Below are 72,089 nucleotides of genomic sequence, written 5' to 3'. Positions count from 1 at the left end.
AAACGCAACGCTAGACAACACAGCAAAATAAAGACAAAGCAAACAAAAACATTTAACAAAACACTGCAAAACTAAGCTAAAGGGAAACGTGTTTATCATGCATTATTTTCAGGTAAAAATCTCTCCAAAAATATATACATTACAGCTATTAAACTAATATACTTCTCTGTCGAGGGTTTTCCTTCACTTTCGTCAATTGGTGAAGTTCGTTCCTTGCCACTGTCGCCTCTAGGTTGCTTGGTTTGGGACGTGTGGAGCTGTGCATTGATGGATTTGGACTTTTAGCAGTGAAAATTAAACCACACTGAACTGAACTAAACTGAAAACTGGACTGACACTATTTTAACCTACTAAAACCTTCTATGTTAAGCTGCTTTGACACAATCTACATCAGCCGGTGTCCTGCAGATTTTAGCTCCAACCCTAATCAAACACACCTGAACGAGCTAATCAAGGTCTTACTAAGTATACTTGAAACACCCAGGCAGGTGTCTTGAGGCAAGTTGGAGCTAAATCCTGCAGGGACACCGGCCCTCCAGGGCCGAGATTGGTGACCCCTGATCTACACTGTAAAAGAGCTATAAGAATAAACATGAATTGAATTGAACGTTTTTTTCTAGTTGCTATGACGTATTGAGCATTTTTAGTAGTTATGAGGGGCCTAAAAGCAAAACTATGAGAATTAATGCAAAAAAAACAACAACAAAACCTTGAATATAATCATTCTCTGCTCAAATAGCTCTCAAAAAATGTAAATACTAGGTTTATGATTCAAATATACACTACCTGACAAAAGTCTTGTCTTCAATCCCAGTTGTATGAGCAACAAATAATAACTTGACTTCTAGTTGATCATTTGGAAAAGTGTCAGAAGGTGGAACCCGCATGGACCCAAGATTCTCACAGAAATCAGTCAAGGTGCTCCAGGATTGGCCAGCCCAGTCACCAGACATGAACATTATTGAGCATGTCCGGGGTAAAATGAAGAAGGAGGCATTGAAGATGAATCCAAAGAGTCTTGATGAACTCTGGGAGTCCTGCAAGAACGCTCTTTGTCATTCCAGATGACTATTAATCAGTGATTTGAGTCATTGCAGAGATGTATGGATGCAATCCTCCAAGCTCATGATGGAGTCAGACACAATATTCAATATTTTGGTCAAATAAGCGTCATCTAGAGGCCTTTGCCTTTCATGTGAGCCACTTCTGATACCAAATGATCAACTAGAAGTCAAGGTAGTGTACAAATTCTAGTTGCTAGGGCGTTCTATGTCATTATTTTAAGTCTGTTGCTATGTGGTTGAAGTCAGAAGAGTTGTGTGTGATGTTTATCATGTGCGAGTGCAGTATAAATAGCAGACTGAAATGTAACACCGTGGGATTTAATCAACCTCCAGGCCCTTAACAGCAATACGGTAGTAATAGTACAGTGATGCTCGCTATTACACCGTAGTTGCCGTAGTAATAGTGATGTTACCTAGAAACACTTGTCGTTTATTTCCAGCAATATGTAGATGTTTGAGAGCATCTGCAGAAACACAAACACGATGCGATTAAGCAGCAACAGTGTTCATCGCCTCCGAGTCACACGCGGCTATTTATCACAACGCTCATTAACACACAGACACTGAAGATTTAATGTGCTGCAAATTACAGCCATCTCTTGAAAACAGCTGTAGATGAGCCGCCGTTTATTACTCTGATATCTGAATTATTGAATCACATTATATAGGGGAAACAAACATTCAATTCAGTTCACCTTTATTTGTATTTTGTTCAGTGTGGTTTAATAATCACTACTGAGAGTCCAAACACTGAAGAGCAAATCCAACGATGCGCAGCTCTACATCTAAAAAAAGCAAACGTTTGAGAACTTACAATCTTTTTTCAATCAAATTCAGAGCTTTTTTTGTTAACTAAAGCAGTGAGGGATTTATTTAGGACCACTCCCAATTCTATTTTTGTACCCCTTCCCATTCCCTTTGGCCCTTAAAACTGAGTGTGAAGGGGAAGAGCTTCAAAATGTACTCCTAAGAAATGGGACAGCACTACAGCACCTGCACACGTCATCATATGTCATCGCGATCTCTTGCTTCATATGAGATCAGACGATGGCGACTGCTGTAGTTATTCCAGTTGTGTTATTTGTTGGTATTTATCTTCAGGAAGTCACTGAAGGCATATATCATGTTATCATAATGATATAATGTGGCAATAAGATCGTAACTGTACTGTGCATTTACACAGCCCTGCTGAAAAATCCAGCTTAAACCAGCCTAGACTGGTTGGCTGGTTTTAGCTGGTTGACCAGCCTGGTTTTAGAGGGGGTTTGGCCATTTCCAGGCTTGACCAGCCTGGTTTAAGCTGGACATAGCTGGTTTTGGCTGGGCTCCCAGCCTGGGTAGGTCAAGCTGGTTTTAGCTGGTCATTTTCCAGACTGACCAACTAAGACCAGGCTGGAAATGGCCAAACCCCCTCTAAAACCAGGCTGGTCAACCAGCTAAAACCAGCCAAGCAGCCTAGGCTGGTTTTAGCTGGTTTTTTCAGTAGGGAGTGGCCATATTCATCTATGTAAACCCACCAAAAACAACACTAACATTATAGCAGACACTGTAAAAAGCTCATTCCCAGCCACTAGACTTTTCTGACAGGGTATTCCAGTGTCATCGAGTGTCAGAATGTTGTGGGACTGCAGTACAGGAGTTATGATTATGGATTATAGATTTTTTTTATTTTAGCGTTTTTTTTTTAAGCACGAAAATATGAATACAGTTATGAATATATTAAAACATGTGCTTGTTTGTTGTAAAAGTTCATAATACTGACAAATACTGTTGTAAATGGTGAAATTTTCGTACCCCTTGGTTTCGAGTGTGGTCCTGAAAAATCTCAGTGTCAATGTCTTAGTCCTTCCCCTTAGCCCTACGCCTTCAAGCTTAAGAGAATTGGGACACCCCTTTCACGTGAAGAAGTAGGGGTAAGAGGACGGGCTAAGGCAGGCATGGGCAAACTCGATCCTGCAGAGTTTTGCTCCAACACTAATCAAACACACCTGAACACCCTAATTAGTGTCTTCAAGATCACTAGAAAGCTACAAGCAGGTGTGTTTGATTAGGGTTGGTGCAAAACTATGCAGGGACACCGGCCCTCCAGGATCGAGTTTGCCCATCCCTGGGCTAAGGGGTATTGGGATTTGACCTTAAACTGATTAATTCCTACCAGTGTTGAGTGTATTTAGAGAGAATCTACAGACGTTTTTTTGCTATTTCTGCGCAGAATTTTGTACAGAATCTGTGGATTGATGCAGAATGATTTTCAGTGAATACATTAGATAAAATAAAACAATAATAACTTTTATTTAAGGTTTACAATGCAAATCCCGTTTGAATATTACTGACATGCGCTATAGGCGAATTAAAATAAACTAAATTGGCCGTAGTGTATGACTGTGAATGAGAGTGAACGCACGTGCGAGCATGTGTGTGTAAACTGATGTGTGCATATGTGCGAGTATGAGTGTGCATGTCTGTGAGAGAACATAAATACAGTGCATCCCTAAATGAATGACTGAAATATTGTTTCAATTGAACAACATTGTTTAAGTCCCGGCTGGATCAGCTAGCATTTCTGTGTGGAGAGTGCATGTTCTCCCCGTGTTGGTGTGGGTTACCTCCGGGTGCTCCGGTTTCTCCCACAGTCCAAACACATGCGCTATAGGTCAATTGAATAAGCTAAATTGGCCGTAGTGTATGAGTGAGAGTGTTTGGGTGTTTTCCAGTACTGGGTTGCGGCTGAAAGGGCATCCGCTGTGTAAATCATATGCTGGAATAGTTGACGGTTCATTCCACTGTGGCGACCCCTGATGAATAAAGGGACTAAACCGAAGGAAAATGAATTTTTCACTGCATCACATTTCTTCAACTGAAGGCAAATCCTATTTTCTGTGGGATATTTCAGCGCTCCAGTGAATAATGTGTGACACGCACTGATAAAGCATCATCTCTGTTCACCTATAGGAAGGAGACTTTGCTTGTTGCTGCAGTGTTGATGGGCTGCGCTGATGTGGTTGTCATGGAGTCACAGTGACTCATCAAGTGTGTGTGCGTGTAAACTGATGTGTGCATATGCATGAAAGCATGTATGTGAGTATGTGTGTGCGTGTCTGTGAGAGAATATAAATACAGTGCATCCGGGAAGTATTCATAGCGCTTCACCTTTTCCACATTTTTTTATGTCACAGCTTTATTCCAAAATGGCTTAAATTAATTGATTTCCTCAAAATTCTACACACAATATCCCATAATGACCATGTTTTTGCAAATTGTTGCAAATTTATTAAAAATAAAACCCTGGAAAATCACATGTACATCAGTATTCACAGTCTTTGCCATAAGGCTCTAAATTGAGCTCAGGTACATTCTGTTTCCACTGATCATTCTTGAGATGTTTCAGCAGCTTCACTGGAGTTCACCTGGAGTAAATTCAGTTGATTGGACATGATTTCAGTAGTATCTAGATGCAGCTTTTATGATGCAAGCTGAGATTGCATCATTTAGCGATGCAATGTCAGACAAAATGCACTCAAATGGAGCTGTGAGAGGTAGGGTTAGGTGAGCCCATTAAAAAAAGCATAGGATGCAGCTCAGATTGCACTGCACCGAGTCTGCAGCCAGACCCCTCTCCATGATTTGAAAAGCCATACACCTGTCTATATAAAGTCAAGCATACAAAACAAGCATGAAGACAAAGGAATTGTCTGTAGACCTCCGAGACAAATGTGATGAAACCCGATGAATGTCAGGCGTTACGTTTGGAGAAATGGTTGCATTACATGTGAACATGTTCTCCACGTGTCCAAAGACATGTGGTACAAGTAAATTGGGTAAGCTAAATTGTCCGTTGTTTATAAGTGTGAATGAGTGTGTATGGGTGTTTCCCATTGATGGGTTGCGGCTGGAAGGGCATCTGCTGTGTAAAACATATGCTGGATAAGTTGGCAGTTCATTCCACTGTGGCGACCCCAGATTAATAAAGGGACTAAGCCAAAAAGAAAATGAATGAATGAATGAAATATACATATTTTTAATAAACCTAATTCTGGTTTGGGGGGGGGGGGGGGTTACTGGAGGTTTTGAAGGGCGTATATGGGGTAATTCGCCCAGGGTGCCATTTAAGCTAGAACTGTGTGAATGTGTGTATATCTGTATGCAAGTGTGTGAGCATATGCGTGTGTGTGTGTTCAGGTAGATGTGTGTTGCATATGTCAGCTGCAGGTTCTCCTGCCAGTCTGACAGAGCAAACAAACAGAACTGACACAACCATCTGCCTTCAGTCCACAGCCAGAGTAGCCCCGCCCCAGGCCCAGTCTCGATTTGCATATTTAAAGGCACCACGTTTTTTTTTTTTACACTGCATTACATATCAAGTCAGAATTAAATCAGAATAGATCATTCGTCATTAATATGAGTGTTCATTATTTATTATTTATATCTCCATGTCTTTTTGTGCCCTTATTATCCACAATAGCAAACTCAAGTCCTGCCTTCATCCTTTCTTCTTCCAGATTCACTTTCACTTCAGCAATTAAGGTTTCTTATGCAAATTAATCCTAATTTAGATTTGCATATTCAGTTGGACTTGTTTTTATATATATATTCTGTTTCGTTTGCGAACAAAAACCCAGAAAATGTAAATAACAAAAACACAAGCACACACACACACACACACACACACACACACACACACACACACACACACACACACACACACACACACACACACACACACACACACACCAAAACACAGAAAAAACTAAATCACAAAGACACACACACACGCACCCAAGAACACAAACAGATAGACAAATTCAGAAACACACCCACACACAAACACCTATTCACGCACACACACACACACCAAAACACAGAAAAACAAAATCACAAAGACACACACACACTCGCACCCAAGACCACAAACAGACAGACAAATTCAGAAACACACCCACACACAAACACCTATTCACGCACACACACACACACACACACACACACACACACACACACCCACGCACACACACACACACACACACACTTTTGACTAAAAAAATCATTTCAACATGTCTGAAGTCACTGCACCACTGTTATTTTGTGCATTAAATGACAATACAGTTTTGTGTTTGAGTAAAGTTTTGATTTACTGATGACGTTTCTTCCAAATTCAAAATACTAAGTTTGGTATTTAGACTTTTTTTGCATATAATAAGAAAATTGTGCATTTTTCTAACATGCTTATATAGATTTTAGCCAACGAAACACCAAAGTTTTAATCCGTAGAGTCAAGAAATGAGTATGTGGTGGAATAATCGTGCTTCACAGACCTGAGCTCAGTTGTTCATCAGTCTTTAAAGTGTGTGTGCAGTAAATGATGTTAATGTGGAGGTGTTGATGTGATGTTTATATTTGTCTCTCGCTCTCTTTTACTCTGTTCATTTCTCTTTCCAGTTCACTCCATCCAGAAACCAGGCTTATCTCGCCTGAAACTAAATGTAGGCCTTGCAGGCTGAAGGAAAGGGAAATTCAATTCAGCAGCGATGGATGAATTAAAACTGCAGTGAACTGTGCTGAAAACCTGCCAGCATTTAAAGAGAAAACACAGCATTTTTTTAGATAAACAGTAGATGATTTTACAATTTAATACCAAACGGCTTTAACTAAATATAAAATGTGGGATTTTAGTAAAATAAATACAAATCGAAATGCCATTTCAAGAGGTCACACTTAGATAATGCTCGAGTATGATAGCAGGTTTAGCATGCTGTCCCGGGAGAGAACCCTGAGCTTGGAGATAGATGAGCCCAAGGTTCCCGCCTGGTCTATGAGCATTAGGAGGGATATGAGATCAGGTGTTTCTCGAGTGCCCCCTTTTGCTATGTATGCGTTAAGTGCTTGTGACTGTATTACGATTCACTTATGTACATGTTTTTAGACTGTGGGAGGAAACCGGAGGACCCGGAGAAAACCCACTCAAACACAGGGAGAACATGCAAACTCCACGCAGGGAGTGCCAACTGGCTCAATTAGAACTTGAACCTGTGGCCTTCTTACTGCGAGGCAGCAGTGCTAACCACTGAGCCACCGTGTTAACCAATCATGAAAAAGGAGGAGGGAGAAGGGAAGGATGGGGGGGGGGTTCCAAAAACGAGATAAGGAATGAAGTTTAGGCAGGATATTTATAGTAGTTTTAGAATGATCTGATAGACTAGCTAATGATTAGCGATAAGGATCAGCTGTAGTCGATCATATCACGTGCTCCTCTCGAAATTAAGCTGCGGTCACACTGGGCTTTTCCTCCCATAGACTTCCATTTATACACACGCGAATGCGTCAGACCGGAAACGCAAGGTCATGCGTCAAGTTTCGCATATTGCTGTGGTGCAAAGTTCAAGCTTGGTGAACTCTGACCTGTGAAATCGCATCACTTGACTGCGTGAGACCAATCGAGGATCAAAACAGGACCTCTCTGGACAGAGATTTAAAGCATGGAGCAATCGCTCGCTTTTTTAATGTCTAATCATCTTGTTTAATCCCGCCCCTTTTCGCGGGGCCGCACGACAAAATTTCGCACACACAAAGCCCGGTGTGCCCGCAGCTTTAGTTTGTGAAACTTCACTTTGTTCTGAAAGTTCTATTTAAATACCAATTAATACATAAAAATGTAATAATACAGAAAATAATTACTATAAAAATGTTAAATCTTATATAAAATGTCACAAATTATATTAAAAAATTTGGTGTCAAAACCTTTAACATTAACCAAATATATTATCATTATTAACAATGTTTATAATGTATTATAATAAGGATTTTATTTTTTAAATGACGAATTTTACTGTAAGATTTGGTCCTAAACAGCTTTAATACTTACTTACTTACTCCCGGGGCCATTTATATTGAAGCCATTTATATTGAAGTTGATATTTAGCCGCTACGGCCATTTTAGTTTATTCAATTCACCTATTCTCCTTATTCTCCGCGTACGAGTGGGCACAGCCATTTGAATCATTTTGGCTCGAGACTTCCGGTCTCATTCACTTCCATTCATTATGGACGTTAAAAACAGCTCGTTTTTAACTTGGTGTTGCAGACTGATATTTTCTTATTATATTATTCTACTTTGTCTGTATAGTCGTGTAAACACTTGTTTGTAGAGTAAGTAGTTTAACCGTTTTCTGCCGTTTATTATTCCTAGTCATTTCTCCGATAGGCAGCTGAATCGGCAGTTCTAAAACAATCGCAAAAGCGCGCGCATTTCCGCATCGAAGAATAAGGTCAATAGCGCATGTGTTTAGACTTGTGAGGGAAACCGGAGCACCCGGAGGAAACCCAACACGAGGAGAACATGCAAACTCCACACAGAAATGCCAACTGACCCAGCCGAGGCTCAAACCAGCAACCATCTTGCTATGAGGCGACAGTGCTAACCACAGAGGCACCGGTGCTCCCTAAGAGAGGGATTTGTGCAAAACAAAAGTATGGATAGTATATCTGATGGTAGGATAGTGCACATGGTGGCTTTTGTCCTCGTGCCGACTTCAGAAATGAAATGGGCTGTACAGTCGAGGCTTTATGGTTGTAGAGTTCTGAGAGAGTGCAGAAACCCTGCAGCGTTCAGTCCACACAATGAAACAGTCAGTCATTGAAATATTATGTCATCTCTCTGCATCACACTCACTAGTGCCCTTCATTTGTCACTAGGGAACATGACGTGTCCTATAATACGAGAACGTTTTGTCCAGTTAGTGCAAGAAATATGTGCTGCTGTGTGGTTGCTGGGGTGGCACGTTGAGGAAGTAGGAAATACTGTGAAATATGCCTTTACTCTGTTTATCATCATTTGGGAAGTATTTTAAAAGCCTTCATAGCGAGGCTGATAATTGTGACGTCAACTGTATGTTAAACAGCATGTTGGAGCCATTTATGGGGTGCAATTTTCTTTCACGCCACTAGAGGCTGTAAATGGTATTTATGCTCTCCTCACGTGGAGCTGAGGGGTAGAAGAAGAAGGTCAAACAAACTTTTTGACCGTCATGGCTGTGAGAATGGGTTTATATTTGTTTTGATATTTACTTTTTTAGTTTTGACAAAATGGACGATAAATGGATTGGAATATCCAACTTTATTTGCAAAGGTATGGACGTTTCACTTTATATTAACCCGTTCAAGCGACAAACGCGTCAGAACCAACGACCAAAATATACGCATCTACACAGCAAGTAGGCTGAAGATCAGTGTCTGTCAGTGGATTATCTCTGTGTTAAGAATGATCTTCTCCTGCTGCAGAGTGTCTGCATTGCAGTCCTGAATCTGTCCCTTTATCTATCAGATCAATGAAGTCCAAACACATTAAACACATGAGCAGTGGCCTTCAGCAGAGCTCGTCTGTTTGAACGCCTCGTTCATATTGTCTGAATCTCAAGTGTTTGCTCATCATGAGTGTTGCATGTGACTCTGAGCGGATGGATCTCAGTGGTGTCTTTATATACATTAGAATTTTTACAGCTCAGTTCAAACATCTAGCTTAAAATAGATTATCTAGCTTAATATATATATCTTTTTTAATCAAATAAGTTTTATTTTGTCCTCGTTGTGTGCACTTTTACAGGTGTGTGAAGTGGCATGCCATTCTGCAATGCAGCAGAAATCTCAAGATAGGATCAAGATAGATTGGTTTTAAAAACAATTAGCCTGTAATGTCAAGTTTCCATTATTAAATTAAATCTATGTCTATAGTTTGTGAATGTGTGTGTACTTGCCACGGTTCAACCTCTGACATATGCGCTGCATCTATATAAAATGATGTTTTTTAGGCTGTACTGCTAGTTGCTCATGCAAAATTGACCATCAGGAAATATCCACTACCTGACAAAAGCCTTGTCGCCTATCCAAGTTTTAGGAACAACAAATAATAACTCGTCCTCTAGTTGATCATTCGGTATCAGAAGTAGCTCATATGAAAGGCAAAGGCCTCTAGATTACGCTTATTTTACCAAAATTATATATGAGCATGTGTTGATTTTGAATTATTTCATTAGGACAGTAAGGTCTGACCTTTCTTAGACAAAAGTCTTGTCACTTAACAGAAATAATGTCCAGTGTAGAATATGTGGTCATGCTGCAGTGGAAACAGAATGAATATTGTGTCTGACTCCATCATGAGCTTGCAGGACTGCATCCATACATCGCTGCAATGACTCAAATCACTGATTAATAAAGTCATCTGGAATGGCAAAGAAAGCGTTCTTGCAGGACTCCCAGAGTTCATCAAGATTATTTAGATTCATCTTCAGTGCCTCCTCCATCTTACCACAGACATGCTCAATAATGTTCATGTCTGGTGACTGGGCTGGCCAATCCTGGAGCACCTTGACCTTCTTTGCTTTCAGGAGCTTTGATGTGGAGGCTGAAGTATGAGAAGGAGCGCTATCCTGCTGAAGAATTTGCCCTCTCCTGTGGTTTGTAATGTAATGTGCAGCACAAATGTCTTGATACCTCAGGCTGTTGATGTTGATCATCCACTCTGCAGATCTCTCGCACGCCCCATACTGAATTTAACCCCAAACCATGATTTTTCCTTTACCAAACTTCTGATTTCTGTGAGAATCTTGGGTCCATGCGGGTTCCAGTATGTCTTCTGAATTTTCTTTTCAGCTTAGTCCCTTTATTAATCAGGGGTCGCCACAGCAGAATGAACCGCCAACTTATCCAGCATATGTTTTACACAGATGCCCTTCCAGCTGCAACCCATCACTGGGAAACACCCATACACTCTCATTCACACACACACACACACACACACACACACACACACACACACACACACACACACACACACACACACACACACACACACACACACACACACACACACACACACACACTATGGACAATTTAGCCTACCCAATTCACCTGAACCGCATGTCTTTGGACTTGTGGGGGAAACCGGGGCACCCGGAGGAAACCCAGGTGAATACCCCTCAGATCCCTTGCCGGCATGAAACTTCTCTAGTAGGCTAACTCAAATTTTCTGTCACTTAATCTTAAATAACTGTCTAAAATAAAGCCGTCGATAAAATAAGTTTCTGTTTCAAAGTTGCTCTTACAACTGGGATTGAGAACAAGACTTTTGTCTTTTTCGACTTTTGTATTGTAGACCTATTTTTAACAGACCAAAGACAATTATCGATTTAATTTTAACCCGTGTAAGCTCACGGCGCCCAAAATAAAAATGCAATCTAAAAGCAAAAGTTATTAAAATATAACTAGCTGAAATAGCTTAAACACATTAATAAATAACATTCATTCAATTTCTTTTCAGCTTAGTCCCTTTATTAATCTGGGATCGCCACAGCAGAATGAACCGCCAACTTATCCAGCATATGCAATGGATGCCCTTCCAGCAGTAACCCATCACAGGGAAGCATCCATACACACTCATTCAATACGGACAATTTAGCCTACCCAGTTCACCTATAGTGCATGTGTTTGGACTGTGGGGGAAACCAGAGCGAACCCATTAAATAACATGATGGGCAGTAATAGTTTTTGGTGGTGTCATTATTGATCAAGTAAATACAGAGTTGGGGAGACTTTCATTAACATTAAAATACTAATTCAGATGGAAAGTGCTGAAGCTGGTTGCTCTGTTGCTGTGGTTACGTCTTCAGGCAAGTTTAACTTTATTTCTTAAGCACTATAGAGAAAACAGAGCAACTTGTCAAATGTATGACAAAAGTGGATGAAAATATCCAGCCAGCTGTCATACAGGGAAACTTTTCCACTGTCAGTCATTTAAATAAATAAATATTTGTTAATGTTGAATATTGTCATACACAATAATATGTAAGCAACATATGCTGTCACTTTTGACTTTATTAACGGGTTTAAATCACAACTCATATTCAGTAATGATGTTTATTTAGGCAGCAACGCAGTAGCGCAGTAGGTAGTGCTGTCGCCTCACGGCAAGAAAGTTGCTGGTTCGAGCCTCGGCTGGGTCAGTTGACATTTCTGTGTGGAGTTTGCATGTTCTCCCTACGTTTGCGTGGGTTTCCTCTGGGTGCTCTGGTTTCCCCCACAGTCCAAACACATGTGGGACATGTGAATTGAATAAGCTAAATTGTCCATAGTGAATGAGTGTGTGTGAAAGTTTCCCAGAGATGGGTTGCGGCTGGAAGGGCATCTGCTGCGTAAAACAAATGCTGGATAAGTTGGTGGTTCATTCCACTGTGGCGACCCTAGATAAATAAAGGGACTAAGCCAACAAAATGAATGAATGTTTATTTAGGCGGCATGGTAGCACACCACACAGCAAAAAGTGCGCTGGTTTAAGTTGGCATTTTTCTGCTCTGGTTTCCCCCAGTCCAAACACATGCGCTATAGACGAATTACCATGTTTGGAAGCATTCAGGATGTGTGCGCAGCGAGGTTGCAGGAAAAAAAAGCGGGAGAACTAGCATTTACAGCGAGGGAATGACAGCTGATGCGCTACAGAGTTTGTTGTTGTATTAGAGATTTATAGAGAAGTTATATTGATTACATATTATATATATTATTTACATAATGCTTTCAGCATATTATAACAGCTCGTCACCCAGTGATAAGCACAATTATTCAGCAAAATCAACATTAAAGTGAGCGGTGTTCGTCTGACAGGTCCATTTGCGATAGCACCCTCCCAATAAATATTGCATAAGACGAAATGACCAATCATCCAGCCCCAAATATACAACTTTATACAATCTCATTGTAACTCCAAATGTTTTTACAAGAGAGAAGTTAAAGGTCTACTAGTCTTTGGATGCCTACAATGTTGTTCTGTGTAGTCATGTGCAAGAAATAATGCTCCATGATTACCAGATTCAAAACTTGCAGTGTTAAAAACCGAGGTTCTGCTTAGCCAATGACAAGGAAAGAAGACAGAGCTGTGCAAGGCCTGGGTAATCATCAACAAGCAAAACAACTGCATTCTGACAGCGAACTGCACCTGTACGGCAGGATATGTGAACTTACATGTTTACATTTCATTCTGAGCATTCAGTGTCTGTTTAATTCACCATATTTAACTGTTTTTGCTGAAATCATTGCTGCAATCATAAACGAGACGGCCACTGGATAATTAAAAACTGTAACTGTAATTAAAAAAAAAATCTGATTTTCATTTCGATAATTAACCACACAAGAAATATTTACCTTCAAAAACATTATTTCACAGTAAAATAGCATATCAGTTATCATCATTCACTCATGTCTACATCAATGCAATGAAATTCAGACAGTCCAAAACATTAAAGAATACAATGTCCTCTCATTATTTGTAACATTACATGTTCAAAATCCATGAATCGCAATATTATAGCTAAACAACAAACCGTTCAAGAAACACAGAGAGATTTTGAATTCCTCATTCATTCCTCTTTGTGTAAGTGATTTTAATTTATGAATTCAGAACGCTTCCCTCTGTAATAATCTTTTATTCAGATTATCTCCTCTATGTGACTCAAACACTTCTTCGTTCGTTCTAGTTGTTTAACATCACGTCCAAAATCTATAAAATGCTACTGCCGAAGTTATATCTTGTCATCGTATACTTGATTTATGTTCACTATTTATTCAACTGACGTGATGACTTCCCTATCTTTTGGCACAGTAATACAGGTTTTTAGATTTATATTTTTTTACCTGTTGCTGGATTCAAAAATTCTTTACACTTTACTAAATTCTGACATGCGGCACAATTTCTGCACGGAAAACAACCTTGTATGAAAGTGGATTTCTCATTTCTTACTCTGCTTTATAAATAAATTTAATTGAATCGAATTGAATTGAACATTAACTCACTTTAAAACAACACAATCAACCAAAGTGTTGACAACAGAGAGGAAAACAAACTGTAAAATACAAATAAATAAACATAAGATGTCACCATCTCACGCTGTGCTAAAAGCCAAACTGAACAAGAAGAGATTTAAAAACAGTAATAGAAGAGGCTTGTCTAATATACAATGGCAACTCATTCCACAATTTTGGTGCATCCACAGCAAAAGCCCGATCGCCTCTGAGCTTTCGACTGGTCCTAGGCACATCCAGGAGGAGCTGGTCGGGTGACCTGAGCGAACGAGGTGTGTAAGGACAGAGAAGCTCAGATAGGTAAAGGGGTGCAGTATCATTTAGACACTTAAAAACAAATAAAAGTAACTTAAAATGGATCCTGAAATGCACGGGCAGCCAGTGAGGGGAAGATAAAATCGGGGTGATGTGCTCGTATTTGCGTGTGCCAGTTAAAAGACGTGCAGCTGCGTTCTGAACAGGTTGCAGTCGAGAAATAGAAGACTGACTCCCCCAAAATAAAGGGCATTGCAGTAGTCCAAGCGGGAGGTTATAAAGGCATGGATTACTGCTTATCTCATACACTTATTTCAAAGTGCTCGTGATAAAACGTGCTTAATTTTGGCCAGTTGTCTCAAGTGAAAGAAGCTAGAGCGAACAACACACCGAATCTGGCTTTCAAGCCTTTCAATAATCATATCTAATAAATTTTAGGATCTTTTGAAGGTAAATAATGAATGATGTTGAAATGTATTATCATGAAAATTCATCGAAAGATAATATATGCAATGTTTATGGACTGTTGATCTTATAAAATTGCTATGTTCATTATATGTTAATGAGCAATTTACTGAAAACTCTTTTCGTGTTTTTTTAGCAGGTTTTACTGTTATCCAAATATTTTGTCGATGTAATTTATTTACCTTACCTAATGCATCATTCAACCAACTTTGCAGATATCCTCTCGAACGAAATCTGTGTTTTTCTGTTTATCAATCTCTTCTACAGTATTACAAGTATGTTTCAGTCTACATGTATGTAACTGACTCACTGGCAAACTCTGTTTTATATGGACTGGATGGTAACTGTCCATAGATAATACTGTGTTTTTATCCATTGGTTTTTAATCTATTGCTGTTTGTAATGTCTTATTTACGCTACTTACTTTTACATCCAAAAAAAGTACTGAATCTGTGCTAATAATATTGACCTTAAAATGGATTTAAAAAAATAAAAACTGAAAATAAATCAAAGCTGAAATAAAATAAATAAGACTTTCTCTAGAAGAAAAGAATATTATGGCAAATATATATATATATATATATATATATATATATATATATATATATATATATATATATATATATATATATATATATACAGTTGCAGTCAGAATTATTAGCCCCCCTTTTCATTGATATTTCTTTTCAAATATTTCCCAAATGATGTTTAACAGCATGGGAATTTTCACAGTATATCTGATAATATTTTTTCTTCTGGAGAAAGTCTTATTTGTTTTATTTCGGCTAGAATAAAAGCAGTTTTTTAATTTTTTAAACACCATTTTAAGGTCAAAATTATTAGCTCCTTTAAGTCATATTTTTTTTCGATAGTCTACAGAACAAACCATTGTTATCCAATAAATTACCTAATTACCCTAACCTGCCTAGTTAACCTAATTAACCTAGTTAAGTCTTTAAATGTCACTTTAAGCTGTATAGAAGTGTCTTGAAGAATATCTAGTCAAATATTATTTACTGTCATCATGGCAAAGATAAAATACATCAGTTATTAGAGATGAGTTATTAAACTATTATGTTTAGAAATGTGATAAACAACCCAGGCTCATTCTAAAACCGTACCGCTATACAGTATACATTACTGGACAGCGCCAAATACATCCCAGGAGCTGTACTTTTTTTTGTTTGCAGTTTTGTTTTTGTGAATCCACCAGAGGCTGCGGTGTTCGCTTTTTGAGATCAAGGTTTTAAACCCAACCGATAGGGATTTCAAAAGCACAGACTGACGCACCCACCCACTTCCCTAACCCAACCAACAGTTTTAAAAACCAATGCAAAAAAGTCCTCGCCAGATTTTTACCACGTTTTCAGAGTTTACCACATTCTCACCCTGTGACGTATTTATTTTATTTTTTGCCTTCTGTTTTTGTCTTACCCGCTTTCTGGAACCCGCTTTCTTTTCACCGGACTCAAAACCTGTCGCCATGGTCAGCTCCTCACTGCGTCTGAAATCCTGCAACATACACGGCAAGCCACTAAACAAACTGGTAACAGTGGAAATCCTGTGCACGGAGGTAATCGGTCAGCTGGTAAGCACAAAAAGGAACGGCGTCTCACCGCCCCATAGCGTTCGTTTTGAAGACGAAATGCAGCCATACATACTTCTGGCTACATAATTCACAATCTCCAGAAACACAGATGATAGTTGAAGTCAGAATTATCTGCCCCCCTGTGATTTTTATTTATTTTCCCAAATATTTCCCAAATGATGTTTAACAGAGTGAAAAATACTTCACAGTATTTCTGATAAGGTTTTTTCTTCTGGAGAAAGTCTTATTTTGGCTTATTTTTATGATAATCTACAGAACAAACCACTGTTATATAATGACTTGCCTAATTACCCTAACTTGCCTGATTAACCTAGTTAAGCCTTCAAATGTCACTTTAAGCTGAATACTAGTATCTTGAAAATATCTAGTCAAATATTATTTACTGTCATCATGACAAAGATAAAATAAATCAGTTATTAGAGATGAGTTATTAAAACTATTATGATTAGAAATGTGCTCCATTAAACAGAAAAAATATATACAGTGAGGCTAATGATTCAACTGTATGCGATCATACATCAAATTTCTACTTGTAAAGCATTACACAGCCGCTTTAAAATCCTCAAAAAGTCTGATCAATCTATTTGGGCAAACCCAAGCTCCCGATAGCCTTGACCTTGATGCTAAAGACCCTCTAACAACATACAGCTCACATAAGGATATTGAATTCCCCAGACGGGCTTCATTTCTGCTGGAGGTTCCAGCTCTGCGTATCGATTTGAGAAAATCTGCTGAACACAAACACCTGCTGGCGTATCACACGACACTGACTGAGGAGCTTCACACGCAAAATCCAGCAGCAGTCAGCAGAAACACACAGAAAGACGGAGACAGGCGCTCACATCCGGCTGTCCTGAGACACTCCAGCATGTTCAACACACTGCCCATAGGGGTATATAGAGGAGTGGTTTCCAACCCCTTTTTGTCTGAGACTCCCTTTTCCCTCTGAAAATATTGCATTTAATATTATTGCTCATTTAAGTTTAAAGTATGACAAAAATAAGGTTGTTTTCAAACAAACGTTATGTTTATTAATATATCTAGATATGTTTATGCACAAAAAATAGCCTAATGTTAAATATAAAAGCACACATAGCAAGAGGGTCGCTGGTCCGAGTCCTGGCTGGGTCAGTTGGCATTTCTGTGTGGAGTTTGCATGTTCTCCTCATGTTGGCTTGGGTTTCCTCCAGGTGCTCCGGTTTCACCCACAGTCCAAACACATGCGCTATAGGTGAATTGAATAAACTAAATTGGCTGTAGTGTATGAGTGTGTGTGTGAATGTGGGAGTGTATGAGTGTGTCCCAGTACTGGGTTGCGGCTGGAAGTGCATCCGCTGCTTAAAACATATGCCTGAATAGCTGGCGGTTCCTTCGGCTGTGGCAACCCCTGATAAATAAGTGACTAAGCTGAAGGAAAATGAATGAATAAATGTACAGAGTGGGCCGTTTATATGGATACACCTTAATAAAATGGGAATGGTTGGTGATATTAACGTCCTGTTTGTGGAACATTAGTATATGTGAGGGGGCTCATGAAAGAATAAAGTTACGTTAAAACCAAGCACACCATTGTTTTTCTTGTGAAATTCCCATTAAGTTTGATGTGTCACTTGACCCTCTTCCTATTGAAAAAAACAAAAGTTGGATCCAAGATGGCCGACTTCAAAATGGCCACCATGGTCACCATCCATCTTGAAAAGTTTGCCCCCTCACATATACTAATGTGCCACAAACAGAACGTTAATAGCACCAACCATTCCCATTTTATTAAGGTGTATCCATATAAATGGCCTACCCTGTATATAAACTGACCATAGTATTTTGAAGCTATAATGTGAAAGAAAACAGCCAGGAATTAATATCAAACCTCTGCATAAACAGATGACTTTTAATCAAGTGTATTTCTGTTCTTTCACTTCAGAAAAATAACAGCAAGATCTTGGTGATTGACGCGATTCTTAAACTTACACTCAGCAGTCTACATGTGTTTGTTGAAATATACTCAGCAAATTTCACAATGAACACGATAAATTAACAAAAGGCACAATTAAACATACTGAATGCCTCTTCAGGCTAGAGCTGAATAACTTTATGATCCATTTATTCCATATTTTGCATCCTAGATGCACATGCAAACCGATAGTGCCTGGAGTCATTGCTCAGTAATGCCGAGTTCAGACTGAATGATTTTAGCCTTGATTTTGACTCGCCAACAGGTTTTGAGAAATCACAGACAAATGCCTGAAATCACAGGTAAATCAATGCTCGTACACATGAGTAACAATCACACAGTGTGAACTATCAAAGACTCGAAAGAATCGCAGATGAGTCGCTGACGCCCATGAGATATTTGGCATGCTAAACATCTGGATTCAAATCATGCCGTGTGAAATGAGTTTTGACTGAAAAGAACATCGGTGATCGCCTACAGCCAATGAGAGAGCAGCAATCCCTAGTGCGGGTACCTGCAGGCCAGCGGGAGGTCGAGGGAGAAGTTAAAAGCGCTCATTTTCAGTTTATTTGGACCCAAGAAAAGGGGGGAAAACTAGTGTAAATTTGGCAGGAGCACTGTGTCTGTTTGACGAGTCATCTGAGCAATATCACAATCGTCTCAAGAAAGAAAGCTGAGGAGAAATTGATAATTCCCTTCAAACCCAGGTGAGCAAATATGTACATTTTCTACCCCATTAAACGCTTCTTTCTTATTATGTAGTTAATAACAAAAAGATATACCACGTGGTTTTGGTTGTGAGACGAACAGTAGTTTGGACAAATTTGTCGCCGACTCTTCCTTTTTTTTAAGTCCTGCAGTGTGAAACCTCCTGTCGCCGATCCATCTTGCAGTGTAAACAAAGCAGCGACAAAACGCTAGCCCAGATAGTCATGCAGTGTGAAAACATCCGTGACACGATTACTTTAAAAATCATGCAGTCTGAACTCTGCATAAAGCATAGCAAATCATCTGTGTCTCCCATTTTCAAAATAAGAGTCTTGCATACATGGTGAGTTTAGTATATACTTAAAATTAACTAAGGGATATGTGTTTGGCTTATCAAACACAGTATAAACTTAAAATTAACTAAGGGATATGTGTTATCAAACACAGCCGGAGGCATGGACACTGCCACCGCCTTATGACCCCGCAGCCCAAAACCGGTTACTCACCGAAGCTAAGCAGGGCTGAGCCTGGTCAGTACCTGGATGGGAGACCGCCATGGGAAAACTAGGTTGCTGTTGGAAGTGGTGTTAGTGAGGCCAGCAGAGGGCGCTCAACGTGCTGACTGAGTGAGTTGTAATGCTCCAGTATAGTAAAGGGGACACTATTCTGTCAATGAACGCTGTCTTTCGGATGAGACGTTAAACCAAGGTCCTGAGTCTCTGTGGTCATTGAAAATCCCCTGCATTTCTCGTAAAGAGTAGGGGTGTAGCCCTGGTGTCCTGGCCAAATTCCCTCCATTGCCCTTTACCCATCATGTCCTCCCAATCCTCCCCATCCACCGAATTGGCTCTATCACTTTCTCTACACTCCACCATTAGCTCGTGTGTGGTGAGCGCACTGGCACTGTTGACTTGTGGCTGCCGTCGCTTCATCCAAGTGGATGCTGTACACTAGTGGTGGTGTGGAGAGACCCTCCTCATGATTGTGAAGTGCTTTGGGTGTATGGCCATACACAATAAATGTGCAAGATAAATACACATTACATTACCTCACATATTAATGATCCAACATTTCAGTCTGTGACATACAATGTGACCTAAAGTACATGATGCAAATGATGAAGGTGTGCCCCATTAGTCACGCAACAGTCTGCTTTGTGTTCTGATTGGTCTTTTGTCCACTGGGGTTTTACATTCTTGGATTTTACATGGAAACAATGGCATCTGAGGCTCATGATATGCCCATTTCCATATGCTGAACTCTTATTATTTCACTATGTCTAGCAGGATTTTCTTTATAAGGCACCTTTAAAGGTTCCAGACACCCTGGAGTACTTTTTAAAAATTGTTTTACAGATCTGTGTGTGTTCAGCATCAGTTAAAACAACTAGCACATGTCAGCTTTAATTGTGGATAAACCTTGATAATTTTGAGCTTTTGTCAGCTAATTTCATCTTCCGGGTTTAAAATAATTATTGGTTCAGGATCAAAATCGGTGGCGTAGCGCGAATCTGCTAGTGGAGTGATGGCGCGTTGGTTTCTCATTATTATTCATAGAGAAGTTTTCTTATCCCCTGAGAAGACCCTGCTTCTTAACTAATTATGAGAGCACGTGCTTTCCGAAAGCAAGGCAGACCTGCCAAGCTGTGAGACCCAATGACTGGGTGAGACTGCGTCCGTGCAAAAGTATTTAGCCGTTTATGAAGGGTCATAATGTATGTGTTTGTTTCCATGATCTACAGGGTTTGTTGTATGTTTTTCCCCACAATGCTGTAGGGCCGATACAGCAAAGCTGTTGGTTTGCAGCAAGCATTTTTGTCGGGAGAGCTGTACGAGAATTGGAGAATGGCAGACTTTGTCTTTTATCAGTTGAGTTCGTTACCATTCAGACACATCACCTATATCAGTGCCCGGCAGGCTAATGGTTGAAATAGACAAGGCAAGAGACCTGCTGTACTGCTATCCACTGTGTCTGCATTCAGACCCGGGGATTCTGGAGGAGAATCCTCTTCATTTATAGTGTTTATATAAACATGATTATCTTTATGATGATGTAACAAATTGTGGTTGTGTGTATATGAACTTAAGAATGACAAATGTAGCAGGGCATTTAATTACTGTTTATTTCTTTGCTTTTTAAATATGTAAACTCTAAATTCATGCGTTTCCTCACAGTTTGTGTCTCATTTTGTGAGCAAACTGACAACAGTTGTTCGCTCCCCTCTTTCTCCCCTGCTCTGCTGGCCACGCCCATTCCTCGCCCATTATGACGCATGTTTTGAAAAAATTCCGAGGTGGACATGAACCGAAAGAAGGGAGTTTCCTGGCCCTTTAAAGGAAAAGTTCACGCAAAAATAAAACTCCTGTCATCATTTTCTCACTCTTCACTAGTTCCAAACCGGTTTGAGTTTCTTTCATCTGTTGAACGCTAAAGAAGATCTTTTGAAGAAAGCTGGAAACCTGCAACCACTGTCTTCCATAGTAGGAAAAACAAATATTATGGAAGTCAATGGTCACAGGTTGTCAGCATTCTTCAAAATATCTTCTTTAGCATTCAACAGATGAAAGAAATTCAAAGGTTTGGGAACACGCTGAAAAAAAAATATTTACTAAATATTTTCATGGTAAGTAGTTGGAAACAATTGACATGGGCTGAATTTAAACAAACATTAAGCTGAACGTTACGAAATTTAATTTGTTTAAATTGAGCTCATATAAACTGTTTGCAATCACTTACCTTAAAAATGTAGTAAATCCTATTAAATCATTGCACTTGATGGAGAATAAACAGCGAGTACATTTTCATTTTCGGGTGAACTATCCCCTGAACACTGATTCTCCCAGGTTGCCGGTGACTTTATTTTTGGGATAGGCCTCATCAGCTGAGATCTGCTTTATTGCATATCATCAGAATTGAGGTCAATAATCCCCAATGCTAACAGCAAACGTCCACTTATATTCTCCTACAGGCTTTCCTCTCATTAGATGACAAGCTTCTCTGACGCCAGGCGTTCATGCATTATTTACACATGCTGTTTCTCAGATCGGCCATATTAATTTCTCAGCACAGGAGCCCATGAATGATCCTGATACTCAAACAATCCAGACTTATGCATGAGCTCTTACAAACACGTCTCATGATACTCATGCATGATCAATGCACAACAAACACATGCATATATACGGCTAGATGTGTTCTGTTTTAAAGGGATAACTCACTCCAAAATATAAATCATTTACTCTTCGTCCACTTTTTTTCAAGTGTTTCTTTCTGCTGTTGAACACAAAAATATACTGAGGTCAATATTTAAGACTGACATGCATAGTATTTTTTTGTTGCTATTTATATCAGTAGCTATAACTGCGTCTCAATCAGTACCCTAGCTCCCGAGATCATTCATCAGTAGGTAGTGTGCTCAAATTTGGGCACTGATGAGCTTGGTTCACTACACATTGGGGGACATCCCCTCACCGGTCACTTTATTAGGTACACCTTACTAGTACTTTCCCTGCAGAACTGCCTTAATCCTTCATGTCATAGATTCAACAAGATATTGGAAATTTTCCTCAGAGATTTTGTTTTATATTGACATGAGAGCATCACGCAGTAGCTGCAGATTTGTCGGCTGCACATCCATGATGCCAATCTCCTGTTCCACCACATCCCAAAGGTGCTCTATTGGATTGAGCTCTGGTGACTGTGGAGGCCATTTGAGTACAGTGAACTCATTATCATGTTCAAGAAACCAGTCTGAGATGATTCACGCTTTATGACATGGTGCGTTATCCTGCTGGAAGTAGCCATCAGAAGATGGAGACACTGTGCTCATAAAGGGATGGACATGATCAGCAACAATCCTCAGGTAGGCTGTGGTGTTGACACGATGCTCAATTGGTACTAATGGGCCCAAAAAGTGTGCCAAGAAAATATCCCCCACACCAGTACACCTGAACCGTTGATACCTAGCAGGATGGATCCATACTTTCATGTTGTTGACGCCAAATTCTGACACTACCATCCGAATGTTAATAATAATGCAGAAATGCCGCTTTCTGGATATTTTCTCTTTTTCGGACCATTCTCTGTAAACCCTAGAGATAAACCAGCCCGTCTGGCACCAACAGCCATGCCATGTACAAAGTCACTTAAATCCCCTTTTTTCCCCATTCTAATGCTCGGTTTGAACTGCAGCAGATCGTCTTGACCATGTCTACATGCCTAAATGCATTGAGCTGCTGCCATGTGATTGGCTAATTAGAGATTTGCTTTAACGAGCTGTTGGACAGTAAGTTGGAGGTCATTAAAGTAATACTATATATAATATTATTTGGAATATTTTAAATAAACCCTATTCCTTCGAACTTTAAAGAATACTGTTTTCAACATTGATTATACTTGCATTTCTCCATCATTGAATCAGTATAGTTGATTTTTATATGATCATGTGACACTGAAGACTGCAGTAATGATGCAGAAATTAACCAGCCAGAAGAATGCAGCATGGTGGACTGCAGATCAGATGTTTGTCATTAGTGTGCAGTGGCGAGTGTGAGCTGGTTTTCAGCAGTCTGTGAGTCAGTGCTCTTGCATAACCCTTCTCAAACTGGCATCAGGATCTGATGAGCCGGTCTGAAGCTCACATCAAACAGCCAGCCTCAAATCAGCTCGCGCTAAGACTCTTACCGACGGGTTTTTTTTACACACGCAGAGAGAGAAAGAGAATGCAAAATCTAGCCATATTTCAGAGCTGCTGCAGTGAAAAGCCTTGTTTTTAGAGACAGAATTGAGTTGATCGAATGACTCTTTAAAATGTCAATTATCAACTCAATTAGCTACTAACAACGATCCACCCTTGAGATTGTTTAAACACTTTTATTCAACAGGCTTAGTCTCTATTTCAGACATCGCCACAGTGGAATGAACCACCAAGTATTTCAGCATGTTTAACACCCTTCCAGCCGCAACCCAGTACTGGGAAACACCCATGCACACTAATTCACACACAATTTCGTTTATCCAATTCACCTATGGCGCATGTGTTTGGACTGTGTGGGAAACTGAAGCACCCGGAGGAAACCCACGCCAACATGGGGAGAACAAGCCAACTGACCCAGCCAGGACTTGATCCAGCGACATGTGAGGTGACGGTGCTAACCACTGAGCCACCACATATCAGAATGTCAGTCAGAATAATTGCAGTTAAATATTTTTGTCAAATTGCACCATCCATTATGGCTTTTATAAAGCAGCTTTATGTATTATGAAAAACAAAGTAAACCTGTACAGTAGTTTTCCAGGTGCAGCTTTTACAAACAATGCCTTGAATTGCAAATGTGTAAATAAAATAATACAAACACAAGTAAACAAATCCAAAATGCAGGGATCCATATTTACATTGTTTAACACAAAATGAATAAAACCACTAAAGTTCAGATACAAGACTTGATGGAGTAAGCGCGTCTCACATTTATTTTATTTAGCATTCCCTTTAGCTGGTTAACTAGGTTTTAGCTGGTTGACCAGCCTGGTTTTAGAGGGGTTTTGGCCATTTCCAGGCTGGTCTTTGCTGGTCAGACTGAAAAATGACCAGCTAAAGCAAGCTTGACCAGACTAGCCAGGCTGGGAGCCCAGCCAAAACCAGCTATGTCCAGCTTAAACCAGGCGGGTCAAGATGGTTTTAGCTGGTCATTTTCATTTTCATGCTGGACCTAAGACCAGGCTGGAAACCAGCCTGGAAATGGCCAAAACCCCTCTAAAAACAGGCTGGTCGACCAGCTAAAACCAGCCTAGTTTGGTTTAAGCTGGATTTTTCAGCAGGGTTGTCAGGTCATTTTAACGAAAGCATAATAATATTGATAACCGTGATAACTGGTCACTAAAATCATGATATGAAATCTTTATACCATTTAATCTCTAATTATGAACAGCGTTGGGAGTAATGAGTTATAAGTTACACACGGTACGTTATAATCTTACTTTTTGAAAGTAACGAGTAATATAAAGCATTCATTTTAAAAATGTCATATTATTTGAGTTAAAATGTAACACAAGTTACTTTTTACACTGCTTAATTGGCTTTTACAAAATATATTGCAAAATACAAATGACCATACAAATGAACAGACAGTCGACTCGCACTCATCTTCATCAGGTCTTTATTCACACATTATTTATGTCAGTGTACTGTTCTACTAACTGTTTTACTAACTAATATGGGTGTATTTCAAGTCAGAGAGGGTATCTGATATGTTAGTACTTAAGACGCAAACTGTTTCACGACAACTCTGTTCAATTTAATGAACTGGTTTGCCCGGTTCACTTAGAACAGGGCTGCTCAACCCTGCTCCTGGAGATCTATTTTCCTGCAAAGTTCAGCTCCAACCCTGATCAAACACACCTGAACCAATTAATTAGGAGCTGAACAGCACTTGATAATTACAGGCAGGTGTGTTTGATATGGGTTGCAACTGAAATCTGCAGGAACGTCGATGTCTAGGAGCAGGGTTGAGCACCCTGGACTTAAAAGATCTGGTTAAAATAAACGATTCATTTGCGAATCGCCCATCATCACTACAGACAGACAGAATGGCAGGCCGGAGACTTACATTTTTGCAATGGATTCTTGTTGTTTTGAACTCATCGAAGAAGAAGTGAATTGTTGTTAACTGTAGATTATAAGTGAAACTCTTGACAAGAAATACGACATCAAAAAAAACTAAAACAAAAAAATAAAACTCAATGCGAAGCACCGCATCTTCAGTTATGATTGACATCAGTTCACGATCTCCAGGTAAAACAATTAATTCGACTAAACTAAAAAACTTTTATTGCTTTTATTGTTGAGGAGACGCAGCCACTGTCTAACGTTACTGGGCAAAAGAAACCTCACGATTTTCTTGCGATTTCGTCACAGACTGAATCTGTGTTTACAGTGTGAATCTTAAACATATTTTCAAAAGACAAACAATTAGCTCTTTATCAAAGACCTGTAACATGTCTCTATACACTCATTCATACGGACACATACACTACGGACAATTTAGTTTATTCAGTTCACCTATAGAGGAATTACCAACCGACGTCATACATTTTTGCAAAAAACGAGCGGTTACAATAGCAAACAGGTTTTGTGTGGTAGGATGCCAAATTCTAAAGTCCAAAAATAGAAAACTTAACTTTTACCGTACACCACACTGCTTTCAATGCCAACCGCAGACGTCTTTGGCTAAAAGGGAGCTGAATGGAGTGAGGACCTGATAAAAAATGCTGGACTCTGCAGTTCTCATTTCATATCAGGTAAGTTCCCGCTATGCTGAATTATATTCATTAGTAATGACGTGATGTGATTGACTGTGGGACAAAAGGGTGGAGTGAGAGGATTGTGTCACACGCTGAGGAAGGCATTGAGCAGAAACGTCTGGGTTTTGTATCACCTGAAGAATGTAAAATAAAACTATACAAAGCAATTATTTAATGAGTGAGAATCATGACCTTCTGAATAATATTATTAGCCCCTTTGAGTAGTATTATTTTTCAATTGTCTACAGAACAAACCACTTTTATATAATGACTTGCCTAATTACCCTAACCTGCCTAATTAAGCCTTTGAATGTCACTATAAGCTGAATACTATAGTGTCTTAAAAATATCTAGTCAAAAATTCTGTACTGTCATCATGGCAAAGACAATAAAATCCCTGACCCACTGGGAACCCCTCATTTACTGTTCACTGTGCAGAAAGGCAGCTCGGTAGGTTTTTGAGAACGAGCCATAATGAGGATTTACACTAAATGATGAAGAGATCCTTCTGGAATCCATCAGTCACACAAGCCTGAAAGAAACACATCATAATCACAGCGTGTTTCTCCAATGCATTCCACTTGTTGTGTTTTAATCTCCTTCATTTAAACAGCGTGTTATCGACACACAATGCCGGCTCATTTGCATTCCTGTACTCTCCACAACAGTGTGAGGTCATTTGTAGTGAAATGACAGGCCGTCTTGAATAATTACTGTAGGACAAGGAGGGTAGCATGTTTGTAAGCTGGTTGCACAGCTGTGTGTGTTTGATTACATGTGTTCCTCAGCCTCTTATTAATCTTATTGTCAGTGTTTGAGTGATCGTCCCCATGGAGGTCCTTTAGGAGAATTTACAAATATCGATCGACTCCAAAAAAGAGGGGGAAAAGGTCTCAGCCTCTTATTAATCAGGCTTAAAAAGGCTGTCCTCATTTGTAAGTAGCTTCGGATAAAAGCGTCAGCTAAATGACTAAATGTAAATGTCTTGAGGGCATTTGCCAGCACTCTAAAAAAATGATTTTGCTGTTCAAACTACTTATTTAAATTGAGCTGAAACAACTCAATTTATTTTAGATTTGTTTTGTGTGGACAACTTAAGTTTATTGGACATAATAAAAGTAAGTTAACATGTTTTGTGATTAAATTTGGCTGGAAAGATTGATGGCTATTTTTAATTTTGACATCTTGAAATAATAATAATAATAATAATAATAACAATGTATGAATAATTAAGGGGTAGCGCTCACACACAGCCAGAAAGTCGACACACAGCCAGAAGGTCGCTGGTTCAAGCCTCGGCTAGGTCAGTTCGCATTTCTGTGTGGAGTTTGCACGTTCTTTCCATGTTCGCGTGGGTTCGCTCTGGGTGCTCTGGTTTCTCCAGCCCGATCTCATGAGAAAGCGTAAGTATTTTAAGTTTTGTCAGTTTAGTGGCTAATTCGTACGAATTTGTACGGTTTTAAAAAGGAGGCGTGGCACCTAACCCCACCCCTAAACCCAACCGTCATTGGGGGATGAGCAAATCGTACTAAATTGTACAAATTAGATCGTACGAATTCATACGAATTAGCCACTAAAATAAAAAGTTACGAATTGCCGTGAGATTGTGTTGGTTTCCCACACAAGTCCAAAGACATGCGCTAGGTGAATTGGGTAAGCTAAATTGTCAGTAGTGTATGTGTGTTAATGAGAGTGGATGGGTGTTTCCCAGTGATGGGTTGGCAGCTCATTCCGCTGTGGCGACCCCAGATTAATAAAGCGACTGAGCTGAAAAAAATGAATGAATGAATGTATTAATAATTAATTAATGTATGAGTACTATGATACATATAAACCAGTAATGATGTATATTAGGCTTGATAATAAGTAATAAACAGTTATTATTTGTTATAAGCAGAGTTGAGTGTGACGCTTTCCACAATAACACATTACTGTTTTCTAATTACACTTTTAAGGAACGCGGTAATGTAATGAAGTACATTTTAAGTTTGTGTAATCTGATTACAGTTACTAAAGTCAATGTAATTGCGTTACTTACATTACTAATATAGTTTTAGAAGAAAAAATACTTCTTTTAAAGAGCCCCTATTATGCATTAAAAAGGGTCATATTTTGGTTTTGGGGGTCTCCAACAACAAGCTGATATGCATGCAAGGTCTTATAATATACTTTTATTATTACCTAATTATCCCAACGACTCCCATATCGATCGTTCAGCGATTCATTTGTTCCCAAACCCCTCCTTAGCCTGATGCTAAACTGCGCTGATTGGTCCGATGACCCAGTGTGTTGTGATTGGTCGACTGTGTTCAGAATGGGACAGAGAGAAATGCCCACCACGACTTATCAAGTTAGAGTGCAGAGTGATATGTGTGAGCCCAATGCAGGAGTGCATTAAATCAACGCAGTTTAACACCAGCACATTGCTCTATTCTTAACCAAAAATAAAGTACAGTGACACACATTCAGTCTTAATCCACACAGCGGCAAAAAATTTAACTATTTTGAACCTTGACAGCCGCAGGTGTGTAGGAACGGCTGATGGTGGCCATAGCAATGACAAACGGCAGTGTATCGCGAGCTCACAAACGCATTTAAATCTCTAAACAAAGCGGCACGCGGCACGTTTTCAACATGGTTTTAGATGCGATATGAGAATATAAAGAGTTAACCTGATACAGTACAAGCGGTTACAAGTAAAAAAACACAATTAAATACAGAATTTGCATTTGCATTTCCCAGGCGTACCCAGGTGAAAATCACAAGTCATGTGACAAAAACAGTCCGATTCGCTTCGTACTTTGTATGGAATATACACAACCCAGGCTCATTCTGAGAACGTAGTCCCGGGGACGTTTCTGGAGACCGCGAAATACGTCCCGGGAGGTACGTATTTGTGCAGTTTTTGTTTTCGCGAGTCCGCGAGAGGCCCCTGTGCGCGCTTTTTCCCGCGCCCTTTTCGCGTAAACCCGCTAGAGGCCGCTGTCGAACGACCTTCCGCCTGTCTAAACCCAACCAACGACGATTCACAAAAGCCATCCAGAAAAAGAAAAGCCCTCGTCTGATTTTTACCATGTTTTCGGATTTTGACCACATTCTCACCCTGTGACGAACTTGTTCGCTTCATTTTTTGGATTTTGTTTTTGTTTTCTTACCTGATTTCTGGAACCGCTCTTCCCCGGACTCGAACCCGGTCATCGTCGTCGTGGTCAGCCCCTCTCTGCGCCTCAAGTCCGCCAGAGTACACGAAGAGCTAACTGGACAAACTGGTTGCAGCGGGAAAGCCCTCCACACGGAGGCGAGCGCCGAAGGGAACGGCGTCAAACCGCCCCGCAGCGTTCGCTTAAAAAAATGAAATGCAGCCGTACGTACCCCCGGCTACGTATTTCTCCGGCTACGGTCTCCAGAAACGTCCCCGGGACTACGTTCTCAGAATGAGCCTGGGTTGAATATACATTTAGGTAGTCTAATTACTTCAGACAAACACAGAACACCCAAACACTGCAGTCCTTTTCAGACTAAGTAACGTTATAGCGTTAGCTAGTTAACGTAGTGGCATTGTACAGCATTTCAATTCCGCTAGCTTACATACCTTCATAATCCATTATGTATGATGAAGCATACAGTTTAAAGCCTTTGTCCAATTTGGTGGCCGGACATTTAGATGATGCTGAGCATATCCGGTGGACATCTGTGATACTTAACTTTAGTAGTTCCTGGAGGCTTCTTGTATAAAACAACGCCATATTAGCGGAGAGTGAAAAAGTGTTCTACCCAGGTTGACTGGAACGCGAAAGTTGCGCATATACCCAATTATATAACGTATAAAACACTACTTACTACTCACTACTGTCAATAACAAACCGATGGCGCATATGAACTGGCGATAAGCGGAAGTGTTCTACCCAGGGATCTGGTTTGGTCACGTGACGTTCGACATATACCCTATTACTTTTTAAAACCCAACACTGGTTATAACTGAATAACAGATGTTTTACAATTATTATAAAAGGTACAATGTATTATTTTTAGTTATTTCAGTTTGGTGAACTATTATCCACACTGTCCAGTTTATGCAAAAACCTTATTAAAGAACAAAGTGAACTGAGGATTTTTTTAAAGGGCTGGTTCACCTAAAAATGGGGAAAAAAACTCCAATTTACTCCAGTTCCTTTCTTCTGTTGAACACAAAAGAAGATATTTTGAAGAATGCTGAAAACCTGTAGCCATTGACTAGTAGGAAAAACAAATACTATGGAAGTTAATGGTTACAGCTAAAGAATCTGTGCAGAACTAACAACATCTGCCAGATTTCTGCAGGACACCACTGTCTGTCCTTTGCTTTCACTGCCTAGGCACACTACAAAAACAAGAAATGTACCAAAGTGCACCAGCTATAACAGTTACTATTCAGCATGTGGGATTGAAGATAGCTTGAGTGCTCAGAATAAAACTAAACTAATAAAATAGCTTCTTTAGATTATGCAAGTATTTTTTATTTTTCATCAAATAATGGCCCCCTAGCATTCATTTGATGAAGAAAAAAAAATACTTGCATAATCTAAAGAAGCTGTTTTATTAGAAGCTGTTTTATTAAAAATATTTGTCATGAGAATCAGTTTCTTTAAAAAATAAATTAAAAAATAATGATGAAACCCACAATCTTGCTCAAAGACACATGCAGCTTCTCCTGTAAGTTTGAAGGCATCTTAGAGTGTATGATATAGATGAATGTGTTGCTTCTGACTGCTAATATGGGCCGTGTTAACTAACCCCATGTTACAACACTCCCTAATCATCCATATTTGTTAATGCAACTAGTTTCTTTCTCACAGAAACGCTGCAGGTAAAATTATGATTGTTTGATATTTCTGCTATTTGCAGATGTAAAATTAACCCTTGAAAAGATATAATAGGCCTATATATAGCCTAGTAATATATGCTGTATTTGAATAGGAGAAAAAGAGTTATATGTTCCAGTCAAACAGAGCACCAGTTGAATAACTTGACCCCCCTCTGTAAACTGTGGACCCACATCGGCCCCTGCCTTTAAAAATTGCTAGATCCGCCACTGGGCAAACAGAAGTATGACAAAATATGGGCCTCATCTTTAGATGTATAGGTTAATAATGTCTCTGTTATTATTATATTTTGGTAAATTTTTTTTCTCTCCTTCCTTGTTTTTTTTTTTTTTTTTTTTTGTTTGTTTTTTTTTTGATGGTGCTGTATCGTTTTCTAGTGCTTTGGTGCATGTTCTAGTTAGTATGAGGTAATAACACAGAGATCATTTAGTTAACATATATACTTACACTATTGGGTGTTATGTTTTCATAAAAACTGTGCGCTAAATAAATACACACTACATTACATTACATTACAAAGTTTTAAAAAAACCCAGTAGTAAATCTAATTAACAATTATTTTCAGTGTATACTTGTAAACATTTTACTTTATAGCCAAAAGCGTTTGCCCCGCCTCTTTTTACGCGCAGCGGTCGCGTTCGCCCCTCCCCTTTTAACGCGTAGTGTCCGCGTTCTCCCCGCCCCATTCGAACGCAGAGCAGACGCATTGGTGCTGAGGAGACGCGCGGATAGTAACGCCACAGTCAAGAGGCGTGAGGACGACACGATTCATCCACACCACAGCCGCGAACACGCCAAAAAATGCCACACTCAGCACATCATACAGCATAAGCGCTTCGTGTGATGGATGTTTGCGCTCCCGGCGGATGGATTAACACGGTAAGAGCATCTCTGCGTGCAGTGCGCGCGACAGTCGAGCGCAGCTTTTCTGACATTGACATTGAAAGCACGGGCATCGATATCTGACAGATGACATTATTAGATTTCACACAGATCTGTCTGTCCGTCTGTTGGTGCTGAAATGATCTGATGGCTGTGGTTGGAGCAGAGTTGCGCATGATGCTGCAGGTTATGAATGCATCAAACCTCCAGCTCCGTGCATGCACATTAATTCATTTATTAAATCCCTATAATCTGCGATCTGTGCTCTTTGTAAACTACTATCTCGTGCATGCAACTTAGTGCACGTAGGGTTCGTTTCTCGTGTGCAATGACGTCATTGGTTTTTAATAATACTATAATTAAGGTTATGTAACGCGGTCGTGTGTGTATTTTTTTCGACGTGAGGAAATGCACAGCCAGGGCTGGGGATCCTACTAGTGAAAGTGAACTAACCTCTAATGATGCCTGATGAAATGGTCTACTTGTGTCACGTGATGTGGGATGCTCTGGGCTGTACGTCATGGAGACTGTAATGTTAATGCTGGAGCTGCAGTGAGCGGCAATCCCTCTCTCTCATGCATGTTTAAAAGCTATCATTAGGAAAAGTCTGCCGTGATTTACTCACTTTAGGTATAAACTTGGGTTATGGAAAAGTCAAATGTTATTTTTAGAGGCTTTCACATGTCCATATTGAGGCTGGGGTGCGATTGATATTTTGGCCGTGCATTTAAATGCACACAACTTTGTTTGTTTGTCCTGCTCTTGTGAACATTACGTGCACTATTGTGAAATATTAGGCATTAAATAATATGCAAAGTTAATGTTTATAAGGTGACAAAATAGCAGAAAAACATATTTAAATGCACCTGAAAGTAAGTCAACAGTAAAAAACTGTACAAATGCTACAGTAAAAATCTGTAACCTGGTTAACAGTAAGTTTCCTTAATATATATGGCGAATAACCCTAAATTGACTTTCCCAGAATTCCCTGCATGTCACATCACTTTCTATGCTTTTTGTTGACGCTATTATGGATCTTTTTAGTTGTTTCCCCATCAGTGATGTACATTAGAGATTTATGTTACATCTAATGTTGATAAACAATGTTTATTTCATGACTTTAATTGTATGCGTGTTACTGTACTGGTGTTTAGTAGCTGTGTGAATGACACTGATCACCTTCTATACACTGATACACTTTTCTATTTGTGGGAAAAGTAGTTTGGGATGAGCATTGGTTCATTATGTAACTTCCTCATCACCTCCTGCATATGGCTGTGTTAACGTGTCTTACTGTGTAACAAAAGATGTGTAGATGTTGGTAATTCAAAATACAGACATATTACATCTATAATTTAATGTTATACGGTAGTTTACCGTAAAAATGAGAAATTACTTTATCGGTTTGTACTGTATTTTTAACGGTAAAGTACTGGCAACCACAGCTGCCGTTTTTTAATCGTAAATTTTACGGATTTATTTTTTACAGTGTGTTGTCATCTTTAAAATTGCACTTTTGTAGTTGTATTATCAGGGATGGGCAGTACTTATGAAACAAGTATTTCAAGTAGGTATTTTAAATACAAAATAGTATTTTGTGATTTGTATTTTATGGGGTTTATGAAAATAGCTTCATATTTTGTATCAGAATACTTTAGTGTCTTGTGTTTTTAAAATACTGTAAAATACTTTGTAATAAGTCTACGTGATGACGTCATAAAAATCTGGCCTCTGATTGATGCTTTCTCAGTTATTTGCTTAGGCTTCAGATCAGCCCAGAAAATTGATTAATATTGATAAAGGTGGCAAATAGCATGGAGTATTTGGGAGCAAGTCAAAAATCATTGAAAATAGTATACTGCACAATGCTCAGACAAGTAATATGTAGTATAGTGTACAATTCAGAAAAGAATTGCTAGATCCGCCACTGGTCAAACAGATGTATGACAAAATATGGGGCCTCATCTGTAGATGTATAGGTTAAAAATGTCTCTGTAATTATTATATTTTGGTAATATTTTTTTTTCTCTCCTTCCTTTTTACATGTCATTCATTTATGTTTCTTATTCCATTAGTCCAGCTGAGATTTCTTTTATTGTTTTTGGGTTTTTTTGATGGTGCTGTATCGTTTGCTAGTGCTTTGGTGCATGTTCTAGTAAGTATGTGGTAATAACACAGAGATCATTTAGTTAACATATATACTTACACTATTGGGTGTTATGTTTTCATAAAAATATGTAGTATAGTGTACAATTCAGCATCAGAGTCTTTGCTCAAGAAATGAGATGAAATAAAATATCAGTCCTTAAGAACAGGGTGAGCCTTCAACACATAATCCGTCTCAGTGCTGCAGGTGGAAATGCAGAGGACACCTAAAGATGGTGTACTGGTGTTCACTAAGGGGGTTAACCTCTTCCAGTTAAAAAAAAGAACTGAAAACATCTTGGGAGAATGCGTAAACTGCACAAATAATAGTAGTTCTGGGTGGATTGCTGATGTAGATGTAGAGAAAATAAGACTAACAGCATAAAAAGTCCTCCAGTGGCGATGCCTACAATACTTCATTGGCTGTTTCAGATGCCAGTAGCTGATCAGCAGGAGTACTGTATAGTTAATGAATAGTACAGATGTCAAAGTGGCACATTACAGTACGAGACACAAATACTTAATAATACTCTGCTCTATACTGACTGCTTAAAAACTCCAGACTCCTGTTACACAGCAGTTTATTTGCAAAAAACTGAGAAATATTTTTGAGGTATCATGTGTTATGTTCAATATGCATTGAGGAGTGCATTTGCAAAGAAAAAAGCACATGATTTGTGGAAAGACTATAGAGTTTAGAAGTTTTTAGACATGAAGTATTGAAGTAGAAGTAGTGCAAAAAAAGTAGATTTCTTTAAAAATAATTATGAGAACAATAAATTAAAATAGCCTCTTCATTTATCGCCCTTTTAAAATATAAGTCTGTTAAGAGATAGTGGTCATTTTACTGACCACGAAATGGATGAAAACACAGCTCATTATCTGCAGAATACGGCTTTAACAGTGATTAAAGAGATCATCTTCAAGACAGGACTTATTGTATGAAATTTGTACAAAATTTATGCTAAAATTAAAGAGAAATAGGCGACACAGTGGCGCAGTAGGTAGTGATGTCGCCTCACAGCAAGAAGGTTGCTGGTTTGAACCTCGGCTGGGTCAGTTGGCATTTCTGTGTGGAGTTTGCATGTTCTCCCTGCATTCGCGTGGGTTTCCTCCAGGTGCTCCGGTTTCCCCCACAGTCCAAAGACATGTGGTACAGGTGAATTGGGTAAGCTATATTGTCTGTAGTGTATGTGTGTGTGAACAAGTGTGTATGTGTTTCCCCGTGATGGGTTGTAGCTGGAAGGGCATCCGCTGCTTAAAACAAATGCTGGAAGAGTTGGCGGTTCATTCCGCTGTGGCGACCCCAGATTAATAAAGGGACTAAGCTGAAAAGAAAATGAATTAAAGAGAAATAAAAGTTTCTGAATAACTCTCCATGTACAGGAGTAGAGGTGAATGAGTAGGCAGAGAAGCTGAATTAAACTTGCTCAGAGAAACTCTGTTGCTGTCAAGCATTGTTTACTTTACTAAGTCGGTTTAATGGTGAAAAGATTGATCAAATATGCCTATTGATTGAAGGTTTGTGATGAAATGTCATGCTCCTTTGTTAAAGTATTTTGTAGTATTTTCAGAATACAGTATTTTAATACATTGGTGGCTGATGTATTTCGTAGTTTATTTTGAAATTGAGGTATTTGGTATTTTATTTTAAGATACATTTCAATGTATTTTTGCACATCCCTGGGCTTTATAATACCAGGTTTTTCTTTTTTCATTCTTATTCTTATTGTACATTTTATGTTAGTCTTTTTACAATTGCCTTTGAATATAGTCCACCCAAATTATTATTATTGGCTTTTATTTTTGTTTGTTTAAAGGCAGTTAATAGTGCACTTTTATAATTGTACTTTATTTTCTTAAAGGGCACATAGTTTACCTCTTTTTTATGATTTAATATTAATATTATGGTTCTTCTGAGTGTGCCAGTTTAGGTTCAGTTTAAAACACAATTCAGATTTGTTTATTATAATGTGTTAAAAAGTGTCATGTTGGGGGCGTGTCCACAGTTCGCTGATTTATGGGTGTGTTGCTTCACTTGTAGATTAGTTTCGGCTTCCCGCCAACGTAACAAGGGGGCGGGGCCATGAGCTCACCCGCTCTGCGTTTGCAACAGAGTCTGACAGGCAGACTCAAAGGAGAAGGAGTGAGAGGTACAGCATTCAGTCGTACATGTACGACTCTGACACAGACCAAGCAGAGAGTACAAAATCATTTGTGTCTTTGTACAGTTTTACAGCCAACTGTGTGCTAGTTTCAAGTGCCGAGCTTGTACAAAGAAACTAATAACCACGCACACTGAATTAACTTTGACTGAGGCACCGGATGCGCCGCTCGAAGCCGCGACACGGCACACTAGACACTCTCTGTGGTGCAGCAGAAACATGAAGTGTCCCGAATCGTCGCGCCGCGCATTTTTAAATTCTAAACATAGGTTTCTGCAGCGGTCCGCGGCGCCCAGCCGTCGACTTGAGTGTACCCTGATAGAAACCGATGTATAGAATTTTAAAACGCATGCTAGTTAAGATCACATGGAGCTTCTGGGATCGCGAGAAATGCAAACGGCTGAAGTATAAGGTAGACTCAATAAGAAGTACACATGTTTGCAAACCTACCTAAAGATACAACCAATAATTCCGATTAGAGCGATAATGTGGAGAATATTGCTCTTGTGTTGAGCCCAATGAGCCTTGCATCTAAAAATAGAGCTAGGGTGTTCCTTTAGTGATATCGCTTCGACTCACGCTGAAAATGGCGGACGTGAATCAACAAACTGAGGATGTGATGACGCGCCTGTCAATCAATATTGGTGGGCAGGGGGAACTGCTCTCCTACGTCAGGTAGCGGTCGATTTGAAAACAGCTCCAATTGGTCCACCGTTTTTTATGTTGTTAAATTGAAAAAAAAAAAGCACTGGGTGTGTTTATATCACCCCAATATGACGGTCTATACACCATACATGCACATATGTCTGTCCAAACAGCTTGAAAAGTAGATTTTTCACCATAGGTGCCCTTTAAGAAGCAGTATCAAGCTGTTGTAATACAGCTGCAGCTTTTTATTTCATTATTAATTATACAGTTGAATGATTAGTTCTCTTGTTAATATTTTGTTTTCAAAATTATAATATATAGGGCTTGGACAATGAAATGGAAATGCCTAGATTAAGACCGCAATGATTTATTAGTATGTTGTAGGCCCTCCTTTTGTAATCAATACAGCATCAGCTTGTCGGGAATGACAGATAGTCCTGCATTGTGGCCAGAATAATTTTGAGACGTTCTTCTTGCAGAACAGCGTTCAGGTCACTGGAGGTGAAGGAAAACCTTTCCTGACTCCCGCCTCCAAAACACTCCAACGTTGATCAATAATATTTAGATCAGGTGACTGTGCAGGCCATGGGAGATGTTCAACTTCACTTTCATGTTCATCAAACCAGTCAGTCACCAGTCTTGCTGTGTGTATTGGAGCATTATCATCCTGATACATGGCACCGCCTTCAGGATACAATGTTTGAAGCGATTGGTGCACATGATGCTCCAGAATGGTTCGGTAGTCCTTGGCAGTGACGTGCCCATCTAGCACAAGTATTGGGCCTAGGAAATGCAATGACATTGCAGCCCAAATCATCACTGATCCACCCCCATGCTTCACTCTGAGTATCAACAGTCTGGGTGTAACGCTTCTTTGGAGCTTCTCCACACTGTATCTCTCCCAATGTGGGAAAGACAGTGAAGGTAAGACGCCTCAGAGAACAATACATGTTTTACATTGTCCACAGCCCAAGATTTTCTCTGCCGGCACCATTGAAACGTTTGGCACGGGTGACTAAATGTTTGGCTATTTTATTTTGTACGTGTATATTGTCCCAGGGGAGCACCTGAAGAACAGTTTTGGTGGAAACAGGAGAGTTGAAGTGCACATTAAATTCTGCAGTGAGTTAGGCAACTGTATTAATTAATTCTTTATTTATTTATATAATTATTTTTTCACCTTTATTGTATAGGACAGTACAGAGTGTTCACAGGAAAGCAGAGAGAGGGGAAGGATCGGCATAGGACCGCGAGGCAGAATCGAACTCGGGTCGCCGTGAGCACCGGAGTGCACGTGTCAACGCTCTAACCACTAAACCACTGGCGCCAACTATTTATTTTTGTTAATCCTTTCACTATTTACTTTTTTGCACAATCCCTTTATTAAATATCTTTGAATATCGTCCAGCCACATACATTTAACATTTATTAATTGAGCAGAGGGGCAGCACGGTGGCGCAGTGGGTAGCATGATCACCTCACAGCAAGAAGGCGCTGGTTCAAGCCCCGACTGGGTGAGTTGGCGTTTCTATGTGGAGTTTGCATGTTCTCACTGTGTTCTCGTGGGTTTCCTCCGGGTGCTCCGGTTTCCCCTACATTCCAAAGACATGTCATATACAGTAGGTGAATTGAATAAGCTAAATTGTCCGTAGTGTATGAGTGTGAATAAGTGTGTATGGGTGTTTTCCAGTGATGTGTTGCGGCTGGAAGGGCATCTGCTGCGTAAAACATGTGCTGGATAAGTTGCCGGTTCATTCCGCTGTGGCGACCCCAGATTAATAAAGAGACTAAGACAAAAAGAAAATGAATGAATGAATTTATAAGCACTATATCTTGCCTTATGCAACCTTGAGTAGACCTTGCTGTAAAACAAATATACACCGATTCGAAACTTTCTGTCCTGACTGTATGAGTTGTCGGTGTCCCCCTGCAGTCCTGCACAGAGCTCCCGTTGTGCTCTTACAGTATTTTTAGCCTGTTTTTGTTCATGCTCAGATATGAAAGCTCTGGCTGTGGCATCTTTCTGTTTGCTCATATGGGTCAAGGAGCATCAACAAAGCATGATTCACTCAATGAAAGAGGCTTTTTCTTCCACCAGAGCTTGTTTTCTGCTGGCCGGCCTGTGGTTATGAGCGCTTTGTGGGCTCATGTTTGATGAGGATGCTGATGTTTGCACTTCCTGCTTTTAGTGAACGGTTTAGAAACCAGATTCAGGCTTGCGGACTCAATATTTGTCAGGTTAATCTTCCATTCATGAGTCTTTCATGCAGAGAAAGATTATGCGTTCAAATGTCAGATGCCATGTAGGATTTAAATCAAACTTCACTTAACAACACATACAAAAAACATGTGCATATACACCTATAGATTACTCGCATATTCAATTCAATTCAATTCACCTTTATTTGTATAGCGCTTATACAATGTAGATTGTGTCAAAGCAGCTTCACATAAAAGGTCACAGTAAATAGGAACAGTGTAGTTCAGTTTGTAGTGTTTAAGTTCAGTTCAGTTTAGCTCAGTTCAGTGTGGTTTAATAATCACTACTGAGAGTCCAAATATTGAAGGGCAAATCCAACGATGCGCAGCTCTACAGATCCCGAACCATGCAAGCCAGTGGCGACAGCGGAGATGGAAAAAAAACTTCACTAGGCAAAAGTGAAGAAAAAAAACCTTGAGAGAAACCAGGCTCAGTTGGGCACGATCATTTTAATTTCTCCGCTGGCCAAACGTCTTGTGCAGAGCTGCAGTTTCAGTGGCGGAGGCTGGAAGCTGGCCTCAGCGAAGACTCGTCTGTTTCTGGAGCGTCACAGGAATCAGTCTCATGTTCTCCACTCTTCCATGACCATCACAGAAGCTGCTCAGGATACGGCCTGGTCCAGGATATGGAAACCTTGGGATCATCTCGTTGTTGGTCTTGGATCGAATCAGTGACTCTGCATAGTCTGAGGGCCTCGGGAAGAGTATCCCCAGGTGGAAATGGAGAATAAAGAAAATAATTAGCGTAGCTGCTGTTCACAGTGTATATCAACATATGCACCTATACTATTGGCTGTTCAAAACAATATATATGAAAGTTGCGTATATCTAAACTTGCATGCATGCATACACCGACATACCTGTACACTTATACATTTACACAAAGACTGTTTATATATTGGGCCCTATCATACATCTGGCGAAGATGACTAAGGTAAGGAAATCTGGATATATATGTGCGTTTGAATTCGTCTGATTAGTAAATAATATGATAGCTAATGCGGGACCAGCCATGGGCAATTATAAGCACGTGATCCTCTCAAAGTGAAGTTTATTTATAAACTAATTTGGAGAGGATCACGTGCTTATGATTGCTTGCAGCCGGCCCGCATTATTCAGTTTATGATTCACCAATCAGACGATTCCTAAGCCACTATAAATACCCGAAGTTCCATATAACAGCCATCTTCGTTTTGAAGAATCACCCCCCTCCCCTTCCACCCCTACTCCTCCTACTTTCCTAGATGTGTGGCACGGTGGCCCAGTGTTTAGCACTGTTGCCTCACAGCAAGAACGTCACTGGTTCTAGTCTTTACCAATCAAGCTGACATTTCTGTGCAGAGTTTACACGTTCTCCCTGTGCTCACGTGGGTTTCCCCCGGGTTCTCCGGTTTCCTCCCACCATACAAAAACATGCAACTTAAGTTAATTAGCCGCGTTTCCACTATCGCGCCTAAAGCGAGCGAGCCAGGGTGAGCCAAGGCCAGTCGCGTTTCCACTATCACTTCCGGGGCGTAATCGGGCCAAAGCGGGGCTTCCTTGGGGCCAGCGTCCGGCCTTTTTCGGCCCGCCGAATACCTTGGGCCAAGGAGGGCCAACTGGGGCTTCAGGGCGGGGTTAGGTACAAAGGCGGAGTTTTCCTGTCAGGTAAAGAGGAGACAAGATGCTTTCTTCCCTTACATTTGTTTTGCTATCGCGCTTGATCAACTCACTAGGAAGAAGAAAAAATGGATAGCAGACAGTACTGGTCAGTTGAGGACACCAGGGCTCTTCTGAACATGTGGGCCGAGGAAAATGTTCAGAGGCAAATAGACGGCGTTTGCAGAAATGAGGACGTTGTATACGTCGTTCTCGTCGCTCGGCTGCTCTTTTGCGCCTTGCAGCCAAAATCTGTGTTCGAAGTAAATGCCACCGAACTCGAATGTCCTTATCCAGGGATCGCTGTCTGGCCTTACACCAACAGACCACAAACAGTAAAAAAGCAATCGCTTCGGTGTTCTCCATCTTCCAGCTCTCGTAGTGATGCCAGGTTGTGTTTGTGGTTATAATTTGAGTTTTTTTGTTCCCGCTGAAGTGGGCGGGTTGTGTGACGTTTGATTCGGGGGACATTCTGGGGGCGGTGTTTGCGTGACGCGCTGCGAGCAACTAGCCCGACAGTGGAAACGCGACATGATTTCGGCCTCATTTCTCAACCTCCCGGGCTATTGGCCCGGCCTGGCCCGATTAAAGCCCTGGCTCGCACTGGCCCGATAGTGGAAATGCGGCTATTGACTATTCCAAATCTGCACCATAGACATGCTCCTAGTAAGTAGTTATCTCTTTAGAGCAATCACTATCTGTTCATTAGCTACTACAGCAGGGGAGTTCTCAAGATCTACCTGAGCTCAAACTCCCCTCTCGCCTTACAAATGGGAGGGAGCCCCGGGCTTGAGGATTTTATGTGGAGACAGCATGCCAAACAAGCTTTATAATCAATCATCAGCATGGTGTGAACTCTTGAAATTAGTTTATAAATAAACTTCACTAAGGGAACAAGTTAATAACACTATAGTACACTATAGTAAATCAAGGAAATCAATTAATAAATTGTCACGTGCAGGGCTCAGTATTTATTCAATTTTTTGTCTTTTAAATGTAGTTCTGTGCATCCCTCTACCTTACAAATGGTGCATCCAAATGTCTTGTGCATCAAAAGTCAGCTTCAGGCTTTTTTTGAAAGCTGAACTTTAAATAAATAAATCAATTCAAGTCTACAGTTTAACAAAGTGACTTTTATTGACATGTTAGGAGTTTGAAATAATATAATGTAGAAGAAATATCATATATAAATAAGTCTGTTTTAGAAAATGTCCTGGCAGTTTATCACAAGGTTTTTGTAGCATAATATACAACACCAACTTAAATATTATGTCATTCATTTATTTTCCTTTGGCTTAGTCCCTTATTTATCAGGCATCACCACAGATCAACCGTCAGACAATATATCACTTTAAACTATTATAATTGTTCATAATAGTCACTTTTGAACTTTTGTAAGGTTAAAAGTTGTTGAAAAAGATCAAGCAATTAAAAAAATGTAATCACAAAATAGGGAAAACTGCTCATTTAGGGACGGTTTTACAGTGTGTCGTGTTTGAAAGCAGAAGCTCTTGTGGTTCAGAAATGACTGTATATTGAGATTAATTATTGTTGTGGCGTAATTTCTGGAGCGTGTATATCTGAGGGCGTCTGTGGCTCGTGTTTGACTTGGCCTGATTCTGTTTTTATGAGACAAACTCCTGTCATCATGTCCGGCAGTGAAAGTGGATTACAGAGATTAGAGATTGACTGACAGCACAGACGCAGCACAAAGACAAGGGCAGAAACTGGGAAACTCGCTGGCTGGAATATGATGGAATCGCTGGGAGGAAAATCCAGCCTCAGTGTCTTTCTGAATGTCACTGCTCCTGAATGTTAACTCTTTCCCCGCCAGCCTTTTTTTAAAAATAAGTTGCTATCCATCGTCAGAATTTTTTACCTAAATTTGATGGCCCTCCGAATATTTTCTATGAAATATGAGCATATTATACAGCAAAAAATAAAGAGTAAACAAAAAAAGCACTTTATTCTATCTTCACGTCCTGTTTTTATCAACACGATTGGTTTCATCAAAAACGCAACATTCTTGATAAAAAAAAGCTGATTTTAAATTATTAAATTATATAAAATTTCTCTTTTAATTGTTTTAAAAGGCACCTATTATGTAAAACTCACTTTTATAAGGGGTTTAAACACTGTTGTGTGGGAGCAGTGAGTGAATATACCCAGTTTCTAATGGTAAACATGTTGTTATGTTCTTGTATTGAGTCACTGAATCACATGGGGGCGCTAGTGGTTACTCTGGGTTCTATAAAAGGGACACCCAAAGTTCTCAAGACCTTTGCAAATTACTCGTCAAATTGGTCCATGTACCTACCAGTTGTCTGATGGAAAAAAGTGGCATGCATCTCATCTGTCTTCTACTCTGGCACCTATAGAAGGTTCCACTAAAAATCAACTTGTAGCTTTACCCATTCAGACTGCTGCTTTTTCTGCTGCTGGAGTGTTGCCTAAAAATCAACTGAGCTCACCTATTCAAATTCCTCCTCCTGATCCTCCATCTTTTCCAGAAAGAGTTTCAGAACGTGTAAGACGCTTCACGTTGGCTGCAAGATTACGTTACTTAGTATTTAAGTAACTGGTATTAAAGTAATGCATGGTTTCATTGAGTATATTAATGATCAGTTATGCTGTATTGTTAAACTGATGATGCACTTTAATGTTTGTGACACCATTGTATTAACTTTAAAATTATGGGATTGGTGAGAAAGATATGTTTTTAGTAAAGGGGGAATGTTATGTTCTTGTATTGAGTCACTGAATCACATGGGGGCGCTAGTGGTTACTCTGGGTTCTATAAAAGGGTAGAAGAAGAATGTGTAGGGAGAACCATGTGTTGGTAACCATGTGGCATGCTGAGCTGTTTGCTGTTTAGCTCTGAAGCTAATAAAACTTCTTGATCATGAAATCTTCTTGACTCCTTATGCTTGAGCAACCATTACAAAACCATTACACATGTATTAATTTTATTTCAAATAATCACACTTGATAAAAACAGTCTGCAGAAACACTTTGATTGACATTCTCCCTTTGTACGTGTCATCAGAGGTTGACATCAGAGGCTCCCATTAGTGACATCTCTCCCTCATTACAAAGGACGTTGGTCTTGTTTTGAATCTGCCACTATGCTGACATAAGCATTCATAGCTCCGCCCTCATTTGAAAAATTTTAAAGCGACAGTCACCAAAATGGCACAATTAGGATCAAAGCCTAAAAGGGTCAGTTTCAAAGAGTTATAACCCATTATTTGTGTGGTATTTTGAGCTGAAACTATACATAAAAACTATTTATTTTACATCAATAGGTCTCCATTAAAGGCTTTTGTGTTCAATGATAACTCAACCAAACATGAGAATCTGCTATTTACTTAAGTTCACTCTGGCAGTACAGGATGTTGGTGATGTATGTTGGTTTCTTCCTTCATTAGAAGTAGTTTTTTAGCTGAAAGTGTAGTTTTTGGCGATTTTATCAGCACTTTAATGTGTGTTTACACCAGACGCAACATGCACCAATAATCGCACGTGAATAGACACATGAACATTTTGAGTTTACTTGCTTCATTCACGTGTCAAATTCGCTTCATTCACTTAACAATATATGCAGATTCGTGTCTTGGGCAGGGCGGGGCTTCTGTCTGCCCAGTGACACTAGTTTCATTGCTAAATGGCTATCATGGTTTTTATCAAGATATTAGCTTTATGTGCTTTATGAAGGCTGAAAAACAGCTTAGATTCATTCGGCACCTCTGTCTTGAGTCCACTAGATCCTTTCAGAGGTGCACCCAGCTCTGTGAGTTCATCAACTCCTCCAGAAACTGTGCCTGGGTGATGGAGGCTTTCAGCGGTGGTTCAGACTGGGCCGAGCCTAGTTTGATGAGCTGTTGTCCCATGTGGGTAGAAGGATTTCCCCTCAGGACACCAACAACAGGCACTAGGTCTTAAGTTGCGGTCACACTGGGCTTTTCCTCCCACAGACTTCCATTCATACTCACGCAAATGCGTCAGACCGGAAACGCAAGGTCATGCGTCAAGTTTCGCATGCTGTTGCGGTGCAAAGTTCAAGCTTGGTGAACTCTGACCTGCGAAATCGCATCACTTGACTGCGTGAGACCAATCGAGGATCAAAACATGACCTCTCAGGACAGAAATTTAAAACAGAGCAATCACTTGCTTTTTTTAATGTCTAATCATCTTGTTTAATCCCGCCCCTTTTTAATCCCGGCAGCGCCATACGACAGAATTTCGCACACACAAACTCTGGTGTGACCGCAGCTTCAATCATGCTCACACTAGAACAAGCTTCTGATTGGTCAACGCGGAACGAATGTCCACTCAAGTTCAGATTTTCCAACTCAAGCTAATTGCGCGATTCGTGCGTCAAACGCGTGCCATTTGCGCCACAGGATGTCTATTCCCGTCTTTGCATTGACTTAACATGTAAGTCACTCGCACTTGACGTTTCATCTGCGTCCGGTGTGAACACACCAAAAACATATAGGGGAAAATCAAAATGAATTCTTCATCATACATTAGCTGTTTTCAAAAAAAAAAAAAAAAGTGAGTAAATCCATTGTAACTTTTGTGAACTTTTAAGTTGATTTAACACTTTTATGATTATGCACATAGTTCATTCATTCATTTTCTTTTCGGCTTAGTCCCTTTATTAATCCGGAGTCGCCACAGCGGAATGAACCACCAACCTATCCAGCACATGTTTTACACAGCGGATGCTCTTACAGCTGCAACCCATCACAGGGAAACACTCTCATTCGCACACATACACTACTGACAATTTAGCCTACCCAATTCACCTATGTGTTTGGACTTGTGGGGGAAACTGGAGCACCTGGAGGAAACCCACGCCAACACAGGGAAAACATGCAAACTCCACACAGAAACGCCAACTGACACAGGCGAGGCTCGAACCAGCAACTAGATTGTAGATTGTGTCAAAGCAGCTTCACATAGAAGATCATAGTAAATTGAAACAGTGTAGTTCAGTTTTTAGTGTTTAAGAGTTTCAGCTTATTCACTCATTCATTCTCCTTTGGCTTAGTCTCTTTATTCATCAGGGGTCATCACAGCGGAATGAACCGTCAGCGTATCCACCATATGTTTTATGCAGCAGATACCCTTCCAACTGCAACCCATCACTGGGAAACACCCATACGCTCTCATTCACACACATACACTACGGACAATTTAGTTTACCCAATTCACGTATATCGTATGTCTTTGGACATTTTTGTTCCTTTAATCCAGTCTTATTAAACTTTGGGGTGATCTTTATTCATTTATGATTAATATAATAATTATTTTATTAAAAATGTATTCAAATAAATGTATTTATTTGGTTTATATTTATTTATTTATTTATTTATTGCTGTTATGATACTTTCATGATGGTGTTTTTGACACTTTTTCTTTACCTTCTAAATATGGACCAATGAGTAACTTTTGTAACACACTCAATGGTCAATTAAAATACCTTTCTGTTAACCTCTCCCTCTCTTCTCTGATTGGTGTTTTACTGGGTCAAGGGGCGGGGTCAACCTGTCAATCACATGAGATCCACCATTAGGAGGCCACCATCCACCATCCACCATCATGGACAAAATCAAGCCCTGCCTACATTAATAATGCACTCAGATAGTCATCACAGTATGAAAGCAAACACTATCACAACTCCACCAACAGCTGTAAGCTGTTTGTTTTGACGTTGTCTGTCATTCATCTGTGATTTTTTTTCACAGATCATGACTCATTTTAGAGTTAAAATTCAGGACTATAATCATCTTCTTTTCTCTTGTCTTCATGTCAAGTGTTTTTGTGCACAGATCTGCATATCTGCAGCTCTGCCGGTTGGATTGGGAGTTTTTTTTTTTGTTTTCGAAGCCTTTCACCAGAACCTCATTGTCCTCCATATCAAATGGGCTCATTATGCAGAATTAGCGCTGGGTTTCTGCGGGGAATGAAGCGCACTGGCAGGGAAAGGTCTATTGAAGACTGCGGTGTTTAATGGCTTGTATTATAAGTCCAGGCTGCCATTGATAAGACTGAAGGACTCTGATAATAAGAAGCTCGGAGGCTTTCGCATGCAGAAATAATCACTGCTGTGTTTAAGAGTCCAAGCAGGACAACTTGCTTCTCACTCGCATCTTTGTAAATCTGACACTAATCCTGCACTGCTTTGTCATTTTTTAGGGTAGGGGGGATTTCTTCCAGTGGTTTTTAGTATTATTAGTTTTTTATTTTTATTTTAATACTTATAATTTAATTTTGAAATAAAAAGTGTGTTTATATATATATATATATATATATATAGCACCCGGCTTGAACCAGCAACCTTAATGCTGTGAGGCGACAGATGCGCCACCGCACCGCCCTAACTACACATAATGTAAAAATATATTTACTTCACAATAACATGACTGAAAAATATATAAGTTCAAGCTTAAAATGAGAAAATAAATCTATTAGTGGGGTCAGGAAAAATAATCTTGTCTTCCTTTTGAATTAAATGTATAGCTTTCTGACCCTGAATGATATATTTCTTTTCTAGATTTTCTTTATCACTTATTATTTAATATTTTTTAACCCAGCAAGCTGTGGTGTGCAGTAACAAATTACAAATACTCAAATTACGGTAATTGAGTGGGTAATTTACTAAGTAGTTTTAAAAAAAGTGTACTTTTACTTTCACTTGAATACATTTTTTAGTGCTGTAGGGCAGTTGTCCCCAACCCCCGGGCCGCGGATTTGAGTTTTATTCATTATCTGAGTCTATTTTATTTTGGAAAATCTTTTGTTTTGAAAAATGACTATATTCTCTCGCTTACATCTCCGGTCACTTGAGAAGCAAAGTTTAACCCACAAGCAGAAAAATTTGTAAGAAACAGACGTCTTTGGAAAGTTTCTTTGCATAGAGGAAAAGGCCCAGTGAAGGACCCGCGAACTGCCAAGGAATAGATCCGCAAGCCATTTGTCAACTAATCAGGTCAATCCAGCATATCTGTGCCAGAAAAAGATCAACTGCTGGTGATCGCAAATGACGGCGACCTTAGGGGTCGTTCACATCGTGTTTTCCATGAGTAAGTTTGTTATTTCCAATGGAGGCACATCCAGTTGGAAACGTCTTCAGAATGCCGTGAGCGCACTGCGAGTCACGTGACAAGAACTGACCAACCAGCTTCATGCTTTGTATGGAATATACACATTTCGGTAGACTAATTACTTCAGACAAAAACAGAACACCCAAACACCATTCTTCATAAATAAAACTTGTATCAGAGGATGTATATGAGGATGTATGTATGATTTTATAAATATACTATATATAATATATAATAATATATAATATATTGTTAAGGACATCGGCTGCGTAAAACATATGCTGGATAAGTTGGCGGTTCATTCCGCTGTGGTGACCCCTGATTAATAAAGGGACTAAGCCAAAAAGAAAATGAATAAATAACTGAGTAAAATATAATAATGATAATAATTATAATGATGATAATAATATTTTGCAGTTTTTAAAACTACACAAATTCTTATCCAAAGTGATTTTATATATATATATATATATATATATATATATATATATATATATATATATATATATATATATAAATATATATAGTGGGGGAAATAAGTATTGAGCATGTCAGCATTTTTCTCAGAAAACATATTTCTAAAGGTGCCGTCGACTTTAAAATTTCACCAGATGTTGATAACAACCAAAGAAATCCTTATATGCAAAGAAAGCCATATTACTTCGTTTACAAATGAAGTTAGGTGTAATAAAATGAAATGATGCAGGGGAAAAGTATTGAACACATGAAGAAGAGAGGTGTAGAAAGGCAGTGAAAGCCAGCAGCTGAAATCTCTCAGTAGTTCTTCTACTAGTAGTTCCTCTGCCCTTCCTCATTGTAAATGAATATCAGCTGCTTTAGTCCAACATCTACATTAGCAGGAGGATGAAGATGAAACCAGGGTGGACATTTCAGCAAGACAATGACCTAAAACATAGCCAAGGTCTTTCTCACATGCTTATAGAGAAAGAAAATCAAGCTGTAGAATGGCCCAGCCAATCACCTGAATTGAATCCAATAGAAAATACAAAATAAAGATCAGATTTGAAAGACGAGACTAGGCATGGGACGATAACTGTTTTCTAGGTATACCGCGGTTTGGAAAAATCAAGGTTTTAAATCCGCCAAAATTTTCTGTAATACCGTTCCTAAGGTATGTGTAAGATTTTTTATTTACGTTATTTAGAACAACAGTATCTCCAGCAGAAAATATCTCCAAAGATGCCTTTGTGAAGAAATCTGTTTTTGAAACTATTGAAGACAGCAGAAGTCAATTATTCATTAGAATTATTTAGCCTGACATGTTTACTGCTCCAAAATATTTTAAAGGGCCCATAGTTGACCTCTATTTAATGATTTAATATTAATATTTTGGTTCTTCTGAGTGTGCCAGTTTAGGTTCAGTTTAAAACACAATTCAGATTTTTTTATTATAATGTGTTCAAAAGTGTCATGTTGGGGGCGTGTCCACAGTTCACTGATTTAGGGGTGTGTTGCTTCACATGTAAATTAGTTTCGGCTTCCCGCCAATGTAACAAGGGGGTGGAGCCATGAGCTCACCCGCTCTGTGTTTGCAACAGAGTCAGACAGGCAGACAGACAGAGAAAAAGCTGGAGTGAGAGGATCAGCATTCAGTCGTACATGTACAACCCTGACACAGACCAAGCAGAGAGTACAAAATCATTTGTGTCTTTGTACAGTTTTACAGTCAACTGTGTGCTAGTTTCAAGTGCCAAGCTTGTACACAGAAACTAATAACCACGCACACTGAATTAACTTTGACTGAGGCACCGGATGCATCGCTCGAAGCCGCGACACGGCACACCAGACACTCTCTGTGGCGCGGCAGAAGCATGAAGTGTCCCGAATCGTCGCGCCACACATTTTTGAATTCTAAACATAGGTTTCTGCAGCGGTCCGCGGTGCCCAGCCGTCGACTTGAGTGTACCCTGATAGAAACCGATGTTTAGAATTCTAAAACGCATGCTAGTTAAGATCACAGGGAGCTTCTGGGATCGCGAGAAATTCAAACGGCTGAAGTATAAGGTAGACCCAATGAGAAGTACACATGTTTGCAAACCTACCTAAAGATACAACCAATAATTCCGATTAGAGCGATAATGTGGAGAATATTGATCTTGTGTTGAGCCCAATGAGCCTTGCATCTAAAAATAGAGCTAGCGTGTTCCTTTAGTGATATCGCTTCAACTCACGCTGAAAATGGCGGACGTGAATCAACAAACTGAGGATATGATGACGTGCCTGTCAATCAATATTGGTGGGTGGGGGGACCGCTCTCCTACGTAAAGTTGCGGTCGGTTTGAAAACAGCTCCAATTGGTCCACCGTTTTTTATGTTGTTAAATTGAAAAAAAAAGCACTGGGTGTGCTTATATCACCCCAATATGACGGTCTATACACCATACATGCACATATGTCTGTCCAAACAGCTTGAAAAGTAGATTTTTTACCATAGGTGCCCTTTAAATATTGCTCAAAATAAAATATATTGTGTTCAAAGGGGGAAAAGAGTTGTTGTTTTTTTTACCCAGACATTTTAAAAGAATATATTTTAGAGCAGTAATCTCAATACCGTGATATCGTGAAACCGTGAATTTTTTTTTTAATCTAAGATTATCATACCGTCAGAATCTTATACCAGCCCATGCCTAGACGAGACCCACATAACCGTCAAGATTTTGACTCTGTTGAAGTCTGTGAAAAATTCACACCTGAACAATTCATGTGACTTCATTCTCCATATGAGAGGCGTCTTTAAGCTGCCAGCACCAAAAAAGCCTTTAATATAAAGTATTAAACACATTTCAGTAGTTCAGTACTTTCTCCTTGTGTCATTCCATTCTTATTACACAAAACATTTTTTTTTCAGGTTTTTAGTTTTATTTTTGTTTGTATTGTCTGTTTTTTTTTTTTTTTTTTTTTTACCAAAATCTGGCTTAATACCATGTCAACAGCTCCTTTAGAAATATTATTCCCATAATAAACATGACATATTTAATACCTTTTCCCCTCACTGGATATATTTTATCAGGTTTTTAAAATTGTTAAATTTTACATAATTTCTAATATAAAGCGCAACTCTTGCTACTTTATATTTGTTTAATTTATTATTTTAGTCATTTTGTTATTTTTAAATTAAAATAATAATAGCATGTTAAAATAATATTAATAATTACTTTTGACATTTTGATAATTACATAATTTTGTTATCCAAAGCATCAATCTTAATCTGAATTATTATTTTTTAAATAACTTATACTTTAATGCTATATTTTTAAAAGAATATAATATAAGATGTACAGCACAGATTCAGACTTTTACATTGCTAATCTAATGCAAGTGGACTTGATGTGAACTCAAAGCTCATATTTTCTTGTTTTGACTCAAATCTTTAATATGATTCTAATATAAATCCCTGAATTCCCAGTTATTATCTGCTGTTTTCAGTTTGGGCTCAGTCTGCATGTCTTTAGTCATGATAATGAAGATTTTAGTTTGCAGGAGCAGCGTTTGCTTGTCTGAACATTTATTCCGGTCGTCACTCTGTTTTACAGCTGAATGAAACTCAGATTTTCTCACACTTCACGACCAGAGCAGAACAGGCTCAAAGGTCAGGTCTCGTCTCCTCTGAGAGTCTTTTTGGCTGTAGTTTGGTGATTTTCATGCTGAACGTGTACGATGCTGAACAAATGCTCTTGCTAGCCTTTATGACAAAACTATTGCAAAATTCAACACTGCATCTTATCTCGTTTTAATTTGGTCTTTTTTTTCTAATAACTACACGTGCATTCATTCATTTATTCATTTTCTTTTGAAGGAAACCCATGGTAAAATGGGGAGATCATGCAAACTTCACACAGAAATGCCAACTAGCCCAGCCGGGACTCGAACCAGCAACCTTCTTGCTGTGAGGCGACAGTGCTAACCACTGAGCCACCGTGTCGCCTGTAACTATACATTCATCCATTTTCTTTCCGGCTTAGTCCCTTTATTAATCAGGGGTCGCCACAGTGGAATGAACCACCAACTTATCCAGCATATGTTTTACGCAGCGAATGCCCTTCCGCCTGCAACCCATCACTGGGAAACACCCATACACACTCATTCACACACATACACTACGGACGATTTAGCCTACCCAATTCACAGTGCATGTGTTTGGACTGTGGGGGAAACCAGAGCACCCGGCTTGAACCAGCAACCTTATTGCTGTGAGGCGACAGTGCTAACCACTGAGCCACCGTGTCGCCTGTAACTATACATTCATCTATTTTCTTTGCGGCTTAGTCCCTTTATTAATCAGGGGTCGCCACAGTGGAATGAACCGCCAACTTATCCAGCATATGTTTTACGCAGCGGATGCCCTTCCGCCTGCAACCCATCACTGGGAAACACCCATACACACTCATTCACACACATACACTACGGACAATTTAGCCTAGCCAATTCACATTGCATGTGTTTGGACTGTGGGGGAAACCAGAGCACCCGGCTTGAACCAGCAACCTTATTGCTGTGAGGCGACAGTGCTAACCACTGAGTCACTGTGCTGCTCGTAAACTTTTTTCATAAAACAAGACTTCATATCTTAAGAAATTTTGCTTCTCAAGTTAATGTGTTTTGATTCAGAAAAAGATTTGATGTTAGTGCTATAAACAAGACAACTCTTCTTTTCATCGTTTTGTTTTTCTTTTTAAAGGAATGGGGTGTATTGTAAGACTTTAGCCGGTGTAATAATCTCTCATTCTGTTAGATGAATAATTGAAACTGCATCAAGAAATGACCCATGTCCATCAATAATTAATCACTTAAAAATACAGAGACAAAAAGAAGCAGATGATGTACATAGATTAGATCATCACTGTTTGGCATTTTATTTTTTATCTCTTAGCAGCTTCTTAAAAACACACAATACGTGTTATTAGTAAATCAGTCTGTAGTTTTTCCCTGCTGCACAGAGTTATATTATGCCACAGCTATATTACTCTGCAGCCCAAGACTTGTCATTCACTGAAGCTAAGCAGGGCTGAGCCTGGTTAGTATCTGGAGGATGGGAGACCGCCATGGGAAAGTGAGGCCAGCAGAGGCACTCAACCTGTGGTCTGTGTGAGTCCTAATGCCCCAGTATAGTGAAGGGGACACTATACTGTCAGTGAGCGCCGTCTTTCGGATGAGACGTTAAAACTGAGGTCCCGACTCTCTGTGGTCATGACAATCCCATGCATTTCTCGTAACCTCGGTGTCCCGGTCAAACTGGGAGGTGATCATGGCCTCCTAATCATCTCCATCCACTGAATTGGCTCTATCACTGTCTCTCCACTTTACCTAGTGATGTTTTGTAAACAAATTTCAGGAGGAGCACGCGCAGAAGTTTCAGTATCAAATACATCATTGACAATTATTCTATTATCCAATCAGTTCTTGACCAAACCCCTATATATACCAAAGCTGTCTTACCTGCAGCATCTCACGACTTTAGCATCCCTCCACCACCCCGACACCTCACCTCTTAAGCATTACAATCCCGGGGGGAGCATTCTGGGGCCGGGCTAGATACTTTGCTCGGATCCCAATTCCTCTCTGTTTCCTGATAAGGGGAATAACTTGAGTTTGGGTGTCTTCCCCGAGCTCAGAGCCCTCTCCCCAGACAGCACGCCAAATACGCTTTATTCTGAAACGATTGCAAGTGTGAACTCGTGAATAGCTGGTGTGTGAGGTGAGCGCACTGGTGCCGTTGTCCTGTGGCTACAGTCGCATCACCCAAGTGGATGCTGCACACTGGTGGTGGTGTGGAGAGACCAATAGATGATTATGGAAGCATTATAAATAACCAGAGTTTTTCACTCTAGTTATCTTCGTCTTGAAGCTTCCCCCCCTTCCCCCCCTACTTCCTCCCCATTTTCTGATAGGTTGACATGGTGGCCCAGTGGCTAGCACTGTTGCCTCACAGCAAAAACACCGCTGGTCTAACCTCTTATCGGGCTGGTTGGTGATTCTGTGCGGAGTTTACATGTTCTCCTCGTGTTCGCGTGGGTTTCCCCCGGATTCCCCAGTTTCCTCCCACCGTCAAAAAACAAACCATAGCCAATCGACTAAACCAAATTATCAGCTAAAACAACCTTAGTTTACACTTCTCACAAGGCGACAAGCAGGGGAGTTCTCGAGACCTACCTGAGCTCGAACTCCCCTCTCGCCCTTCTAACGGGAGGGAGCCCCGGGCTCAAGGATATTACGAGCTCCGGGCTCTCTCCCGGGACAGCATGCCAAATACGCATTAGCATATATTTCAAGTGTTGGAAACATTATATATATAAATATACTGTAAGAAGCATAAATACAGAATAATGCATGGGCTTTTAGAGTTTTGGAATTTGCAATACCTCTAGGTTCAGTTTTAAAGAGATAGTTCATGTAAAAATGAAAATGGCCTAATTGGCATCCATTGATTTCCATTGTAGGAAAACAAATGACAATTGAAGTCAATTGGTGTCAGCAAAGAGCATTCTTCAAAATATCTACTTTTGTTTTTTTGAGTGAAGAGTGAAACTCAAATAGGTTTTGGTAAAAGCCAAGGGAGAGTAACTGGAGTTAACTTGTTAACAAGAGTTCAGCAGTGGGACTTTGCCTACTCTCTAAAACTTATTTAAGGCAGACAAGCCATCTAGCACTGTTCTTCTCATTCTTTCGAACCCACCCTCCCTCCCTCTATTTCTATGCTTCCAATTAAAAATCCTTACAACCCTCTCTTCCCTTCTAGGTTGAATTCGGAGGTCCAATTACTCCACCAAAATATTAAAGAGACGGTACCCTCACTCTGAGTCTATCGGCATCATCGTAGGACGCCCAATCAACCTACCTACCTGTTCACTGTTTATCCTCTTTCTTCCATTCCCCTTTATCCCACTGTTCTCTTACCACCTCCTTTCATCCCTACATCCATGCTACGTCCATGCTGGTGAAATGATGGTAGAATTTTTATTTCTGGGCGAACTATTCCTTTAAAAAATGACTGTGTGAATGCTAAGCAAACCAGAACTAATAGTATAATTTTCACGTTTGGTCCAGACCAAACAAACCAAGAGAACCAGCCGTCTGTTATTTATCCTACAATATTCATAGACTGTTTTCAAGAGCTAATGAAGCCTTTCCAAATGGGTTGTTTTACAGGGAATAAGACATTACATGGCACGCATGAGTCTGTTGGCTGTGTGTATGTTAGTAGACAGCGGGTGTATAATACACATGCGGTTGTTCTCGGCTGTGTGAGGCAATGTGAAAAGCTGCCAGACAAACACGCTGTGAGTAAACAGCATCTGGGATCTAGTAATGTTTGTAGTCCCTTCTTTACATAATGTCACTGGAAACATGACGTGTTTTTCTCAATATGATAAGCGTAGCTGTAGGGAATGTGTAGGAGGTGCTGAATTACATTTAATCTCCTTTTGCAAAGAGAATAGACATTCATGAGGTGGAACTAAATGTAAATTGAAAAAACCATGTAGTGTTTTTGTATGTGATTTCTACCTTAAAGAAATTGTTAGCCCAAAAAAGAAAACAATCCCATCATTTACTCACCCTCAAGCCATCCTTAGTGGATATTTGACTTTTTCCTGTGAGATGAATGCAGTCGGAGTAGTTTTACATTTTATTCTGGCTCTTCAAGGCTGTATAATGATGTTGGGTAGTGACTTTTATTTTGAAGCTTCCAAAAGTGCATAAATCTATTGTAAAACTAAGATATAAGCTGCGTCTCAAATGGCACACTATACACTCATGCACTATGTACTTATGCACTTACACACTCAACAGTATAGTATATGAATGTAGTGTCGTCCCAAATGGAGCACTAATGATTTTTTACTAAGCGGAAATTCAAACCATTTCCCTGATGACGTTTGACGGTTGCCAAATCAGGGAAATAGATGACCAAACTATCAAATAATACCTGCCATGAGTATAACCGCATTCACCATCAGGAGGCGGTATAATCACTCTCGTAGGAGAAATTTGCTTTCACAGTCCAAAATAAATAAAGTTATCCAACATGTGCGCCCGATAGCTCCGCCGCTTCCGCTACCTGAGCAAACCTGCGGTCGTTGAGTGCGTGAAGTGTCCATCATTACACACTTCATATTACCGGCTGAATGAGTGCATCATCCGGGTAATTGAAGTGCACTTATTATTTTAAGAGTTTTCAGTGTGAACGCACTACTTACACTATTTATACTACAAAATGGCGTAGAATAGTGCATAAGTATACGATTTGGGACACAGCTATACTCTGCAAGGGGGTAACGCATGTCTTATGAAGCAGATCAATGTCGTTTTGTAACAAAAATATTTCACATTTTTTATTATAATGTGTTATGCGCGACATGTACAGTTGAAGTCAGAATTATTAGCCCCCTTTGAATTTTTTTTCTTTTTTAAATATTTCCCAAATGATGTTTACCAGAGCAAGGAAATTTTCACAGTATGTCTGATAATATTTTTTTTTCTGGAGAAAGTCTTATTTGTTTTATTTCGGCTAGAATAAAAACAGGTTTAAATTTTTTATGAACCATTTTAAGGACAAAAATATTAGCCCCTTTAAGCTATTTTTTTTTTTTTGATAGTCTACAGAACAAACCATCGTTATACAATAACTTACCTAATTACCCTAACCTGCCTAGTTAACCTAATTAACCTAGTTAAGCTTTTAAAAGTCACTTTAAGCTGTATAGAAGTGTCTTGAAAAATATCTAGTCAAATATTATTTACTGTCATCATGGCAAAGATAAAATAAATCAGTTATTAGAGATGAGTTATTAAAACTATTATGTTTAGAAATGTGTTGAAAAAAAATCTTTATGCAATAAAAATTTTATATGTGTATCTTTAAGAAATGTGTTGGAAAAAAATTAACTTAATTCTTCATGTTGTTTCAACACAATTTGATTATGTGGAACCCAGCATATTTTACAGTGTACAGCGTATGATGCATTTGTAGCAGAAGTTCTGGTGGGAACCACTTAATACAGTTTGTTGAACAAGAAAACTCATTGGCTTTTTGTTACTGTGTGATATTATGTAGTATATGACTCTTACATTAGCCCCTTTTACACATACAGACGTTTTCGAAAAATTACCAGCAATTTTCCTGAAAGATCTGTATGTGTGAACAGGCCCTTTTTGAAAATACCTGTAAATTCGTTCCGGCAATTTTCCGGAAAGAGAAGTTGTAACATTACCAGTAATTTGCCGGAATGCTGCGCTGTATGAACGCAAAAGAAAAATTGCCGGAAAGAGCAATCGTGAGACGTCTACTTTAGCCAATCAGAACATTCAGACACATTCACGTCCGCGCGGTTTATGAAATAAAAACCTTTGAATATTTTTCCAGACACATTTAGCTGCTAGATGTTAGTCAGATAACATTTCTATCTTCCTTCTTAATGCCAACTGTGGAAAAAATTATCGATAAAATGCTTATGATGAACCGCTGTTTGTTTACCTTCAAGCTCTGATGTGTGTACGCGTGAAGCAGCCGGTGAGCGCCAGCACACACACATATTTTAATCATGTCGACATGCGAAAGTGTTCCTCCATATATTTCATCAAAGTTGTTCACAATACCTATCCATCCACAGAGTTTGTAATGTAGTCAAATGTTTACAAATACAAGCGCAGCCGTTTAGAGCTCATTTCTAGTTAATGATGTCAAGATTTACCAGTATTTTGGAATGGATATGTGACAGGTCTTTTCCAGAAAAAATTCCATAACGTCCTTGCCTGTGTGAACAGCGCTTTTTTTAACTTACCGTTAAAGTCGTTCCGGAAATTTTCCGGATATTTATCGGCATCACTGTGTGAAAGAGGCTAATGTCACGTACATGCATACACACTGCACCCCATGCATTACATGTCATATACGTAAGTTGCACAATACGTGAATCCAGCTGTCAGTGATTGGAGTTTATAATTAAAAAATGTAAAATATTTCTTATATAAAAACACATGGAGACACTCTATAAAACATGTCTTAACCCCCTCGCAGCATAAGGGTTTGTTTGCTTTTGGAGAAAAAACCCTTATACAGCATAAAAAGGACAACAAATACAAATGCGGTGCGACCTGTTTATACAGTCTATTGGTGCGACTCGCATGAGTCATGGTCTCTTTGTTGCAAATGCAGCCATTGTATTTCCAGTGTTTTGAGCTGCTGTGACACGAGCGGAGCGATCCCTCCTATCTAGTGTCTCATCCAACCTCATGAGCTCTCGTCGAACTCCGTGACTCTCTTGCATATTTATAGCGACTCTGGGATGCAAATTAGTTAAAGTACCCGGAAATCATGGCGACGAGAGTGAATGATCAAGAGAACAGATCACGAGAGGCACAGTGATGTTCTAAGCATTACATTTCTTAGGTTAAATGACTACAGCAGTAAAGATAACGCAAGTGTAAATCCCCCTTAATCTCATTGAGTGATCAAGCTGCTGAGACTCTGCAATAAACAGTAGTTTATAGGCCTATTTCCTTTTAGTAAAGAATTAATGGATTTATTGGTGTGCATTTAACTTCTTATGCATCAGATATGCACTCCAAACTTGTTCTTGATTGAGACATGTTGAACTGTTCTTCCATCATTTGCAATGGCCGATCATCATGATAAGGAATGGGTACTCGGTATCAGCAGCAAAAATCCTAATTCGAGTTTCCCTATGGAAAAGCCATTATAAGTTTATATTACTGTGTTTGTCTGACAGACAAAAAAAAACATATAGACAGAGAATATCTTAAGAGTGAATAAATGATGCTGTCATTTTCATTTTTGGGTTGACTATTCCTTTAAACAGTGCATTATTTCAGTTGTGTCCCTCCTCTACACCACCACAGGGACTTTGTACAGGATGTTTCTTGACAAATGAGAACACTTGTTTTGCATAAGTTTTGTGGGAATGACAAGTTGTCTAAAAGCCTTCAAAGAGCCCAATTTAGACTCGAGACACTATTTCTGTCCTGCCTCAAGCCAGCAGATTTGAACTGCTGCAAGCTGAATCTGAAACCAAGCATAAGATAAAAAGGTTTAGAATTACGTAAGTGTTCTTAAATGATTTACCATTCCGAGATATTTCAAAGGTGAAAAGGAGGATTTTTTTTGTATTAGGGATACAGTTTCTGTTGAGTCCTCACACTGTATGTGCTGTGATGGGTTATTATGAGAGGATGTTGTTGCCAGGGGAAACATCTTTCTCTGGCAACCACCTCCAATTTACTTGCATACATCCTGCCAACAGATTTTGCTGAACAACACAATACAGTTGAAGCCATTTAGAATCAGAATCAAGTTTATTTGCCAGGTACATTTGCACTGAAACTTGGCATGACAACTTACTCCCCAAGGTGGTGTTGTACATGCAATGCTTATCCAACAATGATAAAGAGTGTATGGCTTGAGAATACTGATTATTGTGCAGATGTTGTTTCAATAAAGCTTATCTAAAAGTTGTATTGCATTTTTTAAATTTACCAGCCTGCTCCCAAAAACACCGTTTGGACTGATACTTTATATCACAAAGTCCACCAGCTGTTCTAAATACGAAATAAAACTAATCTTGTTTTGTTTTCTTGCTCTCTTGCAGGGAACCTTAACCTAAACAAATTTAATGGGGAAAATAAGAAGAGTCTCATTAAGATGACACGCACAGATCCACCTGACATACTAGTATCAACTGTGTATCAAGATGTCAAAGTGAGTTCTCTCTCGACCCACTCCAAAGCCTGTCATCCCTCAAAACAATGTGATTCCCCATCCATCAGCAAACTGGAGAACACTCGAAAAAAAAGCAAAAACAAAAAGAGGCACTGCCGTAGCTTTGACACTGAGTCTATGGACAAACTCCGATATCATACAATAGCAATGGAGTACCCATATAGAAGGGCTGAAAGATACGCGGCCAATCCAGAGGTTGCCTGGAACGCCTTAGGTCGCCAACAAGGGCATGGACTCCACCGGTTTTCTTCCCCAGACATATTTAGCTACCGTCTCACCTCACAGCCAACAGCTACTGAGATGCCTGCTGAAATTGCAGTGACCGAACAAAAGCGGAGGACTAGATCTAGAAGTGCCTCACGGGTTCAGACCAGCCTAACTCCTGTATCATTTGATGCTTCCCCGCCAGTGGCAAGAAGGGGTCGGGAGGCTCAAAGGGCACATAGAAACAGTCAGCCAAGGCCAGAAGTTTCCCCAAGAAGAGAGTCTTCCTATGGTGCCACACGGGCACATGTAAATGAAGTACACCCTGTCAAACTGCAGCCCCAAAGGAGTGATACAAGCAGGTATTCCCCTGTCTATGTGCCTGAGGGTTATGATGAAGGAAGGCCAGAGAAACCTGCCACTAGTCCTCACGTTCGGTGCCGGGTAGACATCAAACCAGATGAGTCGGCTATGCAGCAAGGTGGCCGCAAGGCAGCTACACCCCAAGTGGACATACCTTGGCAAAAGTATCCAGGCAGTGGCAGTAGGAGTCTGACAGTGCCTCGCCATTTCTCCACTTCAAGGACTCCAACTCCAACTGAATCCTACATGGGAGAATACAGACAGGCGTACCAGTATTCCCAAAGTATGCCAAATAGCTACATGCAGCCTATGGAGATCCCTTTACAAAAGGTGGCCTCGCCACGGGAGCCAAGGGAACATTATGGACGGGAACGAAGGGCTCATTCAAGCCCCAACGTGCCAACTAAATTCTTCTATGCAGAGGACTTGGGAAAGTATGGATCTTCAGCGCCATCAAGGACTTATTATCAAGATGACCGATACAGCATTCCTAGCCAACCCTACTCACCTAAGGTACAATATGTACAAGATCCAAGGACTCACATTGTTCATACTGTACCAGCCCGGTCATATTATACAGAAGTCGACCCTTACCATTACTCTGGACAACATGTGTATTCGAAATCATATGCTGCAAGTGAACCAGGGGCGTATATAATTCAGACACCTCCAGCAAGGTCTTTCTATGGCGATGACCCGAGGACATATCAGATTCAAACAGCCCCTCCTCGGATCTTCTACATGGCTGACCCCTACACTCCAGCAATGGAGCATCATATTCCTGCAAAGGCATATTACACTGAAGGGAGACGACATGCCCGTGTTGTGCAGCCACAATCTGAGGACTGGTACGGCTCAGAGGTTTCTGGCTACTCTAGCCATTACCCATCCTCTTATGTCTCACAGATTACTCCCACAAGGGCTAGGCAAGAACCAAAGCTCACAACTTGGTATGCCAACCCATGCATGGAGCCAGCAAAAACCGTAACAGACCCAAGATCGTATTCAAGATCTTGGGATAACATCCTAGATACCCATGTAGAACGGGAGCAGCCCGTACCTCGAGGGAAAAGTGATGAGAATCTCCTTTGTCAAGGGGCACAAACTTCAAGTGAACGACCAAAACCTGTGGTTGTCAACCTTTCCAGCTCACCAAGGCGTTACGCTGCACTGTCCTTATCAGAAAACTCTTTGATTGATAAAAGTCCTACCGAGGCCATGAGCTCCTCAAGTAAACTGTGGTTTGTCACACCTGAAATTACAATCACAGACAATGATATCAGACAAGGGAATCTTGGCAAACCAGAAGCACGCTCTGCAAGTTGGGATGTGCTAGATTCCAAAAGTGCCCCAAATCAAGAAGCACCTCAACGTGACGCAAAATCCCGCTCTGGAGAGTCTACCAAAGAAAAAACGCACAGCAGCACATCCCTACAGCAAAGCTTAGAGCAACTCGATGAGCTTCTAGCTGACCTTGTCATCGATTACAAACCTCCAGCTAGGAGGACCAGTGAAGATTTGCTTGATCAACTCAAAAAGCTGATTGATGAAGAAGAAGCAGTCTCTTCAGCAAGAAAGGATTCGACTCCAGGATCTGAAAGCGGCATGCCCCTTGACAAACAACCCACTTCAATAAAGATAGATCCTGACACACTAAGAGACACAGATGGGAGTTGTGATGGGCTGAGAAGTACAGAAGAGTGCTCCCCTGATCAGAGTCCAGATGAGGACGACACAATGATGTGTTCAAACAATAAATGCCGTCGAACTGAGACCTTGTTTAATGCCTGCCTCTACTTTAAGTCCTGCCACAGCTGCTATACCTACTACTGCTCTCGCAATTGCCGCCGTGAAGACTGGGATATCCACAAAGAGAGCTGCCTGTATGGGAGAATCGGCAGTGTGTGTCGCCACATTATTAAGCACTGTCGAGAAACCACAGAGGTCCACAAAGCTTTCTCCCGTATAGCCAAAGTGGGATACCTGTCTCGAGGCAGGGGGGTCTTGTTTTTGGGATTCCCAAATCCAGGCTCATCCACAAATTTCCTTCAATTTGGACTAGAAAGCCTGCTCATGTCACCAACATACCTATCTCTCCGCGAGCTGGAGAGCTTCAAGGATAACCTTGGGGAATATTGCAAGGAGCTCCAAGAGGCGGGGAAGGAATATGACCCAAATGAATGTTTTCTCTTGAATGTATCCATTGCTGTTGGTGATCAAGTGCCTGACGGACCATCGCCAAGGGTCCAAGCCCCAACCGTCAGGAAATTTGCCAAGGTTGCTCTCGCCTCATACAGCCCAGAAAAAAAAGTCCATCGGAAGGAAAGTGACATGGAGACCTTGATCCTGACCCCTCCACCAGGTATGGCTGACATTGACAAGGAAGGCGAGGAGGGAAGGAAAGCCAGGGAGATCTGCTTCATCAACATTCAGCGAGAGTTGAGGATACGAGGGGTGTTTCTTCGCCACGAGTATCCCAATGTCTATCAAAAGCTCTGTGAGTTTGTTGAGAACAACAGGAGGTTCACGCCAACTACTATTTACCCTATTGATAAAAGGACCGGCAAGCAGTTTATGTGCATGATAATGGCAGCCTCTGAGCCACGAACTTTGGACTGGGTAGCGAACCCACATCTCCTAGATGACATTATTTAAAACAAGTGCACCTTTTTATACTTTAAAGCATAGATCTCACTATAGGACATATCTAAATATATCAAGCTTATTTGTTATACATGTTTGTAGATATGTATTTTGTTAATTGAAAAAAAAAATCGTATTCATGTCTGCAAGGTCAGTATTATTCAATGTTGGAATAATGCCCATCAGATGTTGAGTGTGAATAATTCACATTGTTTATTCATCGAGTCCCAGGTTTGTTTCTTTTATGCTTCACTAGCGATTACTGCCCTTCTGTTACTTTGTAGCAAATTCTCTTTTGATATTCTTTGATTGCTCATGATGAAAGAGAGAGAAATCTTCTATTTATTTTAGAAAAAAAACTACAGAATTCTGTACTTATTTACTGCAGAGTTTAATATGCTTTCCTATGCAAAAATGACCAACATTGTCCCGCAAAAATGTTGAAGTTTTGCTAAAGAAATATGGTACTTATCTAAAAAAAAATTATCTGTATTTTTAATGGTATGACCAGGAATATTATATTATATTATATTATATTATATTATATTATATTATATTATATTATATTATATTATATTATATGTTAGTATTTGGCACAAACTTAAAGAGGAACTAATAACGCAGAGTAGAATGGCAGTACACACAGCACTGTGGATTGTCCACGGTCTATTAAATGTACTTTGAGGAACGGCTTTAATTAAAAAGAGAATTGCTTCATATTGAGCAACACCTAGATTTTGTGCTCCAACCTGGTAAACTCATTTCCGTAAACGCTTTGCGTGATTTAGGTTTCAGTTTAATGAAGTAATTGGTGCTTTTATGTATATTTAGTAGAATTACTTGAGCAATAACAAACTTGAAGACAAAATCTGGAAAATATTGGTATCAGTTTTTGTGCAGCACATTAGGTGTTGGCCGGTACTGTTCCATCAGAAACACTGTGAACTGAGATTCCTCTTATGTGCGTCACTGAAACAGTGTCCTTGTGATCACCTAGTAGACTCGGAAATATTTTAGTAGTTGTTAAGGTTATGAGGAATATGATATGAGATGCAGCAGTAGTTTCTGTATTAGACTGTATATGGTACATTGGTTATTAGGCTTGGGGAAAAAAATAGTATATCTTTTTGTGGTTTTCTTTTCACTTACTGGTTTGACAATTGTATTTTACATTTGGTCATTTAAACATGCAACTTTGGTAGTAAAACAGCACTGATTCTTGAGCGACTGTGCAAAACGGTCTACATTTTTATCTGCAATTAAAATGCTAGGAATGCTATTTGTTACATGAGTCAAAACCAGGCAAAATTCAGTGATTTTATAAACTCTTCTTTTCCAAAAAAAAAAAAGATTTCATAATCTATTAAATGCTGTATTGATGCAAATGTCTACTTTAACATTTTAAAAACATTTTTTTTTTTAAATAAAATGTCCAAATGTGACCCTGGACCACAAAACCAGTCATAAGTGTAAATTGAGATTAGGGGTGGGCGATATGACCTAAAATTAATATCACGGTATTTTTCATCTTTTGAATGGTGACGGTATAATATCATGGTATTACTTTCAATAGCAAAATAATATACATCTCAAGGAAGAACAGACAAAAGAAAGTCTCACTTCTATCACTCTTTAAAAGTTTTGGTTTGGGTCATTGTAAATGCTCAGTCTCGTTATGAGCTGATCTTCATTTCTCTGTGTTGGTGGAATAAAGCAGGCGAGTCAGCCGCACCAATTTATGTGAAGATGCAGTGAAGATGACGTTATTTCAGAATTGTTCAATTATTTATAAATTGTTCTCTAATTTTGATCGCCAGTGTATATGTATATATATAAATATATATATAATATAATATATATATATAATATATAATATGTCACTTTATGTACACTGGAAGCTTCTGTAGCCAAAACAAATTCCTTGTGTGTGTGAAGCACACTTGGCAATAAAACTGATTCTGATTCTGAGATATATAAATAATATATATATATATATATACATACAATTGTCACATTCCAGGATATACAATGTTAATTTTGTATTATCTATCATCATTTACATTTGTTTTGAGGCCTGTGATTGTATAACGATTTTAAAAATATTCAGGCATAAGAAATTACAACATTTGAAACTTTAGTAATGATTCATTTCAGTGTATTATTTTTATTATTCAATTACTGTCTCTGAATACTGTTAGACGACTAACGGCAAACACTGTTTATTTCAGCTGCATCGGTTTATTTATTGTATTTATAGAATGTTTATTAGATTATATGCAGATGTACTCACCTAAAGATTCATCCTAATCAATGTAAAATGATCAATTCTTTCCAAATAGAGATATTCAAGTCGTCTGTTGACACTGTATTCATATTCATATTGCAATATATATCGCAGAAAAACAAAATATCGGATAAAATGTCAGATTTTTCCAATATTTTTCCAATGCAGCCCTAATATATATATATATATATATATATATATATATATATATATATATATATATATATATATATATATATAGTTGTGTTAATGGTTAAAACCCCTTTATCTTTGATCCAAATTGATTAAAGTGGTAATTTTGTCAACACTCAATAACGTCAGATTTCTGCCAAAAATATATATTTAAAACAATCCTGTGTATTCATTCCTGAACAAAACTACTGTCAATATTTCTGAAAGTATTTGATCAGTACATTATCTCTGTCTGTGTTGTTGTTTTTCCTCCATTAATGTAGCCTGTTTTGTGCCAGTACTCAAGAATCAGTACAAACAAACCTGTCATACTCCACCACTGTCCAAAGCGGGTTTTTCCTCCAGTTATATTTTTGCTCAACAAATCTGTCCACTGCTTTACTTGACAAATTCCCTCATTCACAGCACAAGCTTCTGTTTCAACTCAGATCCGCTCCTGGTGAATTTGAGCGTGAATTTACAGAGGTCAGCAAAACAAAGAAAAGAAGAAATGATTGCATGTGACTCTATTTTTTCTATCTCATTACATTACTATTAACCTGCCTGAATATTTGATATTTGAAAATATGCTGTATATGAGGGATATAGTAAAAATATATTAAAATAAATATATATAAAATATAGTAGGAGTGATATTTTTCAAGATCAATGTGTCAACCATTGCTGTTATGCTGAAAACAAGAGACACACAGGAGTAAAAAAACAACAACTAATGCTTAAATAAAAAAGAAGTGTCTTTAAAAGATTGTTTGTGCTGTCTGTTATTGATTGCTGAGGCAGAATAAGCTGTAATGTTATTCAGTTGTGTGTCAGTGTTGTGGCGCCACCGTGTGGTGATTGAAGACTTCACATTTTCTGTTATTTTACACTTTACACAAACATTCTTGTTATATTCAGGGAGCGAATATAATATTTGCTTCAGCGAGTCATATTTATGTATCTACTTAAATTACATCAAATTTATTAATAAAACATATTAAGGTTTTCACTCTTTGAGGCATGTTTACTGTATTCTGACCTACAGAAACCTCTCATTAGCTATTACAGACGTTCCTTTAGGTCAAACTATACAAACTACACATCTAATTTGTCCACTTTTAGGTTACATCTAGATATATTAACACATAATTTACTAGATAAGAGTCTTTTAAACACTCACAGTGTCTATGGGTGCTGTATATCTGCCGGTTTGGGTTACCTCACGTAGTAGACTGATTTTGGCGCGATTATGCATTCACAATGGTATGAACCTTTATAGGGGTGAGCGAATGTTTATTAATATGATCTGTTGTTTTAATTATTTGTTTTATTATTGAAGATACAGACCAGACAACCCCCCCCCCCCCCCCCAATTAAACATGTTTTGACGTCCTTCAGACGGGATCAAGTGTTAAATAGTGGAGTCAATCCCCCCAAACTCCCTCTAAATCTCACCCTTGTTGCATTCACTTTTACCATTTTATGCTGCGCGGAAGGACTTTTAATTTGTCAGTAGCCTGGGTCAAGCGCCTCCTGTGAACTGTATGACAAAATCGTCTTGTTTTAGGTCTGTTTTCTTTAAAAATCAGCGATCTCCACTGGCTGAGTGATATAAGATATAAAGTATAATATATGCTTCAGCGAGTCATATTTATGTATCTACTTAAATTACATCTAATTTATTAATAAAACATATTGAGGTTTTCACTCTTTGAGGCATGTTTACTGTATTCTGACCTACAGAAACCTCTCATTAGCTATTTCAGACGTTCCTTTAGGTCGAACTATACAAACTACACATCTAATTTGTCTACTTTTAGGCTACATCTAGATATACAAACACATATTTTACTAGATAAGAGTCTTTTAAACACTCACCGTGTCTATGGGTGCTGTATATCTGCCGGTTTGGGTTTTTACGTCACGTAGTAGACTGATTTTGGCGCGATTGTGCATTCACAATGGTATGAACCGTTATAGGGGTGAGCGAATGTTTATTAATATGATCTGTTGTTTCAATTATTTGTTTTATTATTGAAGATATAGACCAGAAAAAAAAATCCCAATCCAAAAAATGAGTCGATCCTCCCAAACTCCCTCTAAATCGCACCCTTGTTATATTCACTTTTGCCATTTTATGCTGCGCGGAAGGACTTTTAATTTGTCAGTAACCCCGGTCAACTGTATGCCAAAATCGGCTCGTTTAAGGTCTGTTTTCTTTAAAGAGCCCATATTATACATGAAATAGGGTCATATTTAGGTTGTAAGGGTCTCCAACAACAGTCTAATATGCATGCAAGGTCATAAAACACTTTGATGGTCTTATAACCTGCATTTATTTTTACCTAATTATCCCAACGACTCCCATATGAATCGTTCAGCGATTCATTTGTTCCCAACCCCCTCCTCAGCGCGAAGCTAATCTGCGCTGATTGGACCGATGACAGCCTGCTGCGATTGGTCGACAGTGACAGCCTTCAGCACGAGACAGAGTGAAATGCCCAGCTGGTAATCAACTATATAAAAGTAGTCACAGTGCACACGCGCTTCATAGTGTAAGGCTTTTTTCACACACACACACACAACCCTCCTCAGAAGAACTGGGGAGATCGACGCGAGTCTCTCTCTCTCCCTCTCCCTCTCTCTCTCTCTCACACACACACAACGCTCCTCAGAAGAACTAGGGAAAGCGACGCGAGTCTCTCTCTCTCTCTCTCTCTCTCTCTCTCTCTCTCTCTCTCTCTCTCACACACACACACACACACACACACACACACACACACACACACACAACGCTCCTCAGAAAAACTAGGGAAAGCGACGCGAGTCTCTCTCTCTCTCTCTCTCTCTCACACACACACAACGCTCCTCAGAAGAACTAGGGAAAGCGACGCGAGTCTCTCTCTCTCTCTCTCTCTCTCTCTCTCACACACACACACACACACACACATACACACAACGCTCCTCAGAAGAACTAGGGAAAGTGACACGAGTGTCCTGTCTCCTAGCTTATGATCGATCGCCATAGCAACGACAAACGGCAGTGGAACGCGAGCTCACAAAAGCCTTTAACGTTAAATCCGTAAACAAAGCGGCACGCGTCGCGTTTTTAACGTGGCTTACATGTGATAAGAGAATATAAAGAGTAACCGCGTGTACTGTACCAGGTTAACAACTCATCTTTGGGTAGAGACTGTCAATATTATCCATCTGAGCACAGCGTTACTTCATTGGACCGGCGGCGTCTGTGTGTGTGTGTCTAGTGTTTTTTCTGTGTTTGTGGGCGGGGCCGCAGGTTTCAAATCTCCCTGGTTTGCGCGCGTAACTACTGGCGAGGCTTGTGTTTCGTGGCTGCGTCATCGCGAAACACCTAATGACTCGTTATCAAGGCGACTCGTTTGAAGCACTATGAGTCGACTCTTTTATAGATGAATCAATAGTTTTAAACACTGTACACTTACAGATTTAAGCCTTAGCTGGATATTTCACTTCACTTAGAGCTGTGGTACACACTACATGGAAGGGCATTTTCAAAAACCCATAATATGGGCTCTTTAAAAATCAGCTATCTCCACTGGCTGAGTGATATAAGATATAAAGTGGGTCTCAGAATATACAAGAAACACTGCATTAAATTACATTTCCCCCCACCTTGTCTTTAAAATATGAACATTTATTTTACCCCAGAATATTCAATGGAGCACTAGCCTGCTAATCCTGACGGGCGCGCACGTGTAAACGGCTTCTCATCTCGTTTTACGCTTGAGCAACTAAATGAATGCCAAAGTCTATATAACGGATTATATTTTTAATTACATTTCAACATCGATGCTGTAAAAGGAACCATATAAAATGGAAAAAAAAAGTCACATTAACCGTTCACCGCAAGATTATCAGTATGGGAAGAAGCACTATCTCTGCATATATACCCTATTATGACGGCATAACACAAACACTTTCCTTCACAAACCTTTATAAGCATGTTTAACAAGTCACTGATACATTTACTAACATTTACATTTAGTTAAATGCAAAACAACAGACATTTAATTTTACAAACTTTAAATTCCGAGACCGCACATTTTGGGGAAACTTGGAAAAACTCGTCAGCAAAGAAGTTTGTTCATTTGTACATTAAACATAAAAATATTTAGAATTACGCCTATCTGTTTTAATTATTCATTTTCAGTCTTTCAGGGTAGGCCCAATGAGTATTTTAAAAAGTGATTTTATTTCATGGTGATTTTTATCATTGTAAACTTAAAAATTTACCTTAATTCGGAGTAGAATCTCTAAATTGAATTAAAATCAAAATTAAATCTCACAACTTTGTATTTATTTGCTGATATAAACCATGGTTTAATATTAAGTTATTACGTGATTCATCATTAACATTAGCATAACAGATTAACATTCCTTAAATTTCATAGAAAATTACAATTTACTCTTCAAGACTTTACAATAGCCACAATACAGAAAACATTCATATAGTTTATTTTAATTATCATAAAAGCATTATTAAAACTGCATAATGGGGAAAGTTCAGCAATGTACACAGCATGTTGATAAGTTGGATTAAATATATTTACAAACAGAATAATCAAACGAAAACAAATAAACCTCCAAAATTCTTAAGATATTATACAGCAATATATCCAAATTGAGTCCGATTTCACCTTTTCTTTAGGTTCCTGAAGTACCCAACAGTAGCTATAACCTTTATGATGACTTTTGTTTATGCTAAAAAAAATTAGAAGTTGAATCTTGAATAAAACATATTAATACTGGAAAAATCACGGTCTTTTTTGCACAATGCGGACATTTGTTTTGTTTTGTTTTTCTCTTCAAAAAAAAAAAAAGAAAGATTTCTCTTTTCTTGTTATAATGGTCGTCACATCCAATGTCTACACAATGTTGAACCCGCAGAGGGCAGCAAAACGTCAGTCATTGGTCACGATATACAAAATCAGAATTATTAGCCCCCCCTGCTTATTTTTCCACAATTTCTGTTTAATGGAGAGATTTTTTTCAACACATTTCTAATCATAATAGTTTTAATAACTCATCTCTAATACCTGATTTATTTTATCTTTGCCATGATGACAGTAAATAATATTTGACTAGATATTTTTTCAAGACACTTCTATACAGCTTAAAGTGACATTTAAAGGCTTAACTAGGTTAATTAGGTTAACTAGGCAGGTTATTGTATAACGATGGTTTGTTCTGTAGAATATCAAAAACAAATATAAAGCTTAAAGGGGCTAATAATTTTGACCTTAAAATGGATTTTTAAAAATTAAAAACTGCTTTTATTCTAGCTGAAATAAAACAAATAAGACTTTCTCCAGAAGAAAAAATATTATCAGACATACTGTGAAAATTTCCTTGCTCTGTTAAATATCATTTGGGTAATATTTTAAAAAGAAAGAAAAAAAAATGAAAAGGGGGGCTAATAATTCTGACTTCAACTGTATATATATATATATATATATATATATATATATATATATATATATATATATATATATATATATATATATATATATATATATATATATCTTACCATTAAAAAGTTTGGAAAGTTTGGGGTCAGTATAATTTTTAATGTTTTAAAATAAGCTTCTCCTGCTCACCAATGTTGCATTTATTGCATCAAAAATACAGTAGAAATTGTACAATTGTGAAATCTTATTGCACTATAAAATAACTGTTCAAAAATATTTTATAATTTAATTAAATCCTTTATTAAAGTGATTTTAATGATGTATTTTCAGGTCATTACTCCAGTCTTCAGTCACATGATTCTTTGGAAATCACTCTAATATTAATTATTATTATTATTATTATTATTATTATTATTATTATTATTCATTCACTCATTTTCTTTTCGGCTTAGTCCCTTTATTAATCCGGGTTCGCCAAAGTGGAATGAACCGCCAACTTATCCAGCATTTTACGCAGCGGATGGCCTTCCAGACGCAACCCATCTCTGGGAAACGTCCATACACTCTCATACACTATGGACACCCAATTCACCTGTACCACATGTCTTTGGACTGTGGGGGAAACCGGAGCACCCGGAGGAAACCCACGCGAACGCAGGGAGAACATGCAATCTCCAGAGAGAAACGTCAACTGACCCAGCCGAGGCTCGAACCAGCGACCAGCACTACCTACTGCGCCACTGCGTCGCCCATTATTATTATTATTATTATTATTATTATTATTGGGAATAGTAATAAAGCAATAATGACTGGAGAAACAATCTCATTTGAAAGTAAAATACAATAAGTAGTTTTTTTTTTATTTTAAGAAATATTTAACAATTAAACTTTTTTTTTTACATTTAATAAATGCCGCCTTGATGAAAAAAAAAAACATGAAAAAAACTGACCCCAAACTTATATATGTACAGTTTATATATGTACAGAATTATTCCTTCCTTCTTTCCTACTATAATCAAACTTCTCATCTCGCTAACACACATTATATGCCTGAAGCAAGATGGCAGACATGGTCAGACATACAGACAGTAAGCTGTCTAAAAATACTGTTTCCAGGTCTAAATATCAAAGAGGTGTTAGTTTGCATCTTTCACCTGTAGAGGACAGTCAGTGACTGTGAAGAGAAGAGACGATCTGCTGGAGGATACAGATGAAGAAAACAGCAGAAACAGGCACTCACTGCTCCAGACTCTCTGATATCAATCAAGCAAACATGCAGCATAATTAATGTTTCTTTTGCTCCATGTTTTATTGCTGCATA

The 72,089-nt window shown here is 39.2% G+C and overlaps 1 protein-coding gene across 1 annotated transcript; it reads left to right on the top strand.

Annotated features, from left to right (window-relative positions):
• The first annotated feature begins 31,782 nt into the window (after positions 1 to 31,782).
• On the top strand, positions 31,783 to 63,311 carry ajm1 (apical junction component 1 homolog). Its single transcript, XM_056457278.1, has 2 exons — positions 31,783 to 31,932; positions 59,526 to 63,311. The coding sequence occupies exon 2, from the start codon at positions 59,579 to 59,581 to the stop codon at positions 62,876 to 62,878; it is 3,300 nt and encodes a 1,099-aa protein (XP_056313253.1). The 5' UTR covers positions 31,783 to 31,932; positions 59,526 to 59,578; the 3' UTR covers positions 62,879 to 63,311.
• Positions 63,312 to 72,089: the final 8,778 nt, after the last annotated feature.

The sequence above is a fragment of the Danio aesculapii genome, chromosome 5 (genome assembly GCF_903798145.1).
Source record: "Danio aesculapii chromosome 5, fDanAes4.1, whole genome shotgun sequence".
In the NCBI taxonomy this organism is placed as follows: domain Eukaryota; kingdom Metazoa; phylum Chordata; class Actinopteri; order Cypriniformes; family Danionidae; genus Danio; species Danio aesculapii.
This window is presented reverse-complemented; position numbering and strand designations above follow the sequence as displayed.

Bases quoted from the DNA above. Each gene is read 5' to 3' on its own strand.
- ajm1 (XM_056457278.1), top strand. From the start codon at position 59,579: ATGACACGCACAGATCCACCTGACATACTAGTATCAACTGTGTATCAA.